General features: G+C 41.1%; 1 pseudogene; it reads right to left on the bottom strand.

Moving 5' to 3' along the window:
* Nucleotides 1-42,421: 42,421 nt before the first annotated feature.
* On the bottom strand, nucleotides 42,422-68,458 carry LOC115506751 (annotated as a pseudogene).
* Between the last annotated feature and the right edge of the window lie 3,631 nt (nucleotides 68,459-72,089).

The raw sequence follows: 72,089 nt of genomic DNA, 5'->3' as shown, positions 1-72,089 counted from the left end.
AGTAGCAGGAAGAGAGTCATGTGAGGCTGGAGCAAAGCAGAAAGGAAAGAGAGAGGGAAGAAAAAAGAAGGAGATGGAGAGCCAAGTTTTGTTGGGAAATATTTGGAAAGAAACGACAGCACTCAAGACCATAAACTTCTTGGATTTTTCTAAGGTGTTAAAATTGTGTGTCCCTTTCTTGGATTCTTAAGGCAATTTCTGTTTATAAGTGGGATATGAGTCCTGCCACTCCTGTGCCACCCTGGCGACACATCGAGTCTTTGGAGCACCTTAGCTCGAGACTGGTGAGTGGCAGCAAAATGAGGTGCCTGGGAAGGACAGAGATTCAGGGGTGAGAGGAGTGGGAGATGATAATCGTGTGTAGGGCCACACCACCCAGGAGCCACTTCTGTCGTTTGTCATCAAACACCCTCCTCCGCCCCGCACCCTATCCTCTGGCCACACTTCGATTGACAGGATTATTGGGGAGAAATGTGGGCAAGGAGAGGGATGAAGGATGGAGCCTCCCAAACCCAGATTGGTGGAGGAATACAACTGGAATTTTTTTCGATAAGAAACTTGATCCACTTAGCGGTACCATTTCCAAATGGGGAAATTCAGCCCATAAGCAATGGTCGCAGCACACAGTACTCGTCCGGGTGGGGAGCAGCAGAGGCTGAGCTGTCTGCTAATGTCCACACTGGTTGAGTTTGAGTGGCTGAAGTTGCATATGCAGCAGCTTTCGGAGGACTTAAGGATGCAGGTTGTGGAAAGTCTGGGGAAAGCTGAAAATTGCAGGTGTGTGTCTGTGCGTGTGTGTGTGTGTGTGCGCACGCATGCACGTGTGTGGGCAGGGGGGAAAGCTGCCGTAGGCATTCTTCCTCACCAGGATAAACACAGTTCTCTAGTACAAGGTTATACATTATTAGCTCCTAAAAAACATAAAGAATTGTTTTTATCATCGTGTAGGCTGAGCATTTTTGCATCACTGAACCTGACTATGCGTGTTGGATACTAATATCTTATTCTTTCAAGAAGACTTTTTTTTCCTCTTCCTTTTTTTTTCCTGTTTTAAAGTAGACTCTTTGAAAGGTGCATATGAACCCGGTTTCCATAGCAATTGCAAGCATCAGTGATAACCCAGAGCTTCTAAGTTATAATACACAGGCTACCCTATTAATGAGTTTCAAGCTGCATTTCCATGACACAACAGCTCAGCCGCTGATAGATAAGGTCAGACCCCATCTCCAAACTTTAAATTAAATCAGGAGAGATCAAAATGCAACAGAAGGAGTGTCCTTTTGGAAAGTGTGCTGTTAAAAAAAAAAAAATATGTTCTTTGTGGAGGCAAAACAGTTGCTTTTGTGGTTTGTAATGCCCAGATGGAAAAATCCTAAAACAGATACAGCTTCTTCTGGGATATTAATGGCATGTTGTCATTTCCTTATGCTATTTGTGAGTGAGTTTTTTCCTGTGGTAGCTCCGACTCGAAGAAAGCACATAATCCTTTGCTCCAGGAAGAACCGATGTGATGGTTAATTCTTGCCAGGTCTGGAATAACACTAGTTCAATTATAATATATTAGGTTTATTCAGGCACTAAATGCTGAGACCCAGAGCTTGTCTTCAAGAAGCTGCCAGATCAGTGGAGAGCTCGGCCTTGTCACCAGACCATTTCTCTACTGTGCCAGAGTGCTATACAGAGGCACTTAAGGGGCGTTGTCCAAGGTCTTGGAACACCTTTCTGTGGAGTTTAGTTTGAGGATAACAACTTGCAGAAGAAATGGAATTTCTTTTTTTTTTTAATTCTTTTTTAACATTTATTTATTTTTGAGACAGAGAGAGACAGAGCATGAACGGGGGAGGGTCAGAGAGAGGGAGACACAGAATGTGAAACAGGCTCCAGGCTCTGAGCTGTCAGCACAGAGCCTGACTCGGGGCTCGAACTCACGGACCGTGAGATCATGACCTGAGCCGAAGTCGGCTGCTTAACCGATTGAGCCACCCAGGCGCCCCAGAAATGGAATTTCTGAATGAAGAGGGGCAGGCCCTGGAAGATTGGCATTCCCGATGCAGAAAAGAAGCAATGCCAGGGCGCCTGGGTGGCTCAGTTGGTGAAGCGACTGACTCTTGATTTCACTCAGGTCATGATCTCACGGTCATGAGATCAACCCCCATGTCAGGGAGCCTAAGTGCAGAGCCTGCTCAGGATTCTCTCTCTCCCTTTCTCTCTGCCACTCCCCTGTTCTCTCTCTCTCTCTCTCTCTCTCTCTCTCTCAAAAATAAATAAATAAACTTTAAAAAAAAGAGGTAATGTGGCTTTTTCAGGGCTCTGCAAGGTGTCCTTTTCCAGGGCAGGTGAGGGATTAAAGAGACAAGAAAGGTTCTGGAAGGATTCACGTACCACACAAAGGCAAAGGACCTGCTAACATGTTTAGCAGGAGAGCAACGTAGTCAGACTCTTATTTTTGAAAGAACCCATGGCCACACAGTAGGGTCTGGAATGGAACAGGGTGGGGAGGACAGAGATGGGGACAGGAGCACAGACGTGACATTGGTCTCAGAAAGGGAATGATTGTAATGTTCAAATGCTGAATCTCTCACCTTTCACTCATAGCCAGGTCAGAGCCCTCTCTACACTAGCGCCACGCAGTGTGGTCCCTAGACTGGCGCCATGAGCATCACCTGGAAGCTGCTTAAAAATGCAAATTCTCGAGGTGCCTGGGCAGCTCAGTCAGTTAAGCGTCTGCTTCTTGATCTCAGCCCAGGTCTCGATCTCAGGGTCATGAGTTCAAGCCCAGAGTTGGGCCCTGAGCTGCGTGTGAAGCCTACTTAAATAATAATAATAATAATAATAATGCAAAATTCTCAGGGCCAGCCCCAGACTTCCTGAGTCAGCATCTCTGGGACTGGTGCCAGCCACTGGTGCTTTAACAAGCTTCCCAGGGGATTGTTATGGACTGTCAAGTTTAAGAACCACTCCTCTACAATACAGCTTTTTAATTAGCTGAGCTCAACTCTGTGGGACAGCCCTTACTGTTACTGTGTGTTGTGTATGTTTGTGTGTGTGTGTGTGTGTGTGTGTGTGTCAGACCTCACAGTTACTGTGTGTGTGTGTGTGATGTATATACAATTTTGCAGAAATTCATCACACTGAATGGCAGGACTGTGCACAGGTTTGCCAAGAAACTTCCACAGGTATCCTGCCTGATTCAGACCACAGCCAAACTCAGACCACTGTCCCTACCTGTCCTCCTGCTATTCTTTGTCTAGTCCTTCCTCCTCATCCTCCCGTACACCACATCCTCACCCACCAACCCACACACACACTCAGTCACTGTTGCCGTGGGCATTCCTGCTGCTGCTACAGGGTCCCAAGACTTTCCCACATCTCCATCTCTGCCTGGGCTGTTCCTTTTGCCCAGAATACATGTCTCCCTGTGTTTTTTTTTTTAAGTGTATTTATTTATGTTGAGAGTGACAGAGAGCAAGTGGGGGAGGGGTGAGAGAAAGGGAGACCGAGGATCTGAAGCAGGCTCTGTGCTCGCCAACCGTGAGATCATGACCCGAGCCGAAGTCAGACACTTAACCAACTGAGCCACCCAGGCGTCCCTGTCTTCCTGTTTTCACGGCATGTTTCACTCAGTCTTCCACATTTAGTGCAAACCACACCTCAAACTCCTGAGTCAGAATAGTGGGTGCCTGCCTTGGGGGAGGCAGAAGAGGCTAGTAATTGACAATAGCAGATTTAGAGTCAGAAAGATCTGGATGTGTACCCGGGCTCCACCATGTATTAGCTGAGTCATCTGAGGCAAAGCTTGTCGCCTCTTTGAGTCGAGTTTCCTCACAATCCAATGAAGACAATAATAAATAATACCTTCCATTCCCAGTAGTTGGAATGATTAAATGAAAAAATATTAGTAAAACCCATGGCCTCTAGTAACTATTCAATACATGCTATTGAATGGTTCTTATTCGATATTTGAAACTACTCAAATCAATATTGAATATACATTCAAAAATACCATTTTTCTCACGTGCACACATCTTTCTCTACACCTGCTAAAGTGCTGATCATTTCTGTAACAGTGTCAGATATTTCTGAACGTATCTCTTGTCTCCAACTGGACCATGGGCCTCTTGGAGACAGGAACTGTGGCCAAGCTCAGATACAGCTTGTTACCTGAGGCCCCTCAAGCTTTGGGGCCATGAGCTGTGAGGGGCACCAGTGAAGACAGAGTGAAATGCTCCCACAAGGCAAGCCTTGAGTGGCCGCTGCTTCAAGTAACCTTCTCTTTGAAGACGTCTTTGGTGTCTTCATCACCAGGAGTAGGAGATGAAATGAGAGGGCAGGAAGCAGGCTTTAGATGCAAAGCCAGGTATACATTTTAATTTTAAAATGCATTAAGACTTTGGGGCGCCTGGGTGGCTGAGTCGGTTAAGCATTCAACTCTCAATTTCCCCTCAGGTCATGATCTCTACGTTCATAGGATCGAGCCCCGCATGGGGCTCACAGCGCAGAGCCCGCTTGGGACTCTCTCTCTCCCTCTCTCTCTCTGCCCCTCCCCTGCTCGTCCTTTCTCTCTCAAAATAAATAAGTAAACTTTAAAATAAATGAATGAATAAATAAATAAAATTCATTGAAACTTCGAGAACAATTTCAAATTTATGAAATAAAGGAATTAATTCTGTCTTATGAATCCAAGCCAAAGGTAAGAACCACATTCAGTTACTTACAGTAACACACAGCACTTTATATTCTCAGAATGTTTTTTTTTTTTTCTTCAGAAGTCTCTTTATTAACTACTATGGACTTTGATAGCAGCGTACAATGTTTAGAGCTGGAAGGGGCCTTAAAGACCCTTTGTTCCAACTCCCTCACCTTAGAGGTAAAATTCTCTGTCTCATAAGCAGCAGAGACCGAAAGATCACCCAGGGCTTATGAAGCCAAGGGGAGGCCATATTTGTATATAGCCACACCATCTCCTCTTTTATATATGGGGAATATAAATTGAAGACAGATTGAAATGTGTTTTCAAATTGATTTGGGGGCTGTTCTTATATTTAGAACTCAGAAAAGCCTTCAGGGAGCATCTGTCCTTGCCTAGAAAACCTCACCACAGACCAGCACCTGACACCTTCTCTGGCTGACGCTGTGCCTTTTCTAGCTGTGTGAGAAGGTACCTTGCTCCTCTGGGGGTGCCTGAGCAGAAAAACAATGCAGACAAACAAGAAAGATCAGTGGTGCACTCGGGACAACCCACTACATCTAAATTTCCTATCTTCTCTGAGTGACGGAAGAAGAGGTGCTCATGGTCCCCTTCTGCTTTGTCTCCTTGGCTTCCTTATTTGTGAGATGCAAAACTACTGATGTCGTGAGGTTGTGAGGACTTATGAAATAACACAAGAAGAGGGCTTAGAACAGTGCCAGACATCATTGCCTGTACTTAATATATATATTTATCTTTTAATGTTTACTTATTTATTTGAGAGAGAGAGAGGATGCACAAGCAGGGAAAGGACAGAGAGGGAGAGTGAGAATCCCAAGCAGGCTCTGCGATGTCAGCACAGAACCTGATGCGGGGCTTGAACCCACGAACTGTGAGATCCTGATCTTAGCCCAAATCAAGAGTTAGACGCTTAACCAACTGAGCCACCCAGGTGCCCCTATTTAATATTCTTTTTGATATTGTTAGCACTGTCTTGGAGCTCTCCATGGGGCTACAGGATCAATCACAACCTGGCATTGAACAAGGGAAAACTCTGCTGCTCACAGGTAGGCGGGACATGTCACAGGAGCCAGCATACTCTTCACATCACAGACTAGGCTTGGTTCTTGAACGGAGACCTGGCTGCACCATTATCAGACCTTGTGGAGAACACTGTGATACCCCATCCAGACCCCCTTTAGCATTAGAGCTGCTGAGAGTGCCCTCTACAGACAGCCCTCCACTGTCAGCCCACTCTTCTCCAGGACAGGCTCAGCTGAAAAGAAACACTTGGCTCAAGATCACAGCTCCTTCCTGAGGTGGCCCAAAACCAATGACTGATCAGTGTAGGGTTCTAATGGGCCTGTCTAATGGGCAATTCCAGGCAATTCCCTGTGGAGCTGGCCAAGACTTAGCCCTGAGACTTCATCACAGATGGGCTTCTCCTTCAGCCCAGTCTCTCGTCCTTCCCCTCCCCAAACCTGGTGTTGTTCCCAAGAGCCCCTCTAATAACTCCCCAAGTCTGCTTCCTAGGAAAACCAACCTGTGACAGACCTCTAACATTAGAAGTGCTGAGCTGAGGGACGCCTAGGTGGCTCAGTCGGTTGAGAGTCTGAGTCTTGATTTCGTGATTTTGGCTCAGGTCATGATCTAGCAGTTGTGGGATTGAGCCTCGTGTCAGGCTCTGTGCTCAGTGTGGGGCCTGCTTGGGATTTTCTCTCTCTCCCTCTGTCCCTACTCATGTGTACAGTCTCTCTTTCTCTCTTTCAAAAAAAATGCAGAGCTGAGAATGATCTAATGTCAAACCAAAACATCTCTGTCCAGTCGTCAGAAATGAGTCATCTATACCATCCACAGCTGGCTGCAGTGTCAGAGATATGTGTGGTTACTGACTTTTTCTTGGCAAGGTGGCGTGCAAAGCTAGGAACAAAGGCACAAAGAGAGAAATAAACAGGGGTTGGAACACCTGCCTTAAGCATTGCCACACTTAGGGATTGGTTTGACAGGATCCCCTTGTCCCCAACTCTTGGCATAAGAGCTTTAATCAGCCTATTGTTCAGGTCCTGCAGGACCCCCAAATCTCATTTTATCTATCCACAGTGTATTGGCCTGGCCTGTTGGTTTATCAGACTCTGATCAGGAGTGAACCCCTGTGTGGACACCGATTGATGACAATCTCAAGTCCAACCAACAACAAATAAATACCAGCTACATTCTTAAAAATCCATCCAACATACCCAAAATGTGGATGGTCATGCCATTTGTTAGAAAATACATGCAAGTTATCATCATGGGGTGGAAGCTTCTCCATGTTACCTTTGGAATTCACTAAAGGTTTGTCATAGTTTGAGTGCTATCTGTAGTTATGGGGTATCAACTCCAAGATTCTAATCTGTGCCCTTCTGGTGCCCTGTGATAAAGAAGAAAGAAATTATATTTTAATTTTCTGTCTGCTTTTTCTATTCCTAAAAATTATCTCCTGTCTGACATTGGGTTGCTACTGCCAATATCAGAGAGATTACTATCTATGTTCTCTTCAAGGATTTTTTATGATTCCAGGTCTCACATTTAGGTCCTTACTCTATTTTGAGTTTATGTTTGTATGTGGTCCAGCTTCATTCTTTTGCATGTGGCTATTCAATTTTCACATTTTCCCAACATTCTTTGTTGAAGAGACTTTTTTCCATTGGATATTCATTCCTCCTTGATGAAGATTAATTGACCATATAATTGTGGGTTCATTTCTGGGTTTTCTATTCTGTTTCATTTATCTATGTGTCTATTTTTGTGCCAGCAGCATACTGCTTTGGTTATGACAACTTTGTAATATAACTTGAAACCCAGAATTGTGATGTCTCCAGCTTTTGTTTTCTTTTTTCTTAATGTTGATGTAGTCCCAATAGTTTATTTTTGCTTTTATTTCCCTTGCCCCAGGAGACATATCTAGAAAACAGATGGGAATATAAACAGGTTGGGATACCTCCAGGGATATTAATGGTATTGCATGAAAATAAGTAAGTAATGCTAAATAGCATGTGCATTACTTTTATTCTTCTCCATCATATGTTGCTGTTTTCTTCCTGCCACAGACAAAACATACAGATGGCCAACAGACACATGAAAGATACATGAAACAAGATAGTATATTATTGTGTAAAGACAGACAAAACAATATTGACATTTGATTTTCATTATATTTCATTATGTTGTCATTCATTATATTTCATTATACTGCCTACTTATTCAATTCAGAAGGAATGTGTGCAAACAGTCTGAAGTGTGTAAGTGTCATGCGAGCAGGAGAAAAAAATTGTAAAAAGACAAATAGCAAAACCAAAGGAATTATAGAATCTATATCCTGTCATTTCAGGATCAGAAATAAGAGTAACCACTAGCGGTACATAATATGCGCATTGGCAGGTTCTTGACCATCTGGGACTCGAACCATTTTGTTTGTTTAAACATTTACCCTCCATGTATTGATATGCTGGTAGTTCAGCTCATCTGAAAAAGTCCATACAATAAGTCTCATCATTGTAAGTTGCTTGTCTCGAGAGGACCCAAGAATGTGTAAGTGAATACATAGATTTTGGTATTATCACTAATGCCTCTTTGTTTAAGTAACTTTAATCAAATATCCTTGAACTTGAAATGTTACATAAATTTTGTTTATATTGCATTGGGAATGCGAAAATGAATGATCCGGTCCATGTTCTCAAGGAGCTCCTTTAACTGGGGCAAATGTTTGCTTAATAACTGCAACACATTGTGACAAAGGTTTAATAGGCAAGTGTTGAGGAAGCACAAAGGATATTGAATGTCTATTTTAAATAGATCCCCCCTCTTCTATCCATAGAATCTGCATAGCACCACATTTTTGGTTAGTGGCTAAGGAGAGGGAAGAGAATTTTATGATCATGCTTAGCTTTAATCTTTAATCTTCTAGCATGTTGAAACAATATGGTGTATAAGAAATAATTTGAATTTGGAGTCAGAGCACATGAATTTGTATCCAGGATCTGTATCTTATTAACTGAGTCTAAGAGTGACTTGACTAATGCCACATAGTTTTGTCATATGTAAAAGGGAGTAAGAGACAATTATGGAGAAAATAATACCACCACCACCAACAACAATAGCTAATATTTCTTGAGCACTTATTATGTGCTAGGCCCTGTTCTTGTTTACAGGTATTCTAATTTCATGACCCTTTGAGGGAATTACCACTATTAATCTAAATTTACAGATAAGAAAATTGGGCACAAGAAAAGTTAAGTCGTTTGTAGAAGATGGAGGTAGTTTTCACAAGTTCACTGGTGACTCCAAGACTAGAAACAAACCAGTCTAGTTGTCTTCACAACTATGTAGCAGCTAGTGTAACCTGATATATATCTACCTTAAAGGCTTGTGATGAGAGGCTCAACTGAGATATACGTAAATACTTTGTAAACTATGAACTTTGTCAACACGTGCCTACAGATTTTAGTTGTGCAGTATGTGTAGTTTAATAACAATTAACATTTGCATACAATTATTAAATTTAGATCATGTGTAATTTAGTAATAGAGCATGTATGCCAACCAGCATTTTAATATTTAGAATGCCAAGGGAACTTCTGGAAACAGAATTTGAAAGATAGAACTACTACATAAAAATTAGCATAAATAGCCTGACTTCTTTCTATAATTCTCTTTCCCTTGGAGCAGACTTCAGTCGAATGAAGTTTATCTAAAATTCATTCAGCCTCCTTCAGGATGGCAGACTTCGCTTTTTCTTTCCCACCCTCACTGAAATGACAGTAAAGAAGTATAAAAGGGAATACATCTATAATAGAACTAAAAAGGGGATAAAGGGCCATGGATTGACCAGAGATTTTGACAAATTTCTGAAAGACTGAAAACATAAGGGGTTATTTTGACAGATGAAATAGTGGTGGATGCAAAGCTCACAACACAGAATGGGGAGAGGTCGCTGAACAGCCTCTGAAGGTGGGGGGATTCTGAGCTAAAAGCTGTCAGGTACAAAGAGTTGAATTGCAAAGTGGGGTAGAATTCATAATGATTAACAGAAATACTAGTCAAAATAGTCAATATTGACTAGTCAATATAGTCAAAAATAGCTATAACAGGTACTCCACTCCCCACACCCCCATGTAGGAGGACTACCTCTACTTTCGAATAGGAGAATGACTTTATAAAGAAATTGAAAGGTCTGGAGTCCTATTGTAGTTCTGGGGTGCCCTACAGGAAAAGTTTCTTAGTTTTAACTACAGAGAAGATCTTCAGCCTGCCTCCTTTATTTCTGTCCTTCACCCCCCGAAATAAAGCTCCCTCATGAATGATATGCCTTCCCTCTCAGGTGAAGACAGATCTACATAGCTCCAGAGGGAAATTAATATCAACCGTTTTTAAAAAATCAACCTGTTCCCATATTTCTAAGTTCAAATGTACAACTAAAGATTGCATGGCATTTGAAGAAACCAAAAACTCATGATAGAGGAACCCAATGTAATAATTTTTTTGTTTATTTATTTATTTTGAGGGAGACTGAGAGAGAGCATGCATGCGTGTGCACATACTGGGGAGGGGCAGAGAGAGAGGGAGAGAGAGAGAATCCCAAGCAGGCTCTGCACTATCAGCACAGAAATCACGAGTTGGATTCTCGTGATGAGAATGACTGAGCCACCCAGGTGACCCCTTAATGTAATAATTTTTATTTTTATTTATTTTATTTTTATTTTTTTATTATTATTTTTAATGTAATAATTTTTAAAAGATCCCAGAGGACAAAGGAATTCAGGGAATATAAGATAAGGCTGAAAGAAAAAAAAAAAGCTTTAACTGAAAGTTAAGAAGAAAGCTATTTAAAACCCTCAGGGAGATTCGAGAAAATGTTGCATGCATAATATAAGAATAAGGTGTTATAAAAAGCAGCATGCAAAGGAAAACATTCTTGAAAATTAAAAATATTTATTAAATACACTTGGGAAAAGAGAGAAAATAAAAAGAAAATTAAGAGATACAGAAGATCACATGTAGGGAGTTGAGTATCTATCTAATCAGAGTTCCAGGAAGATAGAGCAAGAAAATGCAGGGAAGGAAATAACCAAAGAAATAATAGAAGAAAACTTCCTAGAGTTTAATAAAATCATATGTTCAACTGTAAAGAGCTCAATAAATGTCTAACAGAATAAGTACAGAAAAGCTCACACTGAGACACATAATTAAAATTTTATAATAATAGTAATAAAGACACAATCCTAGAAGATTCTGGGGGTCAGTGGGAGATGGAAAAAGAAACCAAAATGATACATGACTTTACAAACACCACATTCTAGAAGACAATGGGTCAATGTCTCAAACTTCTGAAGAAACATTTTTTTCAACATGCTATTTTATATCCCAGAAAACTTTGAACAAAGAAGCCAAATAAAGACATTTCAGACAGGCAAGGATTGAGAAAGTTTAATAACTACACATACTTCTGAAAAAAATAAAGTTACTTGAGAATGTAGTTCAGCAAAACCAAAAATAGAAGGAATCCAAGAATGAGAAAAACATGGAAGACTTGAGAGCCAAGAAACAGTGCAATGAAAAGAAATTCCAAGATGACAATTATACAGCAAAGCTTCTAAGGCAACAGGTCAGTATTAAACACAGGCATATGAAGTTCCTATAAAAATGTCTTTAAGCAAAGTGGGTCATCTTGGTGATTAGGTGAAAACATATGCTCTATTTAATAACAAGGAAAAAAAACCATAGGCAATTAAAAAGCTCAAAGGGGAAAAACTGACGAAAAGAACACGGTCAAAGTAAGAAAGCAAAATAAAATATGATGTAAACTTTGCCAAGTGAGGTAGAGAAGACAGAGGACAGAAAATTTGAGGGTGTTTTGGGGGAAGGGAGGGTCTATGAAATAATAATGTTCGAACAAGGGTTAGTACATTCTCTTTTATCTAAAATGCTAGAAACTAAATGTCCACTAGATAGGAATAGACTGCGAGTAACTGTACTCATAGACATTGATGGTTTTTCAAAGAAGTGATGTATAATAAAATAAATTTAACACTAAAGTCACTTTGAATATAATTTAGTCTTTGATGATGCAGAATAAAGTCTAAGATCATTCATTGATCAAAGATCATGATTCTGAAAGTCTTGTTTTGATAAGGCACAAGAAGTATTGGGTAATTTATCTGCAGGTTAAAAAGCAAGAAAGAGGTCTTTATTTTATGGTACACACACACACACACACACACGGATAGATAATGAGGAACAACATTCAAGACTATCAGTGTTTTCTAAACAGTGACTAGAGCTTTGAATACTCATGAATGTTTTCCATGGGCATTGTGGAGGCAAGACTTGCACTCTAAAATATTCAACTCATAAGCTTATCAGTGGCAGGATGAGTGGGAACTGTCTGTTTCAACTCCCTCCCCTCCACTACCCCTAATGCTCTACCCCAGTCTCCTTACTTGTCTGCTCTCAGGTAGCATAGAATTTTTGTTTCACAGGATATCCCATGGAACATTAGAAGTGGCATAGAAGGAACTCGGGCTCAGATTTTGGAGGAGGTGGGGAAACATCTAACCCATTCATCTTTACTGCCTCATTTTCAACAAGAACAGCTTCTCTCTTATCTGCTTTATTTATTATGCTTCCCTGTCAGTTTGCATTTGAGGAAAGAGTTTGCTTCTAGGGGAAAACAATCACCACAAAATAACTACTAAATCATGAGTTCTTGGATTTGAGTCTATCTCACACATTGAAATCTGTGACATATTCATTGACTTTAGAGCAGTGTCTCTGTTGCCTCTGGAACATGGGACTTCCCAGTTCCATAAATACCCAGCTATGGGCAGTAGTCTTCTGAACCCTGGTACTAGACAGGGTCACTTTTCCTTGCCCATTGGAATTTTTTTCCTTCTAGAACTCCCCCTCCCGCACATCCCACCCTTGGCCCTGTATGCTGGTCTCAGGACCTACCTTGGAGCCCTTGGCTATGACACCCCACTGAGCAACTCTCAGCCCGCATGGGCCAAATTTCTAGTGTGTCTTTCCCACAGCTTGGCACAGCTCCAGGTTGGGGGATTCCCTTATCAACCACAGATCCAATTCTGCCTCACCCATCTTTTCACTAAGAAGACAGATCAAACAGAGAGATGAGCTCACTCTGAAGACTCAGTTTGGCATGGGAACAGAAGCAGAGCGAGCTTGCATGGATGTGTAAGTTCTGCATGGTAGGCTTCTGCCTGACACAGTCTGGGATTTGGGAAGTCGTGCCTGCTGAGTATCCCTGAGGGGCTATGGGTACGCCTACACTATTGCATTCCCTGAAAGGCAAACTCTGCCCTACTTATTCTGTGACTCACTCAGCGCCTGTTCCCTCTTGGAATTAACCCAAGGAAAAGAGTCCTCTCAGCAAAACAAAGTTTGCCTGCTTCCTTGTGTGTGGCCTGCTTATTTTATTTTTTGGAGCTTTACTTTAGATGTGTAGAGCAGCCTGACGCCCCCCTCCCCGCTTTTTTTTTTTTCCATTTTGTTTTGTGTGTCTTCTTAAAATTGTATCTTAGCTAGAACTACTCTTTCTCCCGTGGTGGTTTTATAGCTCACAAGGTGAACCATGGCCCTGAAAGATCAATAGGAATACCCTTAGGATAAGTTAAGAGAGTATCATATATAATAAACATGCTCCCCAGTACTAGAACAAGGGCCTCAGGAAGAAGGACAGCCGTTCCATCTTGGTTATGGGCAAACGGGACTGGGAGGCACAGAAGTGTTAGTACTTCATGGTCACCTCAGGGCAGGGTTTAAACCCAATAGGTCCCTGGGGGTGAGGAAGAAGTAATATTTGAAAAATGCTTGGGGTTTGGGAATGAGAGGACATTTTATCAGTCTTAGCCTGAGTTCCCCAGGAAACAGTTTTAAGCAACAAGTTTTCATGCCCCACTTTACTTTAGAGAGCAAATCCAAGAAAGCAGGAGTGAGGGGGAAAGGTACTGAAGTAGGGAAGGCAGGAGAAAGATATTAGAGGCTTTTGTTTGTTTCAAGCTAGCCACAGCTTCATAACAAGTAGAGGCAATTGCCTGGTCTTATGAGGCTTCTACAGAAAGGCTGTATGAACCATTGCATCTCAGAACAGTCTACTACGGTGGAAGAAGGAAAAATGTATCCTCTGGGCAGAGCAGGCTCATCATGTGAGAGAAGGTTTCAAATACAGACATACAGATGTCAGCAGTTACAAGTCAAGCCAGGGTGCATTAAAATTACTTGAGCTTAGGGGAATATGAAGGAGATATCAACAGTATTTGCTGCAGCTGGACTGACTTGGCAAGTGTGTTAATTTTTAATTTATCTTATGTATGTATGTATTTACAGAGCCTGTGCGTGAGAGCAGGGGAGGGACAGAGAGGGAAGGAGAGACAGAATCCCAAGTAGACTCCATGCTATCAGTGCAGAGCCTGACTCAGTGCTCCATCCCACAAACCACAAGATCATGACCTGAGCCAAAGTCAAGAGTCAGATGCTTAACGGACTGAGCCACCCAGGCACCCCAGAAGTGTAGGCTTGCTTTTTTTTTTTTTTTTTTTTTTTTTTTTTTAATGTAGGCTTCCTGCCCAGCACAGAGCCCAAGGCAGGGCTTGAACTCATGACCCTGAGATCAAGACCTGAGCTGAGATCAAGAGTTGGACACTTAACCAACTGAGCCACCCAGGCACTCCTTCATTTCTATTAGTAAAGCTTTAGAGATTGTTTTTGGTTGTGGAGCATTTGTGGTGAATAGACTAGGATGGCCCCAAATTTTCCCTGCCTCCTGATATTCACATTTTTTGTGTGATCTCCTCTACTCCAGTTGGGGAGGGACCTGTGACTTTCATCCAACCAATAGAGTGATTGATGGGATGTCACTTCCACACTTAGGCCACATATAATTGTGACTTCTGTCATTTTAGCAGATTCTCTCCCTTCCTAGTTTTGATGAAGTAAACCACCATGTTGGAGAGGTCCACATGGCAAGGAAACACAAGTGGCCTCTGGCTAACAGCCCCCAAGGAACAGAATCCTGTTGCAACAACATGCACTTAGAAGCAGATCCTTCTCGGGGCGCCTGGGTGGCTCAGTTGGTTAAGCGCCCAACTTCAGCTCAGGTCATGATCTCCCAGTTCGTGAGTTTGAGCCCTGCATCAGGCTTTCTGCTCTCGGCACAGAGCTTGCTTCGGATCCTCTGTACCCCTCTGTCTCTGCCCCCTCCTCTCAAAATAATGAAATAAAAACCTTAAAAACTAAAAAAAAAAAAAAGAAGCAAATCCTTCCTCATTTGAGTCTCAGATAAGACTCCACCCCCAGCTAGTAGTCAGGCCTCGTGAGTGACCCTGATGTATAGGGCCCATCTAAGCTGCAATGGATTTCTGACCTATAGAAACTGAGAGAATAAGTAGAAATGCATTGCTTAAAGCTGCTAAGTTTGTGGTAGTATTGTTACACAGCAATAGATAACTACTATGGCATCCAAGAGGAGGCATGGCTAAGAGGATTGGTTAAGGGACAAGACAAGCCTCTGGTGAGAGTTAGGAAATACTAGCGTAAAATAAAAAGGCTCTGCGGAATGGAACAGACTGGAGATCAGGTGCAGACATGGCGATCCTTTTGGGCAACAGGAAAGGTCTTGGCATCCTACTGCCAAGTTCAAAGATATTTTTAGGAGGTTGCAATTGGAAATGCTCAATGACAAGAACATTCAGTGCAAATGTGTGATTCGTGTGTCAGAACGAGAACCCGTTAGACAATGAAGAAGAAACATGCTTGCGCAAAGCTTTGTGCATAGTAAGACTTCCTCAGATGGTTTTCAGGGGCCCAAGTCTTTTTGCTTTACGTAATTTTATGGTTTTGATAATGGGTAGCTGGGGTGGGGGTTAAGAGAGGCAGACAAAAGATTTCTCAAAGCCCACGTGCTCTATGAAACACTGAGGAAAGGGAAATGCAGTAGTAAAAGTAAACTCTGTGTTTGCTAACTGTCCCAGGGGATGGAAGATTCCCACTGGACACATGCGATCCAACATCACAGCCCAGAAAGAAGACGGTATGATGTTTACAATGATCTTTACCTCCATTGGATGCAGTAGTAAGATAACGCATACATTAAAAGGTGAATCATCGGTCTCAGAAAAATGTGGTCTGGTAGTCGGGATCACGAGGGACTATTGTTTTATTCTGGCTTTCTTTAGACACAGAATCCAGTAGCAGGAGGTTTTTTGTGTGTTCAGAAGGAGAAAGAGAGAAAGGGGAGTTTGCCCATCGGTAATCCATACTTCCTACATATAGGCTGAAGCATCGTCTTTTCTCTTTTCTCTGCCATTTTGTGATCACTAGATTTCCTGCACGCAGTTCCGAAGCTTAAGCTGCAAATTAGTTGTTGTTTCGTGGCTAAAAGAGGGATTTAAGAATTACTGCATGTATGGGACGCCTGGGTGGCTCAGTCGGTTCAGCGTCCAACTTCGGCTCAGGTCATGATCTCACCATTCATGAGTTGGAGCCCCACGTCAGGCTCTGTGCTGACAGCTCGGAGCCTTGAGTCTGCTTCCGATTCTGTGTCTCCCTCTGTCTCTGCCCCTTCCCCACTCACATTCTGTGTGTGTGTCTTTCGTCTCTCTCTCTCTCTCTCTCTCTCAAAAAAAATACACATTAAAAAAATTAAAGAATTACTGCGTGTGGTATCCATGGTTGATGTGGGGCTAGGGAGTGGGCTGAAGTGGAACATTCTAATGTTTGTTTATTTTTGAGAGACAGAGAGAGACGGAACACCAGCAGGTGAGGGGCAGAGAGAGAGAAAGGGAGACACAGAATCCAAAGTAGGCTCCAGGCTCTGAGCTGTCAGCACAGAGCCCGACACGGGGCTCGAACTCAGGAGCCGCGAGATCATGACCTGAGCTGAAGTTGGACGCTTAACCGACTGAGCCATGAGATGGAGCATTCGAAACCCCAGAATATAGTGTTTTATTCCTGCCTCTAAGACTGAAGCTGGAAGAGCCTGTTTATAAAATATTTTCAAAATTATGGAGCTCCTTCTATATTTGAAAATACTGTCCTGGGCCTTCTGGAACAATCAAAGAAATCGCTAAAAAAAAAAAAAAAAAAAAAAAAGCTTAGCAAGCATCTGAAACACTGACCTAACACCATCAAAACACTTTGGGATAGAACAATTGGTGGGGAAATCTTCCCCAGAACAATTGATTTTTCAGTGCATTCAACAACTGCCTAATAGTTACACCCATCAGCTTAAGGGGGAAAATATATACTACCATATAAACCTCTGAATGTGCTTTACAATAGCTACAATTTCGGAGAAATGAGACCTTATTTTAAAGACGGATTCTTAAAGCTGTTGCAATTTTTGAGTAACACTAATGGGCAAGGCAGGAGCTGGCTTCAGTAACAGTGTTTTATTTTTCCTTGTAAAAACTACTACTTAACAACCCACATCCTATTTCTTGTTCCACGTGATTCTTGCTACCCAAGGCAAGGTGCAAGGGGAGAAGGGGAATATGAAAAATCCAACACAAGGATTGAGTCACAGAATGCCCCAGAAAATAGGATCCCTCCTGACACTCTCATTAGCCAGCTCTCTTCTTATCCAATATTATCTTTTGTGATTTAAAATATTTTTAAACTTTTATTTAGTTTTGAGAGAGACAGAGACAGAATGTGAGTAGAGTAGGGGCAGAGAGAGAGGGAGACACAGAATCCAAAGCAGGCTCCAGGCTCTGTGCTGTCAGCACAGAGCCCGACGTGGGGCTCCAACTCATGCACGGGGAGATCATGACCTGAGCCGAAGTCGGATGTTTAACCAACTGAGCCACCCAGGCGCCCCTCCAATATTATTTTTAAGTGTGAACAATATAAAAATGTCTAAAAAGGAAAGAAAAACCCCAAAGACTTCAAATGGCAGCTTTACTATTTCTTATTATGTTATTTAAATATGTAGGGACATAATGCTAGGTATAATAAGCCACTCGTGTGTATTGCTATTGTACAAATATAAATCAAAGATAGGCTTACAAATGAAATATGAACAAAACTACAAAGTGACAAAATATAAATTAACAACATTAATGTGATAAATAAGGTGGATGTGACAAAGCCAAGCTGGTATTCAGAGTGTAAATATTCATTCATTTATGCGTTTATTCATTCAGTACACATTAATCGAGTGCTTGTTATTTCCAGTGGCACTCTTCTAGGGGCTGTAGATACGTCAGAGAACAAAACTAAATTCCCTGCCTTCATGGAGCTCACATTCTACTGGGATACGATAGATAATAAACCAGATACATGAGTGAAATATATAGTGTATCAGATGATAATGAGTGCTAAGGAGAAGAATCTAGGGAAAGAGAGGGAAAGAATTTGAGGAAAAGGGAATTGCCACTTGTGATACAGGAAGGCCTCATGGAGAAGGTGACATTTGTTATAAAAACTTGAGTGATTATAGCAGCACTTTCAACAATAGCCAAAGTATGGAAAGAGCCTAATGTCCATCAACTGATGAATGGATAAAGAAGATGTGGCTTATATATACAATGGAATACTACTTGGCATTGAGGAAGAATGAAATCTGGCCATTTGTAGCAACATGGATGCAACTGGAGAGTGTTCTACTCAGTGAAATAAGTCAGGCAGAGAAAGACAGATACCATATGTTTTCACTCACATGTGGATCCTGAGAAACTTAACAGAAAACCATGGGGGAGGGGAAGCGGGGGGAAAGTTACAGAGAGGGAAGGAGGCAAACCATAAGAGACTCCTAAATACTGAGAACAAGCTGAGGGTTGATGGGGGGTGGGGGGAAAGGGGAAAGTGGGTGATGGGCATTGAGGAGGGCACCTGTTGGGATGAGCACTGGGTGTTGTATGGAAACCAATTTGACAATGAATTATACAAAAAAAAAAAACTTGAGTGAGTATTTGGGTATTATTGGGGGTGGGGCATGGTGAGTGTTCCAGTCTGAGGGAATAGTGAGTGCAAAGGCTCTGGGGCAGGGGTGAGCCTGTTTGTAAGTGGTTCTGCTATAGGGCAGGTTCTTTTGAGTTCAACAGACTTTTACTACCATGTGCCCTAAGACGACTCGATTTTTCCATCACTTTCCCCTTTTTCAAATTATTGTGAAACTTTTGCTCTTCCTGTCTTGGCTGTTAGGTCATTTGTCTTTTACTGGAGACTAAAGACATCTTTTATATATTATATCTACTTCATTTTGTTTAAGTTACATAATATGATGGTTAATTTCATGTGTCAACCTGACTGGCATAAACGATGCCCAGATAAAACATTATTTTTGGGTGCATCTGTGAGGGTGTCTCTGGAAAAAATTAGCATTTGATTCAAGAGACTGAGACATTCACTCTCTCCAGTGTGGGTGGGCATGATCCAATCCGCTGGGGCCTGAATGGAATAAAAACTCAAAGGAAGGGGAAATTTTCTCTTCTTGAGCTTAAAATACCCATCTTCTCCTGTCCTCAGACATCAAAGTTCCTGGTTCTCTGATCATTGGACTTGGGACTTATACTGGTGGCCCTTAGGGTCTCAGGTTTTTGGAATCTGACTGAATTATACCACTGGCTTTCCTGATTCTCCAGCTGTGGATGGCAGATTGTGGGACTTCTCAAACCTCATAATCTCACAGGAACCAATTTCCATAATATCTATCTATCTATCTATCTATCTTCATCATCCTCATCATCTATTTACCTACCTATATCCTATTGTTTCTGGTTTTTTGGAGAACCCTAATACAGGTAATGACAATCAAGTGATATATTATTTAACACCAATGTGATAGCAAACCTAACCACACATGCAGACCCTGAAATACAGTGATGGAACTCAGGGTTAATTGGTCAACAGGATCATATGGATTATGTTTAATTTAATATTTTAAAATTATTATCAAAATCTAAAGACTGAACTAGTAAAGTTTCATAGAACACTCACAGGCTTCTGACAATATGTTCATGGATCTCGTGTGGTCTGAGGAATCCCACTTTAAGAAACCAGGAGGGAATGCTTTGAAGCTGGCCTTCGTCCTGGCTGGCTTATGGCCATATGTTCCACTAGCAAGATTTCTCCACTTCAGCTCCGGTGATGTGGCTGAATGATTCAACACATGGTTGGGGAATCTGCAGGATGTCTGGCTAGAAAGTAAATCCAAAACAACAACCTTCAGTCTTTTGTTGTCATACCCACCTGTGAGAAGCTTCTGCGATTGAAACTATGTACCGCCTAGATCTTCTACCCACAGTTATCTGGGCAGGAAACGACTTTGTCAGTTTTGCAGTAGAGAGAGGAGATTAGAATCTAGGCAAGCAGCATCTGCACCTTTTCTGTTGTGCCTGAAATCTACAGCCAAGGCAGAAGGAAGGCCTGAGAGCAAATTTTATGATGCTGGCCCATCAGTCATAAGGCAAGACTGGGTCTTAAGGTTGAAGGGAAAATAGCATGTAAGGCAATGAAGCTCAGGCAAAATGGCTTTTTGCCCAGGTCTTAGGAGCCTGCACTGTTCTAGGTGACAGTTCTGAGAAAGTTCTTTTTCAAAAAGCATAACGCAAGAGAGGTAAATAGGGCCCTACCATTAGAAATGGATGTAGAAGGCAATATCTGTTACAATAACTGGTGCGTATCTGTGACATTTAAGATAAAATTGGAAGAACTCCAAGATATTTTGTAAAGGAATTGAGCATAGTAAGAAAAAAAAATTCTTACTGTGGTCTGGAAAAATGGTTATATATTCTTGACCAAAATTTTTTAGTTAATCTCACATGGAAAAATAGATCACTTTGGTAGGATCTCCTAACTAATCTGAACTGGATGCAACTGCTTTAGGTTTCCATCCTTAAATTTTTTTTTATCAGGAGTAACTTTAGACCACCAGCCTAACTTCTAGTGTAGACCTCCATGAGATTCTAGGACACAATCTTGGCAGAATAATATGATTATTTCCTCTTAGAATAAGAACATAAATTTCATATGTACAAAGATCTTTTCTTTTTTATTCACACTCTCTGCTTTACCCCCTTATCACCTTCGGCAGCACTTTCCTTTCAACACACACGCATGTGCGTGCACACACACACACATACCATATACACATTTAAGAGGCAGAACTGGGATCGCATGGGACTAATAAATTGCTTAAATAGCTCCAAGACGTGGGAAATGGGTGTTTCACATCTAAGATCTCACATCATCTTTCATGTGGGGTATCAGAAGACACATGGCATCAGCATCTGATATCACAAGGGAGCATAGCATAGCACTGGGATAAGGAACAGCGACTCTAGAAGTTAGACTTTCTGGGTTGGAATCTTGTCTCTACTACTGACTGGCTGTGTGATTTACTTAACCTTTGTGCCTCCATTTGCTCACTTGTAAAATGTGTGTAATAATTTTACCTAACCCATCGTGTCATTTTGAGGATTAAATGAGTTAATATTTGTGAAGCATGTGGAAGCATGGAAAAAATAGACAAAGAAATAAGTGAGGCTTGTTTTAGAAAAAAAAATAGCAGAGGGATTCTTATGAATTGTAAAGGCATGACAATGAGGTAGTCAGAAAGTGTTAGAATCCTGAAATAATAGCAGATCTTCATTTTCCAATTTGTGTGGGATTTTGGTTATGCAGATGACATTGTTTTTGAGTACAAAGCAACCAATGCCTCAAGAACTATCTGGCACTTTCTCCCCCTAAGGTGAAGCATGGGTTGTAAGAAAAAGTAATACATGTTCACGAAAATGCACTGATAGGTTAACAAATGAATAACTGCTTGATATTCCTGAAATACCTTTTTCAGTATTATCACGAAGGGGCTGAGGAATGAGTGCCGTCTGTAGAATAAAAACTCAGTAGACGTTAATAACTAGAAAGACGCAAATGTCTTTAATTGTTGCAAGAGTGCTTGCTTTATACAGTATAAATACTGTAGTGGATGCTGTGATGTGCAGCTCAGATGCTACCTGCAGACTGAAGCTCTCATTTCTTCAGGTTGTGAGAGTGTTGGCAGCTGCAAGCCTTTATCTGTTAGCCCTCTCTAGAAATTGTCCTCTGCTGAAGAGTGCTGCATCATCCAAGGTCATACCCCCTTCCCATGTTGAACCCATAGCCAATGACGGCTCAATCTGGGTACATAAAGAGCTGCCCCATTTGACCCAATGTGAAACCATTCTTCAGGGCCAGTCCATATGATTGGTTGAGGCTTTTCTAGTAATTGCTTCTCAATTCAACTTCTTCCTCTATCCATCTTGCTTCTTCCACTCTCCCGTAGTTATTAATCCAAAAAACACTTCACAATAAACCTCCTACATGCAAATCTCTGTGTCAGAGTCTAGTTCTTGGAAACTTGACCTGCAAAAGGTACACAGTGAGTAGAGTGTATACCAGTTACAGTGATATGAAACCATGGGCATTCTGATATCTCATTCCCTTTTTCACAGGGATATCTTTATGTATTGCAATCTTCTTTAAGGGCTTCCTTAATTTCTTCAACAAGGTCATCATCTATTGGTCCCTGGATCACATTTCATCAAAGCACCTGGCTACAGTCAGAATCCAAGAATGCACGCTCTCCATAGAATAAGGGTCAAGTCCAGGGTGAATAGAATTTTCCAACCAAAAGTCCTATACTCCAACTGATCTTTGATGAATGAGAGTTTAAGTGATTCCAATTATAATTGTTAAATAACAGGTGAAATAATATTGGGTGAGGTCAAATCATGTAATATCTCCCTTCGGAAAGAAAACCAAGGAGTTTATGGAACAGAGTGTAAGTTCTGTTTAAATGCCTTGTTCTTCAAAGTGTTCACGTGATTATATAATCACTGTAAGCAAGAAAGCTTGGACAATCTGTTTTGTTCAAAAATGCCTTGTCTGATTAGATGTGAAAGATCTTCTTTATTTCTCATCTTAAGCTTAGAGGAACAGGTACGTTTTTATCCTTAATGTGAGGTGGGTCAAGATCTAGATCCAGCTTAACTGGATTTGTTTAACTTTGTGAGTTCCTAAATTCTCACACAGTGTCTTGAGAATGCTATTACAAAATTCCTGAAGATACGTAATTCTAATAGTACCACTGGCTTGAACACTGACACCCAGTATGATAAACCAGCCAGGTCCCAAGTTTTCTTGCTGTGCTCTTTGTAACAACACACAGTAGCAAACCGTACGGGGATATTGGATAAATACTTACTGAAACATAAAAGAATAGGGATGGTAGCAGTTACTTATGCAAATTCAGTGTAGATTATAGCAGCATGCTACATTCATAGAGAAGTTACCATTGTTATTTTGATGAATACTTGGTAATTCTAACAACACTGGCAAATGGCATTTAAAAAAAAAAAAAAAGATCAGAAATGTTGTTACCAGTCCAGTTCCACGCAACAGAGACACCTCCATTTTGAATTCAGAGCCATACTGCACATTATTGGAAATGCCATACAGTGCAGAAACATGTTGGTACTGAAGCCAGGTGGTGTGATCTGCTCTCATAGCTCCTGAATGGAGTTTAACAGCCTTTAATTGCCATACTCTTTCAAAGGCAGTCCGACTTCATGCACAGTGTGCATTTAACATCCTTGAGTGAGCACACCTCCACGTACTGGGATGGTTGACGTGTGTCCAGGATGATCAATAGACTTTCCTGAGTTGTGCCAGTCCAGATGACAAAAGGTCTATGTCTGTGGCTTATGTACAATGCTCATTCCACAAAACAAACGGTGTCTCATCTATGACCCCTGCCCTCAATGGATTTTGCATTATATTGGGAGTTATTTCAAATCTAGGTGAAGAATGGGTCTCTCTTGACGGATACTTTTCTTGGGCATCAAAAATTATGAAATTTTATTCCATCAAGAAACACCGTTGGATTGCTTTGTTGTAGGCTTAATGCATAAGACATGCCTTCATATATTATGTAAGGACACTCTCTTAAATTACAGTGTTAAAATAAATGACACAGCGCTGTGAGGTAAACAGCAATTCCTTTACCAGATTGATTCTGTTTGTGACATTTAAGTCTCCAAACCATGACTGATCATGCTGGGAAGGAGGGTGTGGCAGATTACATTTTTCAAAAACGGCCCACCCCACATGCTGTTCTGCAATGTGACCTTGCTACCACCCCAGCGAGAGGTGGAGTCTGTTTCTCTACCTTTTAAATCTGGGTAGGGCCCTGTTGAGTGCTTTGACCTTTAGAATACGGTAAAAGTGATGCAGTGCCTATTCCAAGCATAACCTTCAGTCGGCTTGGCAAATACTTCTTAATGCATCTTAGAAGCCAGCTGCCGGGTTAGAAATGTAACCTCCCCTGGAACTACCATACTGTGAGAAGCCCAGGCCACACAGAGATGGGATCCCATATGAACAGAGACATAGAGGGAAGGAGGGAGAGAGATAGAGACAGAGGGAGAGAGAGAGAAAGAACAAAACACCAAGCATGCATGTGAATTAAGTCATCTTGGAAGTAGCTCACCCCAACCGATGCCATGTGGATCCAAGAAGGGCCCAGCTGAGCCCATCCCGAATTCTGGATCATGAACGAAATAAAGTGATTTCTTCAATCCTCTAAGTTTTGTAGTAGTTTGTTATGTAGCAATAGATAACTGAAACAAAGGGATTTGCAAATAACCTGATTCATTAATCAAATATGCTGGCAAGTATGGGAGCTTAGATGCATTTTTGAGACTGTGGTGTCATACTGCCTGCCTTTAGATTCTGGATCTGCCACTTAAAAGCTCTATGATGTTGAGCAACGCATGCCTCAGTTCTCTCATCTGTAAAATGGAGATAATAGCCACCTCCCAGGGTTGTTCTGGGGACTGAATACCGAAAACTTACAACAGTGCCTGGAAATTTAGGAAGCCCTTATATAGATTTTAGCTATTCTTATTTTTTTTATTTATTTTTATTTTTATTTTATTTTTTTAATTTACATCCAAGTTAGTTAGCATATAGCGCAACAATGATTCCAGAAGTAGATTCCTTAATGCTCCTTACCCATTGAGCCCATCCCCCCCTCCCACAACCACTCTAGTAACCTGTTTATTCTCCGTATTTAAGAGTCTCTTATGTTTTGTCCCCCTCCTTGTTTTTACATTATTTTTGCTTCCCTTCCCTTATGTTCATCTGTTCTGTGTCTTAAAAGTCCTCATATGAGTGAAGTCTTATTTGTCTTCCTCTGACTAATTTCGCTTAGCATAATATCCTCTAGTTTCATCCACATAGTTGCAAATGGCAAGATTTCATTCTTTTTGATTGCCGAGTAATACTCCATTGTGTGTATGTGTATATACATATATATATATATACATATATATACATATATACATATATATACATATATACATATATATACATATATGTATATATGTATATATATGTATATACATACCACATCTTCTGTATCCATTCATCCATCTATGGACATTTGGGCTCTTTCCATACTTTGGCTATTGTTGATAGTGCGTCTATAAACATGGGTGTGCACGTGCCCCTTCAAAACAGCATCCCCGTATCCCTTGGATAAATCCCTAGTAGTGCCATTGCTGGGTCGTAGGGTAGTTCTATTTTTAATTTTTTGAGGAACCTCCATACTGTTTTCCAGAGTGGCTGTACCAGTTTGCATTCCCACCAGCAGTGCAAAAGAGATCTTGTTTCTCCACATTGTCGCCCTGAGTTGTTAACGTTAGCCTAGATTTTAGCTGTTATTGAGACGTAGAGCTGGGCCTCAACATTGTTGACCAGTACAGCGCCCTTCTGTTCAACACAGTAGGAGTGAGCTTTTAGAATCAGACAGAGTTGAGACTAAATCCTGGATCAACCATCTATGTGTAATTCTGGAGCCCCCGCTGGGCCTCAAGGTTCCCCTCTGTGGTACGGGGATAGTAGTACTTCTCAAGGTTGTGAGTGTTCGATGAGCTGACCAAGTAAAGCTCTGGGCTCAGAGGCTGGCATGCAATTAGTGTACCGTAATTGTTGATCCCATTGGCACCACAATGTCCCTTTTGATTCCACATAGGGTGAAACTCTCAACGCAAGAAGAAGCTGACTGGTTTTCAGTTCTTCAGCAACGTTAAACAGAGCAGGTACTCAAGTTTTGGGGTGAAGGCCTAGTTCAGTTGTTTTCAAGGAGTACCTGGAACTATACATATTTACAAGAATAACTTGCTGATATCCAGTTGTTTTCTTTTTCTTTCTTAAGAGGATGCTCTCCTTGTCATACAAAACCATATGGTTTGGGTAACGGTAACTGGCTGAGGATGCACGGCATCAATTATCTATTACAACTCAAAGCTATCAATCAAAACACATGTTATTTCCTATGCCCCAGGCAACCAAAGGCATCAAACTAACAAGAACTCAGAGGAGCAGATAAACATGAATGTTGAGCTACAACGTTCCCAGGAACACACAGAACAACAGCAGTCCCTATTCCTATCAGCTCACTCTGGCCGGTACCAGACAGAGCTGGAAACATAAGAGGTGGTGGTGGAGGGGGGATGGGGCACCCCGAATCCCAAGATTGGGCTGATATAAACTCGAAAGAGAACGTAAACACTGACTCTACTGCAGGGAGTAAACAAAGCCTCGTCAAAATAAAGAAGAGGGGTGCCTGGGCGGCTCAGTCAGTTAAGCGCTCGCCTTCAGCTCAGGTCATGATTTCACCGGTTCCAGAGTTCGAGCCCTGCACCGGGATCTCTGCTGTCAGTGCAGAGGCCCCTTTGGGTCCTCTGTCTTCCTCTCTCTCTGCCCCTCCCCCACCTCTCTCTGTCTCTCAAAAATAAATAAACATTAAAAAAAATACTAAAGGCAAGAGGGTCAGTGATTTCTGGAGACTTGCCTCCTGGACAAAAAGCAGTAAGAAAACTTAGAGTGATGTCAGCTCATGAGAAAATAATGGCAAAGTCAGGAAAAATAGAGGAGTAGATCAGAATAAATCACCTTTTAAGTGAGCAGAGTCAGGGACCAGGAAGGACAAAATTCCCAATACCTGTTTTATATCAGCGTGGGAAACTAGCTCATTTTAACCTGTCATTGTATATAAATCACTCTTCAAGCTTGGTGAAGGCAGGAATTCTTCTTCTAATACATCATATTTACCTGCAAATGGGTTGCCATAAAACGATAATGGTGGATTTTGCTAAGGAATATGTCAACACTGTAAGGACTGACCCCGCCTCCACCCTGCAAAGAAGATGTGTGGGGAGAGTGTGAAATGTATTATTAAAGGACATTAAAGCACGGTCGAATTCTTGGTATAAAGGGGAAAATAAAAGGGCACCCAGGTGGCTCAGTTGGTTAAGTATCTGACTCTTGATTTCAGCTCAGGTCACGATCTCACGGTTTGTGAGTTTGAGCCCTGAGTCAAGCCCAGTGTCAGGCTCTGCACTAACAGTGCAGAGCCTGCTTGGGATTCTGTGTCTCCCTCTCTCTCTCTGCTCCTCCATCCTGATCTCTCTCTCTCTCTCTCTCTCTCTCAAAATAAATTTAAAAAATAAAAAAAAAGGGGGGGGTAAAGGCAAATGTACTGGCATAGTGTAGAGTTCTAATTAACAGGTAGAGTGAGCCCTGAATTCCAGATTCCTCAATTAGAAGTAATCTAGTAACCTCTACCCTACATCAAGATCCCAATAAATCATATAATAACATGGTATTTATTGAGTACCGACTGTGTGCTAGGCTCTGCTCCTTTTTTCAAATGCATGGCTTTACTTAATCCACATAATAACCCTATGATGCGGAAACTATTTTTAACCCTCATCATGTAGCTAAATAAATTGAGACAGAGAAATTAACTTACTTGGCCCAAGTCACACCACTACTAAGTGCTGGAGTCAATATTTGAATTTAAAACTCCTCGATTACAGGGTCAAAACTCTCAGGCTCTAAGCTATATTACCTCTATTAACTCTAGATAATATTTACATGCTCCTAAATACTTCCCCAACAGGATTACCCAAAACAGATTATCCCACGTCCTCAAGTAATTTTTACTTTCTATATTCTGTAACTATAAGAGTCAATAAAACAAAGAAATAAACATAAGCCCCACGTGTTGGAACAAGAGGAGATAGAGCAAATATTTTATGAAAGATTCAAGCATACTTTGTACTGTTGGAGCACCTGACTAGTTACCTCCTACATAGAGAAGATACACAACAAGTATTGTTCATTGACTGACAAACCACTAAACTGACCTTGGGAGAAGCGTTTTTTGGCTTTCATTTTTTTGTTGTTGTTTTTTTGCTAGGCTTCTAAACTCAGTGAGTTCAATGCCTGTGGTGGACAGCCTCTAAAAGGGTCCCTGGTGGTTCCTGCCTCCTAGTATTCTTGCCCTTCCTATAATCCCCTCCCCTTGAGTGCAGGCTGGACCTAGTGGCTTGATTCTGATTAGTAAGCTATGGCAAAGATCACAGGTGCCCCCTCTGAGGTTAGGTTACAGAAAGCCCTTTCTCTCTTGATCTCAGAGAGTCCTCACTGTGGGGAAGGCAAACTGTCATGTTGTGAACTTCCCTATGGATATGTCCATGTAACAAGGAATCAAAGGAGACCTCTGGCCAGCAGCCAGTGAGAACCTGAGGCCCTCAGTCCAAGAGTCCCCCCCCCAGATCTGAATGCTGCCAGTAACTAGGTGAGTGAGCTTGGAGGCTGATCTTCCCTGAGATAAGACTTCAGCCCCAGCTGGCACCTTGACTGCAGCTTTGTGAGAGACCTGGAGTCTGAGGACACAGTCTAGCTGCTCCCGGATTCCTGACCCACAGAAAAGGGGCCATGATAAATGCGCATGTTTTAAGCCACTAAGTTATGAGGGTAATTTGTTACACAGCCATAGATAACTAATACAGTGCCCCTCCATTCTTGTGACACACAAAGGGTGGACTTTCCATTTGAGAAAGTCCAGTCAGGGGAAAGAAAAAATTCACAGGAAATCTTGTTGCCATGGCAACAGATTACTGTTTTCTTATGCCCAGTGTAAACACCGGCTACCAATGCTGATGGTTCTGAGCCCACAGATTTCCTCAATTAAAAGAGGAATTAAATGTTGAAGGAGACATAGGTAGTGGGCCTGTCACATGGCCATTGGTCCCAGAATCACACCACAGTGGCCTTTTTTGGCATGCCAGCAGTGGTTTAGGACTGAGTGCAAGGGACAGTCGGGGGAGTGATTATTTAGTCTTTGGCAAGAAAGGTGGTGGTAAAGGCAGGCCAGCTTAGATACCCCACTTCCAGCCAAATGGAAAGGACATTGCTTGGCTTTCAGATACGTTCAGAAGGAGAAATAGTAACAAACCAAACTGAACACTTAACCTTTGTTTAATGCTCTATTCTTTTCAAGCCGCTGCCATGATGTTATCTCGACTGGCACCTCCCAATGACCAAATCAGATGGGCAGGGAAGGCATTGAATTACATTCGAAAGAGTAAAAGTGTATTTTTGTGATTCTTGCCTTGTATTAAAAAAACATACTATGTGAGGGACTGTCAGAGAAGCGACTCTTCTGATATCACAAAACCACTGGGCAGCAAAAGCAGGGTGGGAACCAAGTGGTCATATCCCCAGTGAGGAGCCCTTTCTGTCCCCTGCCCCTCTCTGCTGGTCAGACATTCTCCCTCGCAAACCCCTCTTTTCTGTTCTGGGAATAGAGCAGCCCTACGTTGGAGGTTGTGCCCCTGAGCCACTGCTGGCACCATGAAGCTTATATGTCTTTCCCTGGAGTCGTGGGAGGCCATCTGTGCCCTCACATTTTACAAAATTGAGGTCATTTTTGGGACTTGTTCATATAGCACCGTTTTTGCAAACTTGATATGCACAGACCTGTCTAGGAACTGAGTTAATGTTCAGATTCACAGGCCCTGCCTCCCAGAGATTTTGATTAATTAGAACTGGAAAGGGGCCCAAGACTGTATTTTTTCCAAGTACCTTCGTGTGATTCTGATGGAGGTGATACATGCCCAACGTTTTTTAGCAAGATTTTCTTAATGTTTCTTCATTTTTGAGAGAGAGAGAGAGGTGCAGAGAGAGAGGGAGACACAGAATCTGAAGCAGGCACCAGGCTCCGAGCTGTCAGCACAGAGCCCAACATGGGGCTCGAACTCACGGACCCTGAGATCATGAGCCGAAGTCAGACACTCAACAGACTGAGCCACCCAGGCGCCCCTTGGCCAATTTTAATAAATGCTCCTCCTTATCAGTACTGTGTTGTAACAAGGAGCTAAAAGAGCATACACATGAATACACCCACAGAAGAATATCTTGTGTTATGTAGTAAGTTGTTTTCTAAAAGGTTGTATGTGTCTCACATTTTATATATCACTTCACATGCGAAAGACTTTACACTCACATAGTATTTTTCTTCAGGGTAAGGGCTGCATCTTAAAGGCTGTTTACTCCTCAGCACCTGAGCACAATGCCCGGTTTTGGTTGAATTGAATCTTGGTTGAACGAATGACTATTGAGCTTGTTCAAAGAGGGGGTAGGTCTTGAACCTTGATGACTAGTCAAAGACTCATTCAACATACAGCAGTACATCTTAACGTCATTCACTCTCATCTCCATCTAATGATTATAAAGCATGATGATTCTGAAGGGTGAAAGGCAAATATAAGATGGGAACTGAAATAGCTCTCTGAATGAGAAGCCTCTAGAAAAGTGGTTATCTTAGTCTCAGGGTCTTTCTTTTCGTCTCTAACCTTAAAAGTTATAACCTCAGCTTTGCCAGGAGACATTTGTAACTCCTAGAGAAGGAGAAGGGATATGATTAATGGGGGCCAACACAAAGCATCCAATTCCCCTTTCCCAAATCACAGGGCAGACGAGCTTTGTTCGTGAATCGACAACTTACAACGTATTATTTAGCACAGTGAATTAGAATCTCTTAAATAGGTGTGAAACAGAGGTACGTATAGTCACTAGAACAGGAGCTGATGAGGGTGTGGCTGGCCCAACTTAAGAGACCAAAATACAGCAGGATGCTGGCTCCAGTATGCCTCGGGAGCGGGCATCTACCCTGAGCTGTCAAATGAAGGTTTTTCAGCTGATTTGTTTATGTGACAGCTTGCCTGTTAACAGAAAAATATTGATTCCTCTGGCTTAGCAACGAGGCTCCTAAAACATTTCATCCCTAAACTCATAAATTGGTAATAAAAAAAAATTAAGCTTTCCCAAGGAGTTTGCTTGGCCTCAAATGTTTGATTGGACAAGGCACAGATATTTTTCCTGATACTGCAGTTAAGAGCCAGACTTTCTGCTTTCTCTGGTTTGACTTATTGGATAAGCCTTTTGAAAAATGGAACTTGTACTTAGTGTGTTTTATTTGAACCTCAATGATGATATACATCTCAGCAGTAAATTTTTAAATAGCTGCGTTATATATGCTGAATAAATGATGAACCCAATTGTGCTTTCAGTCATCCTCATAGAGCATCTGGAAGGTAATCAGGGTCAAGATTGAGAGACAGAAGGATAGGGACGGAGAAAGATTTAATATATGTCATGTTTCTGACAAGTGAGGAACTGTTGATTGATGCCAAACTAGGCTTAAAAAACCCAAAACCATCATATATGGTAAAATCACTGGGGACACACTCCCCACACACCAAGAAGGGTCTTTTGAAATTGGTGTCTAAGTAAACATCATGAACACATAACAAAGTTGATAAGTTATAGGCACAGATCAGAACAGTGGCTCGTGTTGTAGACTGTTTCCAAAGCCCTTGCTTTGCAGTGTCTCAGTTCAGTATCATCAGAGTCCTTTCCTGTAAGAGTTATGATCCTTTTGCTTTTTAGTTTTCAACAGCTTTGTTGAGGCATAATTGACATACAATAGGCTGCACATATTTTGAAGTATATACTTTTCTTTTTTAAAAATTAAAAAAAATGTTTATTTTTGAGAGAGAGACAGAGTGCGAGCAGAGGAGGGGCAGAGAGAGAGGGAGGAGACACAGAATTGGAAGCAGGCTCCAAGCTCTTAGCTGTCAGCACAGAGCCCGATGTGGGGCTCGTACCCATGAACCGTGAGATCATGACCTGAGTCGAAGTCAGACGCTTAACCAACTGGGCCACCCAGGTGCCCCGAAGTGTATACTTTTCTAAGTTTTGCCATATGCATACACCCATGAAACCATTATCACAATCAAGATGGTGAACTTATGCATCACCCTCCAAGGTTTCCTGGTTCCCCTTTATCATCTCTTGCCCACCCCTCTCCCAAGGAACTAGGGGCAGATTAGTATCTGCTTTCTGTCACCATAGATGAGTTTGCACATTCTCAAATTTTCTCTGAATAGAATCACACACTCTGCACTCATTTTTGTTGCTGTTGGAGTTCTTTCAGTCGGCATGATTATTTTGAGTTTCATCCATATGGCTGCATAAATCAAAGTTCATTCCTTTTAATTGTTGAGTAGCATCCCGTTGTATGGATGTATCACCAGGTTACGTTCACCTGCTGAGGACCCTGGGGTTGCTTCCAGTTTGGGGTTATTAGAAATAAAGTGGCTGTGAACATTAATGCACAAGTCTTTATATGAATATGTGCTTTCTTTTCTTTTGGGTAAATGCTTCCACGTGAATTGCTTGGATCATATAGTAGGTATATGTTTAATTTCTTGAGAAACTACAAAGCTGTTTTTTCAACTTGTTCATATCATTTATATTCTCAGCAGCAGCATAAGAAAGTTTCCGTTCCCTCTATTCACACCAAATCTTGGTATGGTCAGTCTTTATCATTTCAATTTAATTTTAATTTAATGTAATGGATGCATAGCGGCATCTTACCGCGGTTTTAATTTGCATTTCCTTACTGACTAATTATGTTGAACATCTTTTCCTGTGCTTATTTGCCATCAGTATACATTTGGTGAAGTGTCTCTTAAAATCTTTTGCTCATTTTTTTATTGGGTGCTTTGTTTTGTTATTACTGAGTTTTGGGAGTTTTTTTTTTTTTTTAATATATTCTGAACGCAAGTCCTGCATGAGACATGTGCTTTACAAGTATTTTCTCCCAGTCCTTGGTTTGTCTTTTCATTCTCTTAACAGTGTCTTTTGAAGAACAGATGTTTTTGACTTTGTTGAAGTCCAATTTATCAATTTTTTAAATAGATCATGCTTTTGATATGGTATATAAGAAATCTTTGTATTATCCAAGATCACAAAGATTTTCTCCCGTGTTTTCTTATAGAAGTTTTTAGTTTTAGCTTTTAAATTTAAGTCTAGGATCCATACTGAGTTAAATTTTGTATACGGCGTGAGATATGGACTGAAGCACTTTTTTGAGAGCACACAGATTTTCAATTATTCCAGCACTGTTTGTTGAAAAGATTATCTTTCTCCACTGAATTTACCGTTATACCTTTGTTTAAAATCAGTTTTCCATATATGTGTGAGTCCATTTTTGAACTCTCTGTTATGTTTTATTGACCTATTTGTCTATCTTGGTGTAATCGTATATTGTCTTGATTACTAAATATTTAATATTGTCTTGATTACTACAGCTTTAAAATAAGTCTTGAAATCAGGTAGTATCTGTCCTCCAAAATTATTGTTCTTCAAAGTTGTTTTGGCCATTCTAGGTCTTTTGCATTTCCATATGAATTTTAGAATTTGATTTTCATTTCCTACAAAAAAATATCTTGTTGAGAACTTGATTGGGATTACATTAACTCAATACATCAATTAAGGAGGATTCATACCTTAATTATATCAAATCTTCTGACCCATGAACAAGGTGTACCTCTCCCTTTATTTAGGTCTTGTTCCCTCAGCAGTGTTTTCTAATCTTTGGTGTACAAGTCTTTCTTGTCTTTTGTCAGGTTTATCCCTGAGTATTTCATATATTTGATGCTATTTTATTTTTTTAAGTTTATTTTTTAAAATTTATTTTGAGAGAGTGAGAGATGAACAAGGAGAGACACAGAGAGAGGGAAAGAGAGAGAATCCCAAGCAGGCTCCACACTCTCAGTGCAGACCCCAATGCGGGGCTTGAACTCAGGAACCACAAGATCATGACCTGAGCCAAAATTAAGAGTCCAATGCTTAACTGACTGAGCCACCTGGGTGCCCTTCTTTGATGTGATGCTATTTTAAATGTTACTGCTTCGTTCTGTTTCTGATTGTTGCTGGTATTTAGCCATACACTTGATTTTCACATATTGATTTTGTGTCCTGCAATTTTGCTAAACTTGTGTTTTAGTTCTAGCAGGGTTTTTTGTTTTGTTTTGTTTTGTTTTTTGTTTCAGATTTTTTACATAGATGATCATGCTGTCTAAGAATAAAGAGAGTTTCACACCTTCCTTTCCGATCTGAATACCTTTTATTTGTTTTCCTCATTGGATTGTACCGACTAGAACTCCAATCCAGTGTTGAATAGAAGCAGTGAGAGCAAACATCCTTGTCTTGTTGCTAATCTCAGGGGGAAAGCATTTCATCTTTCACTATCAAGTATCATGTTAGTAGATTTTTTGTACATGCTTATATTCATTTTCTGTTGCTCATAATGCATTACCCCAAAACTTAGCAACTGAGAGCAGCAGTTATTATCTCACAATTTCCGTGGGTCAGGAATCCAGACATGGCATAGCTGGATGCGTCTGCCTTCAGGTTTCTCACAAGACTGTGATCAAGACATTAGCTGTGACTGTCGTGTCATCCAAAGTCTGAGTTCAGGGAAGATCCACTTCCAAGCTTACTCATGTGGTTGTTGGCAGGATTCATTTGACTGTGGGTGTCAGTCCCTCTTTAGCTCTTGACCTGGGGACTCCATCAACCCTTTGCCACATGGGGCTTTCTGTAGGCAGCTCAACTTCTCTCAGAACAAGTCAACGAGAGAGCGTGAGAAGGCCAGCAAGAGGAAAGTCACATTCATTTTGTCAACTAATCTCAGAAGGGCCATCTTATCACTTTTGCAGATTTCTGTTTGTAAAAAAGTGAGTCATCATTAGGTCTGGCCCACACTTAGGGGAAGGGCTTATATAGGGGGCAGGCAACATCAGAAGCCATCTTATAGTCAGCCTACTACAATGCCCTCTGTCAAGTTGAAGAAGTCACCTTCAGTTCTTAGTTTGCTGAGAGTTGTTATCAAAAACGGATGTTGGATTATGTCAAGTGAATTGTACTTCGTGTGGTTTCTTTCTTAGTTTGTCTCATCTGGTGACTTTTTAAGGCTTGTTTACACTGATTGGATTTTCAGATGTTAAACCAAAACTGAATTCCTGAGATAAACATCACTTGCTCATGATGTATTACCCTTTTTACATATTGTTTGATTCTACTTGACAAAACTTTGTTTATAGTTCTTATACCTATGTTAGTGCAATATAAGAAATACTGGTCTGTAGGTTTTTGTTTGTTTGTTTTCTCATAATGTGTTTGCCTGGCTTTGGTGAGAGGGTGGTAGTGTTGGCCTCATAGAACCAGTTGGAAAGTAGTCCCTCCTCTTTGGTTTTTGGGAAGAGTTTGTGTAATACTGGCATTATTTCTTCTTTATGTATTTGGTAGAATTTATCAGTGAAGCTATTTGGGCCTAGCAATGACTTTGTGGGAAAGTTTTTAAATACAAATTCAATTTTCTAGTAGATATAAGTCTACTCATATTCTCTATGTCTTTTTAAGTAAGCTTGGTAGTTTGTGTCTTTCAAGGAGTCTGTCCATTTCATATAAATTGTCAAATTTATTAGCATCAAGTTGTCCGTAACATTTCCTTCTTACCCTTCTAATATACGTGGGATTTGTAATGTCACCTCTCTCATTCCCGATATTGCTAATTTGTGCATTGTCTCTCTTTTTCTGGTGAGACGTTTATCAATTTTGTTGTTTTATTTTGCAAATAAAGAATTATTGGTTTCATTGATTTACTTTTCTGCGGTTTTTGTTTGTTTGTTTTCTATTTCGTTGATTTCAGCTTTGACTTCTGTTAACTCCTTTCTTCTGCTTACTGTGCTTTTATTTTGTAATTTCTTTGGGTAGAAGTTTAGGTCTTTGATTGAGACTGTCTTTTCTAATATAAGCTATTAGTGCTATAAATTTCTTCCTGGGCACTGCTGTCTCAGCAGCCCATGCTTTTTGAATTTCATTTTCGTTTAGTACAAAATACTTGGTAATTTCTCTTTTGACTTCTTCTTCGATCCATAGGTTATTTAAAAGTGTCCTATGTTACTTAGTTTCAAAATACTTGGGGATTTTAGAAATATCTCTGTTATTGATTTTTAATTTCATTTAGAGAAATCTAATGAATTTAGAGAATCTAATTTGTTAGAGAATCTAATTTGTATAACTTACATACTTTTAAAATTATTGACACTTGTGTTACGGTCCAGAATATGGTCTATCTTGATAAATGTTTCTTGTGTACTTGAAAGGCAAATGGTTTGATGTTCTTATTGAGTGGGTTGTTCTATTAATGTCAATCAGGTAAAGTTATTTGACTCTTCTACATCCTTGCTTATTTTCCATCTACTTTTATCAATTATTGAGAGGGTAGCATTAAAATCAACTATAATTGTGTATTTGTCTATTTCTCCTTACAGGTCTATCAGATTTTGCTACATGTATTTTAAAACTGTTTTATTAGGTTAATAAATGATTATGATTGTTATGTCCTTCTGATGCAGTAATCTTGTCTTCATTATGAAATAGCCTTTTCTATCCCTGATAATATCCCTTCCTCCAAAATCTATTTTGTTATTAATATAGCTACCAAAGCTTTCTTTTGACTAATGTTAGTGCGATTATCTTTCATTATTCTTTTACTTTTAACCTATTGGTATTATAATATTTAAATTGTATTTCTTTTGGTAGCATATAAGTGGGTCTTGTTTTCTTTGTCAATCTGATAACCTGCATTTTAACTGGATTGTTAGATCATTTACGTTTAATGAGAGTATTGACATTCTTTGGTTTACATCTATCATCTTGCTATTTGTTTTCTATTTGCCCCACCTGTTCTTTCTTCCTATTTTCCCTCTTTTTCTGCCTTCTTTGTATTGAGTGTTTTTAAACTTTGTTTTATATCCTTTGTTGACTTATTAGCTATACCTTTGTTTTATTGTACTAGTAGTTGCTTTAGGGTTTATAATGCATCTTTCACCCCTCATAGTCTACCTTCAGGTGATGCTATATCACTTCACACTTAGTATAAAAATCTTACAATAACATAGTTCTATTTCTCCCCTCCCAGCTTGTATGTTATGGTTGTCATACATTTTATTTATGCATATGTTTAAAACTCTATTATACACTGGGGTTTTAAATTTTTTTGTTGTTGTTTTTTAAGCAATTATCTTTTCAAGACTTAAATCATAAATAACATTCTTTTTTTAAAAAATGTTTATTTATTTTAGAGAGGGGGTGGAGAGCACACGTGTGTACATGAGCAGGAGCAGGGCAGAGAGTGAGAGGCATACAGAGAATCCCAAGCGGGCTCCTTGATGCTCTAACCCATGAACTGTGAGGTCATGACCTAAGCCAAAATCAAGAGCTGAACACTTAACCAACTGTTAAGTTGGCGCTCCTCATAAATTAAATTCTTACAGATTTACCCAGGTAGTTACCATTTCCAGTGCTTTTCAGTCCTTTATATAGATCCACATTTCTTTCTGGTATCATTTTCCTTCTGCCTGAAGACTTCCTTTAGTATTTCTTGTACTGATGGTGTGGTGGTGATTAAATCTTTCAATGTTATATCTTAAAAAGTTGTTATTTTGCCTTCATTTTTGAAATAGTTCTGACTAAACATAGAATTGTAGGTTGGCAATTGTTGGGATGAGCACTGGGCATTGTATATAAGTGATGAATCACTGAATTCTACTCCTGATACCAATGTTGTACTGTATATTAACAAAAATTTAAATAAAAAATGGTAGGTTGACAGGTTCTTTTTAGTGTTTTAAAGATGTTTTCTCTCTGTCTTTGAGTTTATATTTTTTATGACAAGAAATATGATGTCATCCTTACATTTATTCCTCTCTACATAATATGCTGTATTCTCTCTTTATCATTGACTTTGATCAATTTGATTATAATGCAGTTTGGAATAGTTTCCTTGTTGTTTTGTGTGTGGTTGGGGTTCACTGAGATTTGGATCTCTGGCTTTAAAGTTTTCACCACATTTGGAAAACTTATACCTATTGTTTCTTCAAGATTTTTTTTCTGTCCTCCCCATCTCCTTCATGGATTCCAATTACATATCCCTTGTGTTGCTTGAAGTTGTCCCATGGCCCATTAATGCTCTTTTCTTTCCTCCCTTCCTTCCTTGCTTTTTTTTTTTCTTCCTTTTTTCTGTCATTCTTTCTTTCCCTTTTTTTTTGAGTCTTTTTTCTCTATGTTTTTCATTTTGATAATTTCTACTGCTATGTCCTAATATTCACTGGTCTTTACTCCTGCTATTTCTAACCTCTTGTTAATACCATTTAGTATTTTTGTTTGTTTGTTTACTTTTTTTTTTTCCCTCTCAGACATGATAGTTTTCATGGTACTTTGAGTGTTTTCTCAGACATGGAAGTTTGATCTTCTAAAAATTTTCATGTTTCTACGTATAGAATATAGTAATGATAACTATTTTAGAGTTTTTTCCTGATAATTCTAACATCTATGCCAACTCTGGGTTGTATTTGGTTGATTGATTGAGTGATTGATTAGTCTTCTCACTATGGGTCTTATTTTCCAGTTTTTGTTTGTTTGTTTTCTTGCCTTGCAATCTTTGATTTGATGCCAGCCATTGTGAATTTTAACTTGTTGGGTTCTGGATATTTTTATATTCCTATAAATATTCTTGAGTTTTTTTTCAGGGATGTAGTTACATTATTTGAAAACAGTTCAGTCATTTCAGATAGTGTTTTATAATTTCTTACTTAAATCTAGGGCTAATTATTCCCTACTAGTAAGGCAAGAACTTCCTGTGTACTCTACCTAATGCTGCATGAATAGTGACTTTTCCCAGCCTGGCTGGTGATAACATATTATCCTGGCTCAGTGTGAGTGTTAGGCACAGTTTTCTCTGATTCTCCCTGATGGTTCATTCCCCATCCTCAGCTGGTTTATTCACACACATGGTTTGATCAATATCCTCCTAAGTAGTTGAGTGGAACTCTTTACAGATCTTTACAGAACCCTCTCTTTGTTCACCTCTCTCCTCTCTGGTACTCTGACCAGCTATTACTAGTTGCCTTGGTCCCCCAGACTCTCAGATTTCTCTCCCCAACTCAGGGAGACCATGAAACTCTGCCTAGTATTCCCCTTTCTGCACCACAACCTGGAAACACAAACAGTAAGATGGGGTAATCATAAGTTTCATCTCATATCTTTCCTTATATCAGGGATCATTGTTCACTGTCTGATTTTCAGTGACTTGAACACTGTTCTTTCAAATATTTTGTTTGGCTTCTGTGGTTGTTTCAGGAAGGAATATAAATCTGGTCCCTCTTGCTCTACCCTGGCTAGAAGTGGAAATATGATCGTGCAATTAAAAAAAATTTGGGGGGGGGCACCTGGGTGGCTCAGTTGGTTAAGCATCCGACTTCGGCTCAGGTCATGATCTCCCAGTTCGTGGGTTTGAGCCCCGTGTTGGGCTCTGTGTTGACAGCTCAGAGCCTGGACCCTGCTTTGGATTCTGTGTCTCCTTCTCTCTCTGTTCCTCCCCTGTTCATGCTCTGTCACTCTCTCTTTCAAAAATAAATAAAGATGAAAAATATTAAAAAATTTTTTTTAAGTTTATTTATTTATTTTGAGAGAGACACAGAGAGAGAGAGAGGGAGAGAGAGAGAGAGAGAGCATGAGTGGGGTTAGGGGCAGAGAGAGAGGGAGAGAGAATTCCAATCAGCCTCCATGCTGACACAGAGCAGAGCCCAAGGCAGGCCTAGAACTCAGAAAGTGTGGGATCATAACCTGAACCAAAGTCAAGAGTTGGATGCTTAACCACCGAGCCACCCAGGTGCTCCAATTATTCCATTTTAAAATGAGCTCAAGAGGGCTTGGTGCTGTGGTAAGTGGTAGAGCTAGAATTTATGCCCCATTCTTTTGACTCCTGCTTCAAAAGCATCATCTTAGAAATATCTGTATAGCTGGAGAAACTGCAGGGCTTTCCCCTTCCCCTCTCCAGCTTATGGCTTTTAATAATTGCTCATTTTATGTTTAATCCTTAGTTTTTGTTGGTTTGTTGTCATTTTTGTATGTTTCTTTGTTTGTCTTTAGGAGCACAGGTGAGCAGCTACTGGGGACTGTTGATCTACTCTCCATCTCTCTTTTCAGGGAGAATAATGTCCTCCCTGCTCTATAGAGCTCTGTAGAGCTCCATTCTTTAAAGCCTGGTGTTTGTTGTGAATCAGCAGAGAACCTTTCTCTCTGTGTTTGAACCTTGTGTCGATGCTCATTCAGCTTCTGTTCTTATTTCTTAGGCTCACTGATACATCATATCCTTGCCTAGTTCAGGACCTTTGTTTGTTTCTTCCTCTGGTAGAACACTCTTCTGTCATTCTTTCCTTCAAATTCTATCCCTCATTTCAACCCCATCCCAAGTTTTGTTTCTACTAGGAAACCTTCCCCACCTATGCAATTTCTACCTCTATGAAATCATGCTAGGTTTGTTTGGACGAGATGCTCCCAAAGCCCCTTCCAGCTCTGAAACGAATTTTGTGGGGGTTAATATTACTCTCCCCCCATTCTAAATTACACCATTTGGCAAAAGTTGACTCTGAATTATATTCTAAATTTGTTCCATATATCCTCTGCACTCTGTCTGGCAAGGTGCCAATCAATAAGTTCCAAATAAATGTGGTTGAAAGGAGGGATGAATGGCATTTCTTCCCTGGTCATGCAATGTATGGGTTTTTTTTTTTTCTTTTTTTAACCAGAAAAATACATTTCCTGAGGGCAGAGCTAATGTATTTTGCTTATTTGACATTACCTATAAGACCTACCCTATGCTAGAGGCATTGCTGAGTGTTTGCAAGGATTCTGATTCCAAGAAATCACTGGCAACCTGATTGCCCAGAATCATGGTACCAGGCTCAGGTGATAATATAGTCCCCAAGTAAATATATGTTGAATGAACAATGAGATGGCTCTGGAATAGAGAGTTTAGCAAGACCTTCATGCTTACACAGAGAAACAAAGGTGCAGATAGTGCAGACACACTCAAATTTTATTGTTTGTTTGATACATCTGCTGCTTTGAGGCTTATACTTAATGTGAGTCTGTTGAATGATTTACAGGTATCCTCATGCACCGAGATGAAGGGCTTTATTATAAATCTCCCTCCTTGTGCTGTAGGATACTGTGCATTTTTCAATGCTGTAAACATAAATAGAAAAGTGTTTTCTCTGTGACAAGGACAAATGTCACTTGGCAAAGCTCTTAAAGATGCAGACTTTTGAATTTGAGTTCTCATTATTAACGTGTCCTGATTCAAGAAGTAAGTATAAAAGATGCTTTATACTTATAAATTTTATTCCACAAACCTTTGTAATAAGGAAAAAAACAATAAACATTATCATATAAAAGCAATACATGGAGAAAATAGTGTTAAGCAAAAATGAGAAAATGAAATCCATTTCTATCTCCAACATAGATAACCACTGATAACATTTTAGAGCATATTCTCTCAGTCTTTTTATACACATATTTAATTCAAAAATGTAATTGTGCTGAATATATTATTTTTGCATGCTTTTTCATTTAGTGACATGGAGACTATTCAGTATATATTCATAAAAATTCTCCAGATTCTCATTTCTCACTGCTATTTAGCACTTCCATGTATGGATCTACTATAACTTATTTATCCAGACCCCTAATCTGGGTCATGTTTGTCATTTTCAGTATTTTTGCTGTCATGAAATCAGAAGAATAAGAGTCTTTGCAACTAAAGCTTTGTGTACATCCCGGATTCTTTCCTTAAAATAATTCCTTAAAAGTGGAATTCTTGGGTCAAGAAGTATGCGAAATTCAAAGGCTTTTGACACCAAAACTACCTTCGTTCTGGGGCGCCTGGGTGGCTTAGTCGGTTAAGCGTCTGACTTCGGCTCAAGTCATGATCTCACGGTTTGTGAGTTCGAGTTGTGAGTTCGAGTTGTGTGTCTGTGCTGTCAGCCCAGAGCCTGGAGCCTGCTTGGGATTCTGTGTCTCCCTCTCTTTCTGCCCCTCTCCCACTCACACTCTGCCTCTCTGTCTCTCTCAAAAATAAGTAAACATTAAACATTTTTAATAATAAAAAAACTACCTTCAATCTAATTTAATCTCCTAACAATGCATGAAGCACTTTTTCAATGTGATATCATTTGTACTTATAACCTTTATGTAAGAAAAATTTAAGGCATCCATATTTAATAGTTGAGGAAATCAAGGTGCCGATTTCTAGAGAATCAAGGGCATAGAGGATTAACACCAGAGCTATGAGCCTGCTTTCTCTATTCCTTACACTACTGGAACAGTATCCATTGCATCTATACAAGTGGTGTTTGGAAAAGCTGAGTCTGGTAGCTTCCCTTATCAAAATCAAGATTTATTAGTCAAACAGTTATTGAAAACAAAGTTAGACTACAAAGCCTATGATGGTAATAAGATGAGTCATACCTTTAGACCATCAGGAGTCATTTGCCATCAGGAGGCAGCAGAAAGTCACTTTCCATCTCCCCAAGAATGAAGTGTGGTTTTCCTGAGAAGATAGTCCTCTCTCTCTCTCTCTCTCTCCTTGTTAGACAGGAAGTAGGATTTATTGGTGGGCATGAATAAGAAGGGGGCAATGCTGAGGTTCTCATGAATACAGAGCCCACCATTTGTCCAGAGGGACCCGATCAGGGATGTATTTGACCCCACAGCCATCTGAGATGAGCCACTTTTCACCACCATGCCTTCAAATTCATCCACATTACAGTTAGTAAAGCCCCACTTCTTGGATATATGGATCTTCTGGTGGCCAGGGAACTTGATCTTGGACCCGTAAGACCTCAATCACGTGCTCCTTGTTCTGCTTAGTATAGATGGACATGATGATGTGGCCAATGTAGACCCTAGCCACTGTGCCCTGCGGTCTTCCAAAGGCACCCCACATAGCTGTCCGGAGCCTGTCAGCTCTGTCCAGCACAGGACAACATCTTGGTGATAAGGATGACATGGAAGGGGTGAAGCTGCACTCAGAAGTGAAAAACCCTCTTTGTCACAGATTTGCACTCCATACTTGTGCACGCAGATACAGGCATCTTCCAGGGCTTCAGAAGAGAGCTGCTCATTCATCTGACACCATGTGGCCGCATCGCGGGAACTCATCCACTTTTGCCTTCTTCCACTCCAGGTCACAGATGTAGATCTTGGCCTCAGAGACACCTCTGCAGAGGCAAGGCTTTGGATACGGGTTGTTCTTAGAATAGCGGTTACACTGGGCAGCCCGTGGCCCATTGCAACACCAGGATGTTCAGTGGTGTGGAGGGAAAAGAGAAGATAGTCTCTTTTCTACTTTGCTACTTGTTGCATAATCACAAGCTACAGAACTTTGCTTTGTATCCAAACTGAAATTTATGAAATTAGGACTTCCAGTTCAAATTAAGATTGAAAATAAGTTCTGTATATTTATATTTTTAAGTTTATTTATTTTGAGAGACAGAGCCAGCATGGGTAGGGGAGGGGCAGAGAGAGAGGGAGAGAGAGAATCCCAAGCAGGCTTCATGTTCGGCACGGAGCCAGATGTGGGGCTGGATCCCACAAACCATGAGATTACAACCTGAGCCAAAGTCAAGAGTCAGATGTTCAACCGACTGAGCCACCCAGGCACTTTAAGTTTTGTGTATTTCTTCATAAAACCTCAGCTCTTCTTACAACTTTTTTTTTAACTTATAAGGGATTATCTCACTGTATGCTTTGAGCTACACTTAAAGTGGATTTCCTAAAAGATATATCTTTTTAAGTAGGCTCCATGCCAAATGTGGGGCTGGAACTCACAACCTCGAGATCAAGAGTTGCATGCTCCATGGACTAAACCACCCAGGCACTCTTGGATTTTATTTTTAAAACAAGATTCTGGGAGGAAGGGGTGGGGGAAGAAAAAAAGAGAGAGAGAAGAAAAAAACATAGAAGACTCTTAAAGATAGAAAACAGAGTTGATGGAGGGAGGTGGGTGGGGGATGGGCTAGATGGGTGATGGGTACTAAGGAGGGCACCTGTTAAGATGAGCACTGGGTGTTGTATGGAAGTGATGAATCACTGAATTCTACTCCTGAAACCAATATTGCACCATATGTTAACTAACTAGAATTTAAATAAAAATTTGAAAACAAGACAAGACTCTAACTCCAATATAACTTGTCACTCTTGATCTAGTTAATTTTGTGATCTTTAATTTTCCAGGATGCTACTGTGAAAGAAAAACAAACAAAGACATAGCCAGATGTAGTTCTTCACTGCCAAACAATGCCATAATTCTTTCAAACCTAGGAGACATTTCCTTAGCCTGGGATGTGCTTTTCAACTTGTAGGCCTCCTATTTCAAAGTACATTGATTGTCAAAATGGCACAACTGGACATGCCCCTCTGGATCCATGGCCTTTGCAACGTGACTTTGAAACTTCTCCCATCAAAGGTGAAGTTTCTATCCCCATCCCATGAAACTCGCTTAGCCCTGTGACTTGGTTTGCCAATACAATGCAGTGCTGTTTCAGTTCCAAGCCTAGGTCTTATAAGGTCTTGTGTACTTCTCCTTGCTCTCTTGGACCCTGATGATCTGTGTGAACAATGCCAGACCAGCCTTTGGGGACGTGAGCAATCACAAGGAGGAGAGCCATCTCAAGCAAGGCCCGCACAGACCAGCCAGTGCCTAGCTGATCTGCCAACTAACTACTGACACATGAGTGTTTCCAGATGCGATCATCTTAGCCTGGCCCAGACCAGAAGAACCACCCAGCTGATCCACAGATCCATGACCTCTGGTTTTATTTTCGGGGTGGGGGGAAGAGAGAAAAATTTGTTATGCAGCATTATTTATGACAATAGATAGCTGATACTTTGGGTCTAAAGCAACTGAGCCAATAATGATTATGTACCATTCCCCTGCCTAGGATTCAGAATGAAATAAGTCTGGGAGAGAAAAGATTTTGTTTCTGATTTGGCAGGTTTTGTAGATATAGATCAATGAAGAGGTCTGGCTGTATTTATACACACTGATGATTTACCTCCTGATAGTCTTTCTGATTCCCACTAGTAATGCTTAAGACTCAGTTCAAAAATATTTCACTGGCCTGGTGTCCAGCTACTCCCAATCATATGTCAGGACCACATTAAACCATTCCTTGCTCGCCAAACACACGTCAAACACAGTAACACTGGCATGCCTTCACTTAAACCCGATAATCCTTCCTTCCTTCCCTCTTCATCAAAATATTTTGGGTAGTCTATGAAGCAGTTGATTTCCTTAAAGTTTCTCTCCTCTGTGAAACATTCTTAATCACAGGCCTTCATCCTCCAGTATAATAATTTTTTTTCTTTCTTCTCTGTTTATTTTAATACTTACTTTATAATGCTTGCTTCAGTTTGACTTATGGTGAAAGATCTAAAATTCTGCCAGTATTAGCCAATCTAAAAGGCTAAGAAACAATAAAGTAAGTTTCAGACAGTGTTTTAGGTATCTTCTTATAGAATGTTGTTATGATTTTCTGCCTTAAGGAAAAAAAAAAAGAAGCAAAAGTCATTTTAGCCGTGTTTAGAGTTCAGAAAGCGATGGTATTTTGGCTTAAAATATACCGTGGAATCAGAATTAACTTTCTACAGGTCATTATACCATAGCCAAATCATTGTTCGTATTTTTCCTATTGAATTATTATTATTTTTTTTAAGAAGTAAAATGGAGCAGACCTCTACTCCAGAGAGAGGAACAGGAAAGAGAGAGAAAGAAGAAAGACCTGGCCCGGTTCAGGTCGAGAGGAGGAATCGGTGGAGAATCTCATCAGTGTTCTGAACGCTACAGCCAGGATTCATCCATCTTGTTAAGGTAAGTAAACTCAAGCCCCGGACTCCCCGTCATGTAAGACGAGCACAGCTAAGCTTTCATCTCACATAACACTTGAATATCTCCTTTCCTATAAACCACTTCCATCCTGAGAGGAAAAGGCTACAGTTTATGAACATTTGTATTGCTCATATTTTACCATATGGCTAACAGGGAAAAGTTAGAGGATGGTTGTTTGATGGTGCTTTGTTTGAAACACACATCTAAATAAGTTTGCTTTTTCCTCATTAAAGAACTTAAAAAATTTTTTTCTAAATATTTATTTTTGAGAGAGACACAGAGTGTGAGTGGAGGAGGGGCAGAGAAAGAGGGAGACACAGAATCTATAGCAGGCTCCAGGCTCCGAGCTGTCAGCACAGGGCCTGACGTGGGGCTCGAACCCAGGAACCGTGAGATCATGACTTGAGCTGAAGTCGGATGCTTAACGGACTGAGCCACCCCGGTGCCCCAAGAACTTTTTATAATAATGCTCCATTTAATTGAAACATGTTAGTGAGCTGAGACGTGAAATAGGTTTATGAATCAACACGTAAAGCTAGAAGCCATTTTGCAGCATGGAGTCCCGGCCATAAGACAGTCCGTTCCACTGGCTAGCATAATGTCTTGCCCATAGAATAAACTCAAAAAGGGTTCTGTCTGCAAAACAAAATGGATACAATTGAGTTACCAGAGTTTTAAGTGGTATTGAATAGAACATCAATAGAAGGAATAAAAAGAAAACTGATTTTATTACAAAGTCATTGTGGATCAATAATACATAATAACACAGACACGAGAAGCAGTCAGTGACAGAAGACATTCAATGATTTATGAGCACATTAAGTTCATGAAATAATAAGCCCATGCTGTTACATACTATCTTTTTCTGAATCAATAGCTATGGAATTGAATAAGAAAGTGGAATGTTTTCAAAAGGTGCAATAATAAGGGCGACAAAGCTGTGCGAAGTTGCTTATCTGGAGGATATCTCCAGTATCTAGCTACATAAGAATAAAAAATTAAAAGGTTTAGCATGGAATAAACCCAGATATGTTCCCCATAGCAAACTTTGTAGACACGTTGGTGGACCACGATTAATCATTGTGTCAACGAATGGTTCTCTGGTTACGAATCTCTTTTCTAAGATGGAAAATCTTAGATGCTGGGTTCGTGTCCCCCTTTCCACGGGGTCATGAAGGAAGCAGTGTGTTAACAGTAATGCAAACACCCCAAGCCCCATCCCACTCCAGGATTCTGGCTAGTGTGAGCTGAGGACAAATACATGATGTGGGTATCCAGAGAAATGGCAGCCAATGAAACCTATTTTCCGACCCTCCCGCGAACGATGCCATGTTGTCTCTTTCAGCAACCAAAATAAGTCTATAAAGGAATCCATTCAAAATCTCAAAATATTCCCTTCCTAAAACAGTCCTTCCTCGGAACAAAGGTTCTCATCATACCTTTTATGCCAATTCCTTTCGAGAGTCATTTTCTCTCTGTCTCTGTCTCCCTCTCTCACCCACCCACACACACCTCCCCACCCACACACACATACACACACGCACACAGCACAAACATCAGTCTCACAAACTCATATGCCAGAAATGGAGATCTCCGAGGTCAAACATGAAGCATGATTTTAAAACGCTTTGCTAGCTTATTCCAAAACACAAAATGGAGATTCTAAGCCATGGAAACCTTTATCTGGGTCTTTATTTGAGTGTGTCTTTTTCTAGTTATGTTTCTCTGTTTATGTGTACCTTCTGTTAGTGCATCCAAAGCCTCTCCCAACCCGCCTCTCTCTCTTTCTCTCTCTCTAATCCTCTTTTTTACTTATTCCAGTAACTATGGACAAGAGAGAATGGAGGTGCATATATATTTTATTTGTTCTATTTATTGAATTTTTTATGTTCCCTCTTCCTTTTGTATAACTCAGAAAAGTCTGATGCTATACATTTCTCTTTTAAAAACAATAAAAATCCAATTAAATTGCCTTTTCTGTATTGATTACCAATGGTTTCTACCTCCCTTGAGCCGCTGATTCTGAAAAGAAGCAAGCTTCACCTTCATTCTGAACTTATTTTTATGAAGTCAAAGCTTTCCTTTCCAGAAAAAAAACAGGAGGGAGGGCTTCCAATTTTTTCTTGCAGTCAGAATTTCAGTTGTCACTGCTTCTGGACTTCAATTCTCGACTCTTCTCTGCTAACAATGAGAATTCATGTTTCTACGTCTCTATAATTTTGTTTATACACCATTGTATATACCCAGCCTAAATTCCAGGCCACCCTTGGCACACTTTACCTCACTCTTTTAAATGAAGGATTCTGCTTAGAAGACATCCTTTTCTTTCTCTTTTCACATTCTCATGTAGCCAAACAATTATCTTGCTTTAGAACCTCATTCACTTCCTGATTTAGGCAGAAAACAGCACGTTCTAAAATTACAGCATCTTGGGGATAGAAGGGATTAGTCAATGTATCTAATTTAACTCAGTTGGCTCCCAGCTGTATTCTCATTGGTTTAAAGGATAAGACAAGAAATAGGGCTCATTAGTTGTTAAACTCTCCAAACATTTATAAAGCAAGCCACTGGCAGACACCAGGGATTCAGAAATGAATATGTGGTTCTTGTCTTCAGGAAGCCCATAATCTAGTGGGTGGAAAGAGAAGTAAACAGTTACTAATGATGGAAATCGTTTGTATGGGAGGGAGATACTGTGGGAGCCAAAAACCCAGGTTGGGGTGGGGGCGGGCATTTTTAGGAACGGGATGCCTGACCTGGACCTTGAAGGACAAAGCCTCAGAAATTCTCAAACTCTGGAAAAAGTCTCTGTGTGAGTGCATGATATTCAAAATGCAGTTGCTGTTGAAGAAGTTACTATAGGAATAACTGTAAAAATGTCACCTTTATACTCAAGATAGCACGGCATGGTGTCTGTGTGGTTTATCGGCAATGGCAGGCTTATTACTTTTAATGCTGTAATTTTCGCAGGGTCACCGTTCTACTTTTCCCTGTTATATGTGTTACATAAAACTGTACTTCTTCATCTCTATTGGAAAAAGCAAAAATGCCTGTAGAGGAAGTTGCTTTTTGATAATGGCATATTTTCCATGAAGAAAATGAAACCCTTGCAAATTCACCTCATTATGCTTGGCTCCCTCCTTCATGGCTGTTGCTTTCATATCAACTCCCTCTTTCCTTCTCCTCTTCCCCATGCCCCTGCTGTTCCCTCCTGTTGCCCTGATATGGTGATCCTGGCCAGACTAGGGGGACCCCTCCCGTGCTCTTGTTAAAGCTAGGACTTGAAGTACGGTTTGATAATTTTCTAATCGTCTTTCGCTACTGGGTATTTCAGCCAAGATAAGTTTGTCTTCGTTGAAGACCATTAGAAGGGCCTGGAAAGCTAGGCTGCTTCTGGTGTCATTGTAGGGCAGAAAGCAGGGACTTACTGGGTTGATTAGCGCTGATCAGGACACCTCTGATCCAACCCATTCTATACCTGGAATGTTAAGGAACAGGAGGTCATTCCAGGGGCCAGGAGAAAGAGAAGTATGCCACGGGGCTGGAAGAGGAGTCACAGGAACAGCTGAGTGGAATAGACTAGAAAACTGAGCCTTACTGCTAGAGGGCCATGTTGGCTGCAGTCTGGTTAGGAACAAAGAGACTGATCGAGGAAAGAGAGCAGAAGCGGGCACTAGGGGCGCTTGACAACAGGATGTGCTAAGTTGGGCTCTCTGGCACACCTCACATACCCATGCAGGCTGCAAAAGCCAACTCGCTCTAAAGAGTGCCAATTTTGCAGCCTCGCACCCCCCTCACTGCCAGGGCCATGCCTTGGCCCCCATTCAAGCATAATGAGAAGGTTTCTATAATTATCGCCCCAGCGTTGGCATTTGCACACAGCTGCGTTATCACACACAGATCTGCCCAGTCCCTGAGAAGGAGTTCCAGAACAAGAGGGCTGCTGTGCTTGACGCCACCGCTGCCTTCAGAGCCCTCAGACCTTGCCCTTTCTTCTTTTTTTTTCTTTTCTTTCCTTCTTCTTCTTCTTCTTCTTCTTCTTTTTCTTTCTGAAGGGTTTAATTTTAAAAGAAAAAAAAAACAGTGAAACTGTCTAATATCCTAGACTATAGAGCCAACTGTTAGCAGGGCTGAAGGTCGGATGCTGACAGAGCTATTCTCTCGAACTTGCCATGGCCAGTGCCCCTCTTGTGTCAGCTGCGATGAGAAAAGAACACAAACACTAGAGCCCTGCATATTCCCAGAGGCTCCGGTCTGGACATGTATCCTGCTTTCTAGGCCCAAGGGGGGAGGCTGGGAAAGGAGAATGACTTTTCGTTGCCAGTTTTGGAAGAAAGCAAACAGGTTCTCAAACTTAGGTGCCTTCCATCCCACTGTGAAGCATGGGGTTCAGACCAGAAGAGTCTACAAATTTTCAGAATTAGAAAGGGCCATGGATGTTTTTGAGGCCCATTTCACACTCGGTGCAGCTTCCTCGTTGGAAATATCCTGAAGCTGTCATCCAAAAAGAAGAATTCTCTCCTTGGCTGCTTCTGGGAACTGGCTGCTCCTTCCCTGGCAAGGGAGCTGGATTTATATCTGAACAGCTCTGATCCTTGGACATTCTTGCTCTCTTCACTCTATAATGGAGAGAGAAAATCATACTAGGTGTCTCCGTAGCTTTAAACCCATCAAGGGGCTCCCATGGCCCTTGGGATCAAGTCCATGTTCACAACAGCTCTGTGTGTTTGGCCCTCCCCACTCTCAGCCTCATCCTTGATAACATCTCCCACCCTCCACCCCCACTCTCACCCCCGGAAGAGACAGATGCTCAACGTACAGTTTCTTTCATTTTCTAGAATATACCTCTTTCACTCTTAGCCCTCCAGCCCTCTCACCTATAAATTCCTCTTCTGGGAACATTCCTCTGTTTTTAAAAAAATATTTTTTTAATTAATTTATTTTGAGAGAGAGGACACGAACAGGTGAAGAGTAGAGAGAAGGAGAGACAGAATCCCAAGTTGGCTCCAGGCCCTCAGTGCCCAGCCTGATGCGGAGCTCAAGCCCACTTAACTGTGAGATCATGACCTGAGCCAAGATCAGGAGTCGGTCGCTCAACAGACTGAACCACCCAGGTGCCCCCCAGGAACACTCCTGCCCAGGTTGGCCTTTCTTTCCCCTGCATCATTTTCTGGGAGACCTCTCTGACTTCTAACCCTGATGAACTCCCTTTGCCCTGAGCTCTTGAAGCATTTGCTGTGGGGTTAGCACAATGCTCGGCATGTTGTAGAGGCTTACTGAGATTAGTTGAATGAATAAATGAGTACATGAACCCAATCTTCTTGTAACTTCTACTCTCTTGTCTTAATTCCACCCTCTTCCATATGACAGCCCTTGAAATATTCAAAGACCATCATCCTAATCATTCCAGCATCAGCACGAATCTGGTCCCAGCAGGAAACAAATCCCACGCTCAAGCAGGGTAATTGAGGACAGTGTGATAAAAGGGTGTTTACAAAGATGGGCACACCCCAGAGCTAGCAAGAGCAAGATCTTAAACCTGAAGAGTCGAGGGGAAGGAAAGCTTACCTGAGGCCAGAGAGAGTAGTTGAAGCTGGAGGAGAGGACCACCCACCAAGCCTGTAGGAAGGTGGCCAAGAGAGGGAATACATACCCATCTCACATTCTTCCCACCCTTTGACCCCCCCCCCCCCCCCCGCCCATGCTTCTCACTGGTAGATAAAGGGCAAGGAGCCTCCTAGGATACAAGGCCCAATGGAAAAAGACAGAGAATAAAAGAATGGGGAGAGACAAATAAAAATTATCCACTACAATCATCCAATCCCAACAGCTACCCTAAATCTACCCCCACCAGACTAAAGAGCTTGAGTTGTTTCTGCTATTGCTCAAAGGTCGTGTCTGCTGGACTCCTTATTATCTAAGTCAACGCCATCTGGGCAGGTTCTGGACTGCCATTCATTGCCTGTTCTGAAGCATGTGGCCAGGAATACCACAATGCTCCTGACACCCTCTGAGTAGCACAGCAGCCAGGGTAATGGATACCAATCTCTGCCACTCTGAATGCTACCTTTGTATTAATGCAGGTTTAACACTGTGGTTCCTTGCTTATTGAATGCATTTCAATTGTTTTTTAATTGGGCTTATGATCAATTAAATCCCCCAGGCCTCCTCACACAAACTACTGTGAATTCAAGCTTCCTCCTAAATTGTACTCATGTCATCGATTTCTGTTGTAACCTAACTGCAAGATTTTACATTTATCCCTGTCAGATTTTATCTTATTTACTTCTGTCCATTGTTCCAGATTATTAAATCCTTATTTTGTTATCTAGTGTAGCACCTTTTCCTCTCCGCTTTGAGTCACTAGCTAATTGCATTAGGCCGTTCTCTTTGTTTTCATCTGTATTGACGATGATTTAAAAAAACTTCTTTGTAATGTCTCATTTATTTTTGAGAGAGAGGGAAAGAGAGAGAACAAGCAGGGGAAAGGGAGAGAGAGAGGGAAACACAGAATCTGAAGCAGGCTCCAGGCTCCAAGCTGTCAACATAGAGCCCGATGCCGGGCTCAAACTCGCAAACCGTGAGATCATGACCTGAGCCAAAGTCGGGCACTTAACCGACTAGCCACCCAGACACCCCTGTTGATGACTGAACACAATCCCAGACAGCTGGGCACGGAAGACCTCCTCTGGTAGAGAGACTGAGTAGTATAGTGTGGGAAATAGAACACTATTTCTGTAGTGGGTTGGTGGTATAATGGAAGGCAAAAGATCATGATGAAATAGTTTTGGGGAAAACCCTGGGTTGCACAAATTAAACGAGTTTCTTTCTTAAAGTATCCCTTAGAGCTATTAACATGCTAATGTCTATGGGGTATCTCTGGAATCAGATCTTCAAGACTACCGCATTGATTTGACTATGGAACACTCACACATGTTTGTGTGTATGTGCATATTTGTACACGTGTGTATTGTGTAGAATTGCACAGGATAGGATTTCACAAAGTTCAACTTGGGAAACGTTGACTATGGAATGGAACAGACCTGAGTTTCACTCCCAGTTCTACCACTTGCCAGTTTGGAGAAAGATACTTAATCTCTCTAATCCTCCATTTTCTTATCTATGAAGTGGGTGTAAAAGAAGATCTTACCTCATACATTTGTGGTGAGAATGAACTAAGATAATGTATGAATGAATAAGTGCCTTTTACCACGCTAGGATAGTAAATACTCACTAGATGTTAGCCAACATGACACAATATCTTTGTAATTATCATCATTAATGTTATTTTGACATCAATCCAGTAGTTAGCTTCCCTACGACAAGTACGTCAAAATGTAAGTCTAAACAAGCTGAAAGATATGCAAGAAGGTAGAAATATGTTTCTAGTTTATATGACTTATATGACTGATAAATGATGAATATTCTAAATAAATGAGAAAAATTCTCACAACCCATTAAGAAAAAATAACGTCCTAACAGAAAATAAAGGACGCAGGCAGCTAGTTGACCATAGAAGAAATGTAAGTGGTCTTAAGTTGGAAATTTTTATTCTTAATGAAAAGGGATACTTGTGAAGGCTGCAACTCCCAACCCAGACTTGTAGCACCTGCCTTTTCATTTCACTGGTGCCAGTTGAAAAATGACGACAACAACCACCACAATAATAATAGCTCACGAGAATTTAGCATTTAGTGGACATTGACCACTGTCCTAAGCGTACTATAAATATTTACTCATTTACTTCTCACAATGAAAACTGTGAGGTAGATTTTTTTATTATTGTTTCCACTTTACAGATGAGAAAACTAAATACAAAAGATTTAAGTATACCATTTCTGGAGCAGTTTGGGGGAAATTGTGAAATTTTTGATGGTATCCATAAGGAGCCTTAAAATATGCACATGCTTTGGCTCAATATAGTTCGAGCTGTGGTGCATTGCCCAGGTCTTCTTCACAACTTATTCCTCCAGCTGCCGCCAGCTGATGGTCCTCAGCTCTCAGCCCTCTCTATTGTCCTCAGCTGGAGACGTCTGCCTTGTCACCATATGACTTTGGACTGGCCCAGGTGCGATGACCAGATGACACAAAAATATAAAGGCCTAGCTCCCTCACTGCATATAGGACAACTCTATGGGACCGTCACTGCTGCAGAGCTTCCCATGGGATCAACTGAACCTTTGCGGTGGTTCTGTCACAACTCAACTTCTCCCTCTGCCCAATCCTGCTTCCCCCTCCCCCCAGAGGTTTTTGGTTCTAAGAGTACTTCCTAAAAAACTTGGGCAAGGTGATCGCCATCTTAGAATCTGCATCCCAGAGAACACACACAGCAGCACCTGGGAATTTAACATCTAAGAACATATCTGAAGTAAAAGCCTACTGTGAATGTAAAGAATTATATATGAACCCTGGTGGATGGCAAAACCACAAGAGGAAGGAACCTAGGTCCCTGAATCAGTGTGTGAAAAATTTCATCCACCAGTTTCAGCTTGGATCTCCAAGCCATAGACATCTGGAAAAAGCTTTGCTCTCATCCTTTCAACAACAATAACAAAGAAGGTGAACAAGCTTCACAGTAATGGCTTTTATTGAACACATGAAAGAACTGAGGTCATAGGGCAAACAACTAGCCTGAAATCTAGAGAGAGATAGGTGACTGCAGGGAAAAACAGGATGCTAGCATTTACCAACCTGTCACAGGGGCTACCAAAAGCCACAGAAGCCCAGCAGAGGATTTAGCTAGAATTTTTAAAATCAAATTGCTAAAGGCTGAGTGTAGGCTAGTATGAGAGAATAAAGCCCCTTAGCTTCAGGCATAGAAATGTTCACATCTTCTTGTAGGATTTTCCTTTTGGGACCCACAGGTGCTCATGGAAGGTGGGGGGTAGGGGGTGGGTGGCAGATGGGGAGCATTGTTTTTTTTTTAAGTTTGTTTGTTTGTTTATTTATTTATTTATTTATTTATTTATTTTAGAGAGAGAGAGACATACAGAGTGCAAGTGGGAGAGGGGCAGAGACAGAGGGAGACACAGAATCCAAAGTGGGCTCTGAGCTGTCAGCACAGATTCCGACCTGGGGATCAAACCCACGAACCGCAAGATCATGACCTGAGCTGAAGTTGGACACTTAACTGTCTGAGCCACCCAGGCGTGGATGGGGAGAATTCTAAGAAAGCTTCTCCCTTCTCTGTGACGCTGACTGGTGGAGGGCAAAAACTCCACCCAGACTCCACCCCTCTCTCCCACAAGAAACAAAAACAATCTGCAGGGCTAAGGACAACAAAAACTGTAGCCTTATGGCACTGGTGGAAACCAGAGTTCATCTAAGGGAAAGAAACAGAGAAAAAAACAAGTTTCTGTCCCTGGAATAAGACAGGAGTGCACGCTTGGCCCAGCATTATGTCTGGAAGAGGGGCAGAGATACTTGGGAAGGCTACAACTCCCAACCCAGACTGATAGCACCTGTCTAAGACTGAAGATAATGCAGAGCATCAGAGAATTCCCCCCACCACACTGCCACCTCCATGCTAACAAGTGTCAAATGAAAATAATAGTGGAATAGAGCTGGGAGAGCTGCAGAATAAGAATTGTCTTCGAGGAGCATGACAGTAAGAAGACCCAAAGCCAAGTGGAAAGCAAACTTCAAAATCAACCCATCTCCCAATCATGTTACTACAAGCTTTCATACTAAGGGCATAGCAGAAGGAAGAGCCTGCTCATCTCCAAGCATTAAAAAAATGTATCTACTGTCCTACATAACACATCCTGCTTCCACCAAAAAAAAAAGAAAAAAAAAAAAAAGAAAAAGAAAAAAAGACATACAAAAAGTCCAGGAAAAACAGTCTAAAGAGACAAAGCAATGATCAGAAACAGCTTCAGTTATGACACAGATATTGGAACTAGTAAGGAATTTACTATGATTCATACATTAAAGTCTCTAATTGAAAAGGAAGATTAAGGGGCGCCTGGGTGGCTCAATTGGTTAGGCAACCAACTTAGGCTCAGGTCATGATCTCGCAGTTTGTGAGTTTGAGCCCTGCATTGAGCTCTGTGCTGACAGCTCAGAGCCTGGATCCTACTTCAGATTCTGTGTGTCCCCCTCTCTCTACCCCTCCCCTGCTCACGCTCTGTGTCTCTCTGTCTGTCAATAATAAATAAACGTTAAAAAAAATTAAAGAAAAGGAAGATTACATGCAAGAATAGTTGATTTCATCAGAGAGATGGCAACAGTAAGAAGAAACAAAATGGAAATGCTAGAAATGAAAAGCAAAGTAACAAAGATGAAGAATGTTTTCAAAGGGCACACCAGTAAACTCAACACAGCCAAGGATATAATCAGTGATTTTGATCAGTAGAGATTATTTTAACTTAAATAAGAAGAGGGAAAAAAAAAGAGTGGGAAGAAAAACAGAAGATCAAAGAGACATGGGACAATACCAAATGATATAACACGTTTGTCATGAAATTTCAGGAGAAGAAAGAACAAGGCAGAAGAAATATTTGAAGAAATAATGAAATAATGGCTGAGAATTTCCCAAACTTTGTGACAGACACCAAATTATAGATCCAAGAGGCTCAGAGAGCATTCAGCAAGGAAAAAACAAAACCTAGGTGCATTGGTTTCCAGTGGCTGCTGTAAGAAATTACCACAGACTTGGTGGCTTAAAACAACAGTGATTTGGTCAATCACAGTTCTGGAAGCCAGAAGTCTGAAATCAGTATCATGGGCCAGAGTCAAATCAGAATGTACTTTCTTTTGAGGCTATGGGGGCAAATCTAGTCCTTGCCTCTTTCAGTCATGGGTGGCTACTGACGTTCCTTGGCTTGGGGTTGAGTCACTTCAGCCTTGAAGACCAGCATCTTCAAATATCTCTGTTCTGTCTTCACATTGCCTTCTTCTCTGTATGTGTGTCAAAAGCACAAGGAATGGGAGAAGGAAGTAGAAATACACTGACATTACATATGAAGCAATATAACAGTCTTTGAAGGTATACTCTGATTGTAAACCAATTAAACATGTTTTTAAAGAGGGATAAATAATAATTCAATAAAAGATGAAATGTATTCACAAGAGTGTTAAATTATACCTACAGAAGGCAGAAACGAAGAAATAAAAAAGAGCAAATAGAGCAAATAGAAAACAGCAAACAAGATAGTAGATTTTAATCCAATCACACATAATCCCATTCAGTGTGAATGGTCTAAACATACCAGCTAAAAGACAGAGATATTCATATTGGATTAAAAAAAATCAGGACTCAAACACATACTGTCTACAAGAAATCCACTTTAAATATAAAGACACAGGTAGCTTAAAAATAATTGGATAGAGCAATGCATGCCATGCAAACACTACATAAAAGAAAACTGAAGTGGTTATACTGATTACAACAAAAGTAAACTTTAGAACAAGGAAGATTGTCAGGATAAAGAGGAACATCACATAATGACAAAGAAGTCAGTTATTTAAATAATCCTCCATGTGTGTGCCTAACAATAAAGCTTCAAAATATATGAGGAATAGGGGCACCTGGGTGGCTCATTCGGTCTGAGCCTGTGTCTGTCTGACTCTTGGTTTCATGATCTCATGGTTTGTGAGTTTGAGCCCCTCCTTGGGCTCCATACTGACAGTGCAGAGTCTGCTTGGGATTCTCTCTGGATTCTCTCTCACTCCCTCTCTCTCTGCCTCTCCCCTGCTCATACTCTCTCTCTCTAAATAAACAAATAAATAAACTTTTAAAAATATATGAGGAATAAAAAAGGACCGATCTGAAGGGACAAATAGACAAATCTACAATTCTAGTTGGAATATACTGGTTGATATTTTGCCTACAAAATATCAGGACAGATATAGATGATCTGGACGACACTATTAACCAACTTGACCTCATTGATATTTATAAAATATGCCAAACAACAACAGCAGAATACACATTCTTTCTAAGTGCACACGGCACATGTACCAAGATAGACCCCATTCTGGGCCATAACACAAGCCTTATGATATTTTAAATAGAAGCCATGCAAAGTATGTTCTTACACCATGCTAGAATTAAACTGGAAGTCAATAACGAAAAGCTATTTATAAAATCGTCAAATATTGGGAAATTAAACAACACATTTCTAAATGAGTTATAGATCAAAAAAGAAGTCTCAATGGAAGTTAAAAGTATTCTGGCTTAAATGAGAAGGAAAATACGGCCTTTCAAAATTTGGCTGATTCTAAGGCTCAGGCAGAAAATCACCCTGAAGCATCTTGTAGTAACAGAAAGCAAGGAAGTTCTAAAACATAAATTAATTAATAAAGAAAATTAAATAGGAAATACATTTTAAGAGTTGGAGGCATGTCAAAAAGATACAGGAGCCAACCTGAAAGAGCTCCCCATGATCAAAGCTGGAACAATTTGAAGAACAAAATAAATAACATTAATTTTGGAGTATAAACCTAGAAAGCAAATAAATATCCATGATTTCACACTGATATAAATAATTGAATAAAAAAACAAGTGGGAAGAAAGGAATAACTTGTTATAATGCAATTCCAAATAATACATGTAGAAGGAACAAGAGAAATAGAAAATCAGAGCACTATAGTCATAATTTACATAGCAGACCCCTGATGGATGCAAAAATTAATGGAAAAAACTTTCAGGAGAAACAAAATATTTGCATGACCTCAAAAGTATCTCCCTCTAAATATTTATTAATTATTATGGTTGTTGAGCATATGCCCATGAAGTCCTAGCTACTCCTTCCTCCAGAAGACTGAGCATAATTCTCCTTCCCTTGAGTATGGGCTGGTCTTTACAGTGGAGAAACTGGCAGTCATTGCCTTAACCAAGAGGACTGAGGTTAACATAATCAGGGATAAGTCATGTGGGTATCACGTGACTTAGGGTATCACTCCTAATATGATGCAGTAAGAAAGTATTCTCTAAAATCCATAACTCCAATCTAATCACAGGAATGCATCAGACAGACCCCATTTGGTGGACATTCTACAAACCACCTGACTTCAAAATTGTCAAGGTTATGAAAAACCAGTGAAGACTGAGAAACTGTCACCAATTAGAGGAAACTAGGGAGACATGACAGTCGAATGCATGGTGGTATTCTGGGTTAGATTCTGGGACAGAAAAAGGTTATTAGTGGGAAAACTGGTGGAATCTGATTCAAGTCTGTGGTTTAGTTAATATGGTTGTACCCATGTTAATTCCATAGTTTTAATAAATGCACCATGATTATATAAGATTCTCACTTTAGGAAGAGCTGGGGAAATGGTATCTGAGAACTCCCTGTACTATCTTTGCAATTCTTCCGTAAACCTACAATTACTTCAAAATAAAAGATTTTTAAGTTATCCATATCTAAGTACACCCACACTGGACTTGTATATAAGAAATTAAATTCTCTTGTGTTAAGCCTTTGAAATTTGGAGGGTTTTTCTTAATTGAAATTAGTGTCATCCTAATGTACTGTTGATCATAATTATTAAGCAGAATCCTTTCAAATTAATTCTGTTCCATGAACACATATTTGACCACTCAATCAAGAAGAGATTGCATATTTGTTGTAAGTTGTTGTAAGAGATCCAGAAAAAGTTGACCAGCTGCTCTCTTTTTGTAATTGGTTCTCCAAAATTAAACTCTAAATTAGTCTCCACTTTTTTCTATGTTTGTTATTTTTATCTTCACAGCTATATTATAAGTACAATAAGATCCTTGAGATGAGAGCAACCAGAGGACCCTGAAAGGTAAACTTGAGCAGAACCTTGAGTGACAGGGAAGACCAGGCATCATAAATTCAGATGCCTTTGGGGGCCAGGCAGGTGATATGCATGTCTGAATGAGGCCTACTAGGAACTGGAAAATGCATGTTCACCTAGAGCTATGTCAGTATAGAATTGTTAACATCATGCTGATCAAGTGAAAGAAGTTTGCCATTTAGAATGGTCTAAGTGTAAGAGACTACGCCTAGTGATGGTGATCCTATTGGGAGGAGAAACCAGAATGCCTTTCTAGCAGAGGAATCTCAGGGTGAAAAGTCTACTTATACTTAAGCAAAGCACGTTCAGAGGGTCATGGCACTCTAGCCTGGTGTTTAAGGAGAGAAAGTAGCATGCCTAGGGCATTAGACCCAGAAGAGATTTTGGTGATCTTGTAGCTAAGTAGTATGCAGTGTGACTCTGCAGGGCCTAGGGGCTCATAGAACCCTGAAGCCTGGGGAGAAGGGCTTCTGAAATTTACCTCCCAGATCTGTTGAATTTGATCTACACATGGTAGGTATTTCTCTGTGACAGTTTATTGAAATCAATAGTTCCATGTCAAAAATACGTTTGAAAAGCATTGATCTAAGAGCCCTAAGTCTTTTCATATTATAAAGAGGCCCAAGATGTTGAAGTGACTTGTTCCAAATTTATCTGGATTTCCTTAGATTTGACCTGCAAATCTGGCCCCAGAGTCAGTACTCTTTCTACTATATGCCTGTGGAGGTCTGGACAGGACTGGAACAAATTTGCTCCTTGGGAGAACCCCACTTTTATTTTATTTTTCTATTCTATTCTATTCTATTCTATTCATCTTTTGCCCTCTGAGTTTCATGTTAGGTGCTGATCTGGAATCAAGAATTTAGGAAGGAAGGTAAGACTTTGAATTATTTTCATCCATTCCCTAGGTGAATAAAACATCTGAGAGCAGGGGCGCCTGGGTGGCGCAGTCGGTTAAGCGTCCGACTTCAGCCAGGTCACGATCTCACGGTCCGTGAGTTCGAGCCCCGCGTCGGGCTCTGGGCTGATGGCTCAGAGCCTGGAGCCTGTTTCCGATTCTGTGTCTCCCTCTCTCTCTGCCCCTCCCCCGTTCATGCTCTGTCTCTCTCTGTCCCAAAAATAAATAAACGTGGAAAAAAAAATTAAAAAAAAAAAACATCTGAGCAGGTTTTAGTACAGAGTAAAGAGCAATGGATATTTGAGCGATGGGCAGTAACAACACAAACAACAATAACAATACCTTATGTTTATTGAATAGTTGCTATGTGTTCAGCACTGCCCCAAGCACCTTAGAAATATTTTCTCACTTAACCCTCACAACAACCCTATTTGGTAACTATTATTATCCCCATTTAATAGGAATGAAAGTAACACCTAATTAGAGAGGTTAAGTAATTATCCCAAAGTCTAATTATATAGTTATTAATCTATTATTGGAACCTCTTAGGTAGCAGCTAAGCATGAATAAATCTATGTATTCCCCTTTGCTGTTTTCTCCAGAGCTGTATTTGCTGCCGTGAGAACCCTAGCCTTCTGTTGATGGGATGGTTGCTCCCAGCAACCCCCACTCCACCCTCCTCCAGATAGGCTTTAAAAAATGGGCCCTTCCTGATTCCCATTAAAAGGGGTTAGCAGATGTAGGTAAATATGTTCCTGTGGAGCTAGCGTCTCAATGTCAAGGCGGGAGAGCCACAATAACACTAAGAATGAGGGAGCCCAGTTGTAGTCTGCCTCCATCAAATGACTCAGATAGTTTTCAGATGTGGTAGGTGGGATGAAACTCAAAGCTTGTTGGACTTCAAACATTTCCTCCTCTGTTTAATACATCCTGTGTGTTCTCCAGGGGAAATGCAATCCCTTATGCTTCTGTGATTCAACACAGTTGTTGCTTTTAAGTATGTTTGAAATCCTAGAGGTCCCTTGGGCAAATCCTTTTAAGCGAGAGAACTACATTTTACTGAATCAGATAACTCAATTTTGAGTTCCAAGAAACTTGGGTTGTGATTTGAAACTTCCAACCATTAAAGTATGAGCTGGCGCAAAAGGTGGAAAAGCGCATCTCGTCTTTGCTTGTCTGACAACAGAAGGGTGAGAATGTTCCCTCAGCCACCATTTCAATGTATAGGAGGGTAGGGGGGGGAAATATACAGCAGGAAAAGTGAGTTCCCACACAGCCAGGGTAGAAGACTTAGTTCCTGCTTCTTCTCTCTCATCCACTGGAGAAGGAAGTCCCAAGATTAAAACTCCCTGGTTGTAGCTTGATAGTGTTTGGACCACAACTTCCCATGATACACTGGCAGTGATTACTGTTTGAGTTTGAATCTAGTCTCTGCCACTTTCAAACTGTGTGACTTCTGGATCCACTTAATCTCTCTGTGCTTTAGTTTTCTTACATGGAAAATGAAAATAATAATAGTTCCAACCTGGGGTGCCTGGGTGGCTCAGTCACTTAAGTGTCTAACTTCAGCTCAAGTCATGAACTCACAGTTTGTGAGTTCAAGTGCCGCATTGGGCTCTGTGCTGACGGCTTGGAGCCTGGAACCTGCTTCAGATTCTGTGTCTCCCTCTCTGCCTTCTCTGTCTCCCACTCACCCTCTGTCTCTCTCTCCTTCAAAAAATTAATAAATGTTAAAAAAAAATAAATAATAGTTCCAACCTCATTAGGTTGTTGAGAGTATTTGATGAGTTAATCGTGGGAAGTGCATAAACCATGCCTGTCACGTTGTAAGAACTCAGTAAAGGTTAATGGTAGTAAAGCTTTAGTAATCTGTTCCTAAGAGGTTCTGGGGACCCCAAAGAATCCTAAAGCTCTAGAACTCTAGACATGATTTTGTCTCTCAGGCAGTCTCCAAATCACGGGGGGCTAGTTCACAAATACACTGGCCGTTTAGAGGACATTCAAGAATGGTCTGACCTATTATGACTATGGGTGTGGTCTCCACCCTATTCCTCCAGGATTATTGTAGAGTCTTCTGATACTACTTCAGAGTCTAAATATGGATACTAAAAAAAGAAATGCTGTAACATGACATGTCACTGTAATTCAAACCACATGGTAATGTGGGTAGAATGTTAGCTGATTGTTAAGCAGGATGGTGATACAACCCAGGTAATGCTAATGGAAGTTGCACTTGAGGAAGATATAGATGTTGAATGTGTGGTCACAGTGCTAAGATACTGGGGGCCGAAGAGGTCCTGCATTGTATTTCTGGTCATTAAAGAGAAGTCACACAGTATTTGAGAAACACTTTCTAAACACCTATTATGCACTGAGTATGTTGTGAGACAGTTATTTCCACAAATATTTATTGAGCACCTACTATGCACCAGCATACTTCTAGGTCTTAGGTATACAACAGTGGGTAAAAGAGGCCAAAACCCCTGCCCAAATGCAAGTTCTATTTTAGTGGAAGAGACAGACTACCGATAAGGTAAATAACTAAACTAGTATGATGGATGGCAATAAGTGCTGAGGTTAAAAAAAAATGAGGGAGGGAATGGAGATAGAGAGGGTCAGACATGGAGTAGTGATTGCTTTCTAGATAGAACTGAAAGAGGTGAGGGAGTATGCCATGTGGATACTTACAGAAGAAATATTCTAGGCAGAGAAAAGAGCGATACAAAGGCCTCAAGGAAGAATTGTGCCTCAGATGGTCAGAGAATGGCAAGAAAGCTTTGGGGTCTTGAGTGGGAGGGGATGAGGTTAGAGATGTGGTGCCTGACCAAATCACAAAGGGTCTTGCACATTATTGTAAGGACTTTGGCTTTTACAGTCTGAGCTAGGAAGCCATTGTAGGGTTGTAAGTGAAGGAATGTTATGTTCTGCTGATGTTTGATGAGATTATTTGGGTGCTGTGTTTAGAATCAAAATGAAGAAGGCAAGGACAGAGGAAGACAGACCAGTTAGGAGGTTACTGCAACAATCCGAGCAAGACATAACCATTGCTTGGGTCGGAGTGGTAGCAGGAAAGCTGGTAAGAACTGGTCAGATTCCAGATCTATTTTGAAAGTAGATCCATCAGGATTTTCTGATGAATTTAATGTACAGTGTGAGGATGAGAGGAGTCAAGGATGCCTTCAAGGTTTCTGGCCTGAACGACTGGAAGATTAGAATTATCATTTACTCTTCTAGTGGTGCTAGGGAGACTTCAAGAGGAAGAGGTTTGGAGAAGAAGACCAGGAGTTTGTTCAATTTGCACATGAAATGCCTATTAACATCCAGATGGAGATGTCAGGCAGGCCCTTGGGTGTATGCATCTGAAGTGCAGGAGAAGGTCTGAGATGGAGATAAAATTTAGGGGGTCATGAACCTATAGGGAGTATAGAAATCTAGGAGATTGAATGAGATCATCAAGATAGTGAGTGTATCCAGAAAAAAGACATTCAAAGATGAAGTCCTGTGGCTTCATTTAAAGGTCAGTGGGATGAGAAGGAAGTAGCAAGGGATGGAAAAGAAGCAACCAATAGGTAGGAAGCAAGCAGGAGAGTATGGTGTCCTGGAAGCCAAGTGAAGGAAGTGTCTCAACAGGAAGAGTCGTCAATTCAGTAAAATGCTGCTGATCTAGCAAGTAAAATGCAAATGTAGAACGCATTACTGGATTTAGCAATATGGAGGTCATCCAAACTGTGTAGTTTTAGGGAGGAGTGATGGATGATCTGGAAGAGATAATAAGGAGGACGGAAGACACTACCTCACATCTAGACCCAGTGAAGATGAAGGGTCTGGGAGACGGAACGGCTACTGTTTGAGGAGGCATCTGAGGAAAGGTAAGTTTCACTTAGAGTAAAAAGGTGAAGGGAATAGTCAAGGAAGTGTAAGGGGATATGAGGCATTTGGCTGATGATTGATAGATGCTTGGCAGAAAGTTCCAGTTCTTTCAGGAGATGGGTCTGTGGGAGGGGAGATGGTTACAGAAAAGGCAGTGTTTAAACCATAAGGAGACTAGAGGCCAGGTGATAGGGGATGGCTGGGAACCCTAGATGTCTTCCAGTGACTGACACAGAACATGTTGTTCTGAAGCAGACTGTGCTAGTAAGTGTCAGGCAGCTTGAGAGGAGTGATGGGGATATATAGAATTGGGGAGCCACTGCTTGACTTCTATGGGTGGAGGATGAAGCCTGCATAAAGGAAACCTTGCCCCTAGCATGTGGGCTTCCTCTTTCTGGTGGAGGACTAGAGACTCAAGGAGGGGTGACCTTACAATGAACTCACAGGAAATCTCTTGACCCCTGGTGATGGTCGCTTGCCCGGCCAATACAAGAGACATTCTTGCAGGGATGAGTGCACCCTTGGCAGCCTCTGACATATACCTCCCCACTTTAGCTGGTGAGGGGTTGTCATTACCCATTGGCATACTGGGCAGCCACTTTTGCCCAATCCCCACTCCCAGGCTTCTGTGGCCGAAAGTCAACACAGAAGCATTCTCTCAATCGCCGGATCATCTGTATTTTATGGGAACATTTCCCACGGTTGTTCTCTGCCAGCTTTGTTCCAAACGTGTCCAAATGTATTTTCATGTGGCTGGAAGTGTTTAAACATTCTGACATTTCAATCACGTAATATGGCTGAATGAACTTCCATGGTATTTGGCACAGCAGTGTTGCTTAATTCTTTTCTGACTGTGATCACCAAGCAGGAACCTAAGAAGTGGCAGGTACTCCCTAGGGAGATACAGAAGGCGTATGTCCGCTCGTGATTGCAGAGCACCGTTGATGCAAAGCTGTTCTCTTGAGTCCGGTGGCGAATGGTGGGTATTACATTGCCCGAAAATCACAAAGGACTAGGAACTTTGAGAAGTCTGAAGTCTTGAGGGCACTCATACAACTTTTTAAAAATTTTTTCTCAAGATGTTCCAAAGTGCTTTGCACCTGATTCACCTTCTTCGAGCTTCAACCCTAACATTGACATATTGCCAACTTACCAACACACAAAGTAACTTATCCAAATTATACAGAGAGCTTACATGTGTCTAGCACTTACCAATTTAGCAATTAAAGGCCTGGAAGTATATTTTCTGATTTGATAATAAGGGTAAGATATGATAGTCTTCATTTTCCAGATGAGCAAATTTCTACAACTCCTCAGGTGGGACTTATTTTCACCAAACGATACCATTTATTCATTAATTCACTCATTTACTCAATATACCCTTATTTGGCCCTAGTAAGAGCTCTTCAATATTTTCACAGCCAATACATCTGTTTAAGATTTGAACATTTGCACATTTTAAACAAATAACGACTCAATTCTTACTCTATGTGATACTCCTTCAAGAACTATTTTTTAAGGAGGACACAAAGATAGCTAGAATATGGACTCTGCTATAAAGGAGCTCAAAGTCACATTTACAATATTTATTCTGAACTTCTCAGCTGAAACCCAAGCTGACATGTATATTAATCCAACAATGTTTCTTGGTGTCTGTACTGCTTAAGGTAACCTTAGATGCTGCAACATACAAATCCAAATGTATATAATGCTTCAGACACAACAGAAATTTCTTTCTTCTCATGTGAAGTCCAAAGTGGGTGGTCCAACTGGTGGGCAGCAATCTTCCAAGTAGCAATTCGGGGAGCCAGGCTTCTTCCATCTTCAGTGTGTAGCTTCCGAGCTTGTTGGGCTCATTTGCATCAAGTCAGTAGCATCAGAAACGACATGGAGGGTGGCATGTGGGAGGTTTTTATGGGCCAGATATGAAAGTGGAACACAAGAGTTCCCGGTTCATTCTGGTGGCTAAGCCTTAGTCACGTGACCACAGCTAACCTCAAGAGAGGCTGAAAAATGTGATCTAGCTGTGTACTCAGGGAGATAAGAAAAAAGCTTTGATGAGCAGCTGCCATTCTCTGCCATTGTGTGTGTGTGTGTGTGTGTGTGTGTGGCTTTCGGCATAGGAGGGTTTATCTGGAGCAAGATGGATACAAGTAAGGGAGCAGAAAGCTAGACCAGTGCCCTCCCCAGTAGACTTCTGAGCTGTGCTGAGAGAGATGAGTTATGGTCATTTCCAAGGTATATCTCTTCTTCATGAGGGTGATTCATGTTTGAGCTAGGAGTGTGAAAGAATCCCCCAAGGTGGGGGAACTTAGCTTCAACTTCAAGTTCTTCTTGTCTCTAGTGCATTTATTCTTCTGAAGTTTTGTCTGCCCATATGATTAATCCGATGATCTCCTGCCCTCCAGCTTTGGTACTACTTCTGGCTCCTGAAGGCTTTTACAGAAAAGACTTTCCTTGACTCTTCTGATCTTGGATCACATGCAGTCTTATCCTTCAGATCAATCTAAGCCTATGGGACAGAAAGAAATTATTAAATTGAATTCTGTCATATGTTTGTTAACAGGCTTAGTCAGTTGGTTGATCACACAATAATAGAGTTCTTTCTGAAGTTCTAACAACTCATTACTGTCCCCAGGAAAACCACTTCATGTTTCTATATCTCTAGTTCTCCTTCTAGGGTGTGGGGGGGGGGCGGGGAGAGAAATGACATTTTACACATCATAGCTATCTTGACCCACAGTGGTTTCCCAGTAAATGCAGTCGACATACTAGCTTTCCATTAAAAGTAATTCTGAGGTCTTCTGCAAATCCAAAAGTACCAGCCAAGGGTTCCTTACTGCTGAGTTTGTGAGCACTTCCAAGTTTTGGCTGAGGGCAAAAAAAAAATAGCCTCCTCACACTTTTTACTTTATAATTGGATGTTAAAATAGAAATTTCTGCTGAGACACTAATAGATACCAGATACCAAAATGACATGTGAGATAAACTTTCCTACAGGATTTGCAGAAAGAAATGGCGAAAACCCAAAATTATGAGTTTTGTGACTCACTCACAACATGGGGAGAAAGGGTCGAGGGTTAGAGTTGAGAGGGAGAGTTTCTTAGACATGATTTATTTGAGAAAGTTCTGTTGAGAAGGCCAGGAAATACTTCCTTCTTTACCTCAGATCACGAGAGAGGGGCTTTCCAGAAACCATTTGGCAGGGTAATATGTGTTGCCCATCGTTCAAGGGGAGACACAGTAGATTAACATCTACTTCGTACCTGGAATGGATAGACTAACTGCTCTAGTCTAGTAGCTGCATTGGGTGGACCAAGGGCCAGCAGTTCTGGAATCTATTGGAGAAAAGGATGCATAAGTGTTTACCGTGAAACAGATTTGGACGTGTGTGTGTGTGTGTGTGTGTGTGTGTGTGTATGTGTGTTTGAGAAAAGGGAGAGAGAGAGAGGGAGAGAGAGAGAGGGAGAGAGAGAGAAGCAAAGAGATGAGACAGGAGAGAGTCCATCACCTGGGGCAAGAGAACCTCCAAGCATTTGGTGGGGGGAGACATCGCAGTTGCAAAAGGCCTATGTACCCCCACCCCCAGCTATATACTTCCCCCTCTTCACACACCCGTGCAGGGGGCGTGAAGGACCGGGAGAACAGCCGGGGAAAGAAAATGAAGAAGCACTATTTCTTCTCCAGATAAAAAGCTGATCATGTCTCTCCCCCACCTTACCCCCTGCTGCAGGCTTCCTACCAGCATCCGGTCATGTTCAAAATTTTCATCACCACACGGACCTGGAAATTTTGGTTACTGCTCATTACTAAAAAGAGAATGTGTTTTGGACTTAACGTAACCATAAGAATTTGTATTACCTAAGCACTCCAGAAAAGAAGTGGGGCTCCCCAGTATTTTGTCTAGGGGCTGGGAAGGAATTATCCTTCTGAATAAATGTAAGGGAGCAGGAGGAGACAAAAAATAAAGTTACCGTCTATTTATGTGACTACGTGGTTACAGCCCCTTCAGAATACATTGGGAATGTTCGTGATCCCTCTCCATGATACATACCCTGGAAAGAGGCAGATTGTTTTCTTTTACAGACACGTGAATACCACCCAATGTGTATCGTATCCCTTTTCCTCACCCTGATCTCAGAGGAAATGGAGACGTCCTCATTTCCATTACCTGCACTTATAACTTTGCCCACAATGCTTAAAGGCATTATTTTGGAGTCAATTTCTAAATGTTGAGATGCTTAATTAAATAAATGCATGCAAATTTTAGGTTCTTTTTTTTTTCCTGCTTAAACAAACGACCACAAATCTATTGCTTCCAAATTGTGCTTTGCTCCGGCATTTAGCCATAGTTGTGAGCACATTAGTACCGCACTCTGAAATGACACGATTGTTTCGGCATCAGGCTCCATTTCAAAAGATACTTCATATGCCGGTAGGTCTCCAAGGGATTTATTTCCTCTCTCTCCTTATTTACTTATTTTCTTTCTTTGTATTGCAGTAAAATTCAAGGCTGAGGAAGAGCTAGCTCTCTGAATCCCAGCCTGGGAGTAAATAATTCAGCACAGTGTGGCACAGAAAATGCTTCCCTCTGCCTCATTTTTTCAAAACTTGTGTCTGTGTGGATTCAAGATCATGCTGAGTGCTCTGATATAGAGCAGGGCAGATGTCCTGGCTGAATCGAGAGATACAAACTCAGTGAAGTGTAAGTCATGGGACAATTGGCTGTTCTCAAAACTTGATGGAAAATGACACCGCTTTGAAGCTTTTGTTTTTCGGTGAAGTAAGAGCTATTAGGTGTCTTTTGCAGCCAGGTCAGAGCAATAGACAGACATACTATGCAAAACAGGGTGAGGGCTTTCTGGCTACTTTCCTTGCAGATCGTGTTCCTTTTTTGCTTTTGGATTGACGGCTCAGAGTCCTGGGTACAAATCATTGGTTAACTTCCAACTGATATGTTAGTTGCGCTGATTCCCCCAGCAATTTGGCAATATATCTTTCCCACTCCCTTCCCCAGAACCTTAAAAAATTATCAAAATTTACCTCCTGCATTTAACTACACATTCCACTGCCCGGTATGGTATTTGTTCAACAGTGCTATAACCTTCAAAACCACCATGCTGGCTTGATTTTGCACGCGATCGAGTAGAATTGTTTGGAAATAACAGCTTAGGGCACTGTATTAAGTGGGTTGAGACCACAGAGCTGATGAGCACCATCCTGCAAATGACAATGTAGCAGGTGTTGTCGATGCCCCGCCCACACCCAGTTCACTGCACTCAAAATGACTTCCAACTGCCAACATCCACATCTCCGGGTCAGGAGGCCATGTCCCAAGCCACGGATGGTCACTGTGCCTGTGCACGTGGCTGGCTGGATGTGTCAGGAATTAACACTCCCCAAGAGCAACTCTCAATCAATGATACTCAGGAGTCGGTATACAAATGTTCCAGGTCCTTTGCCTCTCGAACGGGATGCTCCTGAGATGTGTGGTGGTAGTAGGTGACAATACCTACTAAGACTCAAACCCTTCTCTCCCTGAGTTTGCTTTTCAGGAACCCAAACAAAAACCAAAAGGCCAGTCAAAGCCCACTTAAAGCCTGTGAAGGACTTCAAACTCCAAGTATGTGAGGATAATTCTTTTATTTTCATTTCCTTAAGTTCATTTGAGAGAGACAGAGAGAGTGAGCTGGGGAGGGACAGAGAGAGAAGGGGACAGAGGATCTGAAGCGGGCTCTGACAGCACAGAGCCTGACAGGGGGCTTGAACTCGCAGACTGCGAGATCGTGACCTGATCCGAAGTCGGACCCTTAACCGACTGAGCCACCAGGCACCCTGAGGATAATTCTTTTAAACAAACGTGTCCTGGGGATGGAGGAGTGCCCCTCCTCCCTCCGTACAACTCTCTTGTGTCTTTCCTTCCCTGTTCTGTTCAGGGCCACTGCAGTGTGGCCAGAAATGGAAGCTGCTCTAAGTTCTAAACCATCCTTTTAACTCATCTCTGTCCCTCCAGCGTCTCCTCCCTCCCATCTGCCCTGTATCCCACTGTCAGGCCAGTTCTCTTAATACCCCATTTTCAGGTATTGCTCCCTGTTCAGAAATCTGCAACGGCCTCCTAATGGTACAGCAACAACGCAAAATGTCTCTGCCTCACCCTAAGCCTCCCTCGTATGCTGGGAAGAGAAGTTGGTTGTTTATTGTCCCAGCCCCCTTCCTGCTGTTCCGTGGCTTGACCCGATCTGCATTGATCTGCATTCCTCCCCGAAGGCCACAGCTCCTGTTAGATACCCGCTGGTACTATAGCTCTCCCTTAAGGTTATTTAACCACTCTGTCCCCTTGACCCTCCAGGCTACGTTCTCATCCTGGGGTACCTCACCATCGCTTGTTAGTTCTCTCTGGTAAGCTGTCTCTAGTTATCCTTTTGACCGTACTCTGGTTTCGGCCAGGTCCCTCAGCAATCCCAGGGCTAATGGAGAAATCAGGAGTTCTGGATTCCAGACTTGCCTCTGTCACTTTCTGTCTGGCGTGACCGACAAGACACAATCTAACTAACAATCTTAGTTACCTGAGGGTTTTTGAGCCTTCTATTCATTATCTGTTAATGGGAATAATAAGGCCTACACAGCATGTCTCAGAGGGTTGCGATGTTGATACAATTTAGTTTTGTGCTGCAAAAGATATTGTCTTATAAATGTGGAGACTGCATACATCTAACGTTTTGTTATTACCACATATAGAGAAGAATCTTGAGCGAAACTCAAAAAACACATTACCAGAAAAGGGAAGAAACCAGGAATGAGGTCACAGAAGGAAATGGACGACTCGAGAGAAACATCCATGCCACTTATAAGTCACTTATGCCAGTGATTCATCTGGTGCCGTCCTCACTCAGGGCCCCAAGCACAGGGCAACCCTGTGTGTGTTGCCATAGCAACTGCCAGCCAGAATCTGGAAATTCCAGCAGCTTACGATATCAATCATCATGAGAAAAGGGGTCAGAGCAAACTGCAAAAAATGTATATCATGGAGGCCATAGAAAGAGGAACTGTAGTAGAGACAGTCTGTAGAAGTTCTCAAAATATTGGTCCTGGTCCAGCAGCCAGGGAACTTATTAGACATGCAGAGTCTTGAGCCCCACGCAAGATGCACTGAATTAGAAACTCCAGGGGTGGGGCCCAATACTGTGTTTTTGTAAGCTTTCTGAGTGATTTAGATGCGTGCTAAAATTTGAGAACCACTGCTCTAAGGGTCAGGAAATGTAGCTTCAACTCCCAATGTCCAAACGTGCAAGGGTGTGCATGATAAAGAGACTACAAGCAAAGTTCGAAAATAGAAGGCAAATATCATCTCATAATTTCCCTGTGGTTTACCTGAGTAGGAATGGTGACTAAAATACAGCAGTGGAAAGTCTGACCGTATTCGTTTTCCATTTCTGCATGACAAATGACCACAAATTTACTAACTTAAAACAACACACATTCATTATCTCACAGTTTCTGTGGGTCACAAGTCTGGGCATGATTTAACAGGGTCCTCTGCTTTAGTCTCTCACAAACTTGCAATTAAGGTATTGGCCAGGACTGGGTTCCCATCAGAGGCTTGACTGGAGAAGGATTTTCTACCAAGTTCCCTGGCATTGTTGCCAGACTTCATTTCCTTGTGGCTATAGGGTTCATGGAAGCTTGCTTCTTCAAAGTCAGTAGTGGAGAGAGAAACTTCTGGCTAAATGGAGTTTAATATAACATCACACAATCATGGGAGTGACAACCTATCACCTTGACACATTCTATTGGTTTAGAAATAAGTCAGAGGTTTCACCCACACACAAACAGAGGATA

This window comes from Lynx canadensis, chromosome X (genome assembly GCF_007474595.2).
Source record: "Lynx canadensis isolate LIC74 chromosome X, mLynCan4.pri.v2, whole genome shotgun sequence".
NCBI classification, from domain to species: Eukaryota; Metazoa; Chordata; class Mammalia; order Carnivora; family Felidae; genus Lynx; species Lynx canadensis.
The sequence above is the reverse complement of the archived record's forward strand: the minus strand, read 5'-3'. Positions and strand labels throughout refer to the sequence as shown.